The sequence below is a fragment of the Diabrotica undecimpunctata genome, chromosome 2 (assembly GCF_040954645.1).
Source record: "Diabrotica undecimpunctata isolate CICGRU chromosome 2, icDiaUnde3, whole genome shotgun sequence".
NCBI classification, from domain to species: Eukaryota; Metazoa; Arthropoda; class Insecta; order Coleoptera; family Chrysomelidae; genus Diabrotica; species Diabrotica undecimpunctata.
The window spans coordinates 67,117,952-67,190,040 of record NC_092804.1 but is presented as its reverse complement, the minus strand read 5'-3'; positions in this window follow the sequence as shown (position 1 = coordinate 67,190,040).

Here is a 72,089-nt window from a genome sequence, read left to right as displayed (position 1 = left end):
TTTTAGCTCTAATAAATTCTTTTTAAAAAAGGACTTTTGGCATTCCCAAATTTGAGTGGCGCAGTCAGTAGCTAGGTCAAACGGGTTTAACGAATATAAATTCGGTTCGTTTCAACGATTTATTGACCTTAATTCGGAAGTGTTATATTCCTGTGGGTGGATTGAGTAGCCCTTTATAACAGGAATCGTGTTAAGTGGACTTTTCGAGTGAATATCGAAGATACCTGCCTAGTCAAACCTTCTGAGTGAACCAGCTTACATGGAGTGGACAATTCTTCTCTGGTAAGTGCTTATGTCGTATAGAGAGCCTAAAATTCTAATAAATTCTGATTCATCAGACTCAGATTCTGACTCAAAACTCCCCATTAAAGATAACTTTTGTTCTTATTCCTCCTTAATAAATAATCGTACTTTTAATTTAAATTTTTACTCAAAAAATAAAAGAAAAATGGCAATCCCACAATTAAAAAAGGAATATCTTGACATGATTCCAGATTTCCACGGAGAAAATACATTACTTCCTAGATTCGTGGAAATCTGTGAAAAATTGATTAATAAATTTTATAATACAGTTGATTCAGATGATTTTCAGAATGAATACCTAATGTCTAGCATATTAGCAAAAGTAAAAGGTGAAGCTGCTATTAACATTTCAGCATGTGTAGTTAGGACCTGGCAAGATCTTAAATATGCCTTGCTAAATACATACGCTGATAAAAGAGATATTTATACTCTTAGTATAGAGATGTCAGAATTAAAGCAAAATAATGAAATTCCCTTTGAATTCTTCAATAAAGTCCAACATCTTTTGAATTTACAAATATCTTTAATTACTACACGTTCTAATGACCAAGAATTATTAATTTTATCAAACTATTTTAGGAATTTAGCCCTACGAGTATTATTACGTGGTCTAAAAGAACCACTTGGCACCTTCATGCGAACTAAAAACCCTAAAGATTTAAATTCTGCACTAAGTATTTTAACTAACGATTTTCAATTTAAATGAAAATAATTCTTCACAATCTAGGCAAACAAAGCCAAATTTTCAAAATAATCGTAATCCAAGACCAAATCTTAACTTTCAACAAAAATTTCCTCAAACGAACAGATCCTTTACATTCAATGAACCTCGACAAAGAATTCAAGCCCCACCTATAACAAACTTTACACAATTTTAACAAACAAGACAACCATTAGCATCAACCTCTTTTTCAAATAATAACAGAGGAACTAATATTTTTACAAATAACAGAAGTAGTAATGTCTTTAAATCAAATCCAAATGAAAGATTTCAAGCCCCAACTCCAATGAGTACCACTAGTCAAAATACTTTTAGACCAGCAAATTTTGGAAATCAAAGACGCTTCAATAATACATTTTCAAGTCAACCACAAAATATCATAGCTGAGGAGCTGCATAATATTGGCGATACCGAAGAAGGTAAATTGATTTGGCCAATAACGTTTTAATTACCTCGCACAGTAAGATAAAATTAAATTATTATAAAGCCGGGAATAGTGGCAACACGAATTGTATAGTAGTGCCGCCACGAACCGAGCAAGTTATCAGTTTAAATGTTGAAAATATAAAAATGGCGATGTAATTATACCATATACACAAATCGGTAAATTAGAAATTCCGGAATGCCTTACAATGGTAGAAAACAATAAACTTTAAATATCACAATAATATATATATATATATATATATATATATATATATATATATATATATATATATATTCGTAATATTGTGAATTGTATAATTGCAAATGTATATGTTTTATTTTAACTAATATTTTATTCAGTTTAGAATCTAATTTTATTGTAATTAGTCGTTTTAGCTCTAATAAATTCTTTTTAAAAAAGGACTTTTGGCATTCCCAAATTTGAGTGGCGCAGTCAGTAGCTAGGTCAAACGGGTTTAACGAATATAAATTCGGTTCGTTTCAACGATTTATTGACCTTAATTCGGAAGTGTTATATTCCTGTGGGTGAATTGAGTAGCCCTTTATAACAGGAATCGTGTTAAGTGGACTTTTCGAGTGAATATCGAAGATACCTGCCTAGTCAAACCTTCTGAGTGAACCAGCTTACATGGAGTGGACAATTCTTCTCTGGTAAGTGCTTATGTCGTATAGAGAGCCTAAAATTCTAATAAATTCTGATTCATCAGACTCAGATTCTGACTCAAAACTCCCCATTAAAGATAACTTTTGTTCTTATTCCTCCTTAATAAATAATCGTACTTTTAATTTAAATTTTTACTCAAAAAATAAAAGAAAAATGGCAATCCCACAATTAAAAAAGGAATATCTTGACATGATTCCAGATTTCCACGGAGAAAATACATTACTTCCTAGATTCGTGGAAATCTGTGAAAAATTGATTAATAAATTTTATAATACAGTTGATTCAGATGATTTTCAGAATGAATACCTAATGTCTAGCATATTAGCAAAAGTAAAAGGTGAAGCTGCTATTAACATTTCAGCATGTGTAGTTAGGACCTGGCAAGATCTTAAATATGCCTTGCTAAATACATACGCTGATAAAAGAGATATTTATACTCTTAGTATAGAGATGTCAGAATTAAAGCAAAATAATGAAATTCCCTTTGAATTCTTCAATAAAGTCCAACATCTTTTGAATTTACAAATATCTTTAATTACTACACGTTCTAATGACCAAGAATTATTAATTTTATCAAACTATTTTAGGAATTTAGCCCTACGAGTATTATTACGTGGTCTAAAAGAACCACTTGGCACCTTCATGCGAACTAAAAACCCTAAAGATTTAAATTCTGCACTAAGTATTTTAACTAACGATTTTCAATTTAAATGAAAATAATTCTTCACAATCTAGGCAAACAAAGCCAAATTTTCAAAATAATCGTAATCCAAGACCAAATCTTAACTTTCAACAAAAATTTCCTCAAACGAACAGATCCTTTACATTCAATGAACCTCGACAAAGAATTCAAGCCCCACCTATAACAAACTTTACACAATTTTAACAAACAAGACAACCATTAGCATCAACCTCTTTTTCAAATAATAACAGAGGAACTAATATTTTTACAAATAACAGAAGTAGTAATGTCTTTAAATCAAATCCAAATGAAAGATTTCAAGCCCCAACTCCAATGAGTACCACTAGTCAAAATACTTTTAGACCAGCAAATTTTGGAAATCAAAGACGCTTCAATAATACATTTTCAAGTCAACCACAAAATATCATAGCTGAGGAGCTGCATAATATTGGCGATACCGAAGAAGGTAAATTGATTTGGCCAATAACGTTTTAATTACCTCGCACAGTAAGATAAAATTAAATTATTATAAAGCCGGGAATAGTGGCAACACGAATTGTATAGTAGTGCCGCCACGAACCGAGCAAGTTATTAGTTTAAATGTTGAAAATATAAAAAATGGCGATGTAATTATACCATATACACAAATCGGTAAATTAGAAATTCCGGAATGCCTTACAATGGTAGAAAACAATACGATTTTGAATTCTTCTGAATCTTATTTTAAATTGGATGTAACTTCCCCAATCATGGTGGAAAAGTTCGCTGAATACGAACAAATTTTAAATCCAAATTTTAATTCAATAAATGCTGAAGAATGAGAATCATTTTTTAGAGAACAAAGCCTCGGAAAATCCTTAATTACTCAAGTTGAACTTTTAAATCTGATAAATAACGAAAGTGAATTGCCGTACATTTATTTCCTGAGCATAATCTTAAAGTACTGATAGACACTGAGAGCACAAAATCGTTTGTAACTCCAGAAGTCGCTGAAAAATATTTTAAAAATTCAATTTTTCGTAAACCCTTTCAAATTTCAACAGTACTTGGAGCAAAACAGGAAAATTACTGTACTGAAATTCCCTTATCGAAAATTTTTAATACTAAAAATAAATTAAATTTAAGTTATTGCGTTTTTAAATTCCATGACTATTTTCACTGCTTATTAGGCCTCGATAATTTAAAAAAATTAAATGCAAAAATTGATTTGGCCAATAACGTTTTAATTACCTCGCACAGTAAGATAAAATTAAATTATTATAAAGCCGGGAATAGTGGCAACACGAATTGTATAGTAGTGCCGCCACGAACCGAGCAAGTTATCAGTTTAAATGTTGAAAATATAAAAAATGGCGATGTAATTATACCATATACACAAATCGGTAAATTAGAAATTCCGGAATGCCTTACGATGGTAGAAAACAATAAGGCTATTTGTACGATTTTGAATTCTTCTGAATCTTATTTTAAATTGGATGTAACTTCCCCAATCATGGTGGAAAAGTTCGCTGAATACGAACAAATTTTAAATCCAAATTTTAATTCCATAAATGCTGAAGAATTCAAATTCGATATTTCTAAAGTTCGAACAGATCATATGAATTTTGAGGAAAGAAATTCAATATTAAAGTTAATAAAAGAATATTCCGATATCTTTCATGTCGAAGGTAATCAATTAACTTTTACTAATAAAATTAAACATACAATAAAAACAACAAACGATATACCAGTATATTCAAAATCCTATAGATATCCAGAAATTTATAGGAAGGAAGTGCAAAATTAAATCCAGAACCTGCTGGATCAAGATATTATTAGACCTTCGGATTCCTATTGGTCCTCTCCTATATGGGTGGTCCCAAAAAAAAATGGACGCCTCCAAGAAACCTAAGTTTAGAGTCGTAATAGATTATCGACGTCTTAATGCTATCACACTTGGTGATAGATACCCTTTACCTAACATTAGTGACCTATTGGATAAACTTGGACGGTGTCAATACTTTACGACACTCGACCTCGCTTCAGGGTTTCATCAAATCGAGATGGATGAACGCGACATTCAAAAAACTGCATTCAATACAGAAAATGGTCACTACGAATTTTTGCGAATGCCTTTCGGACTCCGTAACGCCCCAGCGACATTCCAACGGGTTATGGATAATATCCTAAGAGGTATACAAAATGAAAAATGTTTGGTTTATCTTGACGATATAATTATATTTAGTACAAGTCTACAGGAGCATCTAGTTAATTTAAAAGAAGTGTTTCAAAGATTAAGAGAATCAAATTTCAAAATTCAAATAGATAAATCTGAGTTTAAAAAAAAAAGAAGTAGCATATTTAGGTCACATTGTAACGCCAGAAGGTGTTAAGCCGAACCCAGACAAAATAAAAGCGATAAAAAATTTTCCAATACCCAAAAATACTAAACAATTAAAAGGATTTTTAGGACTTTTAGGATATTATAGAAAATTTATCAAAGATTTTTCTAAACTTACTAAACCACTAACTACTCGCCTAAAGAAAAATGCTGAAATCAATGTAAGCGATTCAGATTACATCCAATGTTTTGAAACTTGTAAACAATTTCTCATAAACGAACCCATATTACAGTATCCTGACTTCTCCCGTCCTTTCAATCTCACTACAGATGCTAGTAATTTTGCGCTAGGAGCCGTACTTAGTCAAGGAAAGATTGGATCCGACTTGCCAATTGCTTATGCAAGCAGAACTTTAAACAACTCAGAAATCAATTACTCAACAATTGAGAAAGAGTTACTGGCAATAGTATGGGCTGTCAAATATTTTCGCCCGTATTTATTTGGACGACGCTTTACTATTATTACTGATCATAAACCACTACAGTGGTTATTTTCATTCAATGAAACAAAAAATTTGGAAAACACAAAAAATATTTTCGAATACATGGAAACACTTAATGAACAAGCTCAACAAGATCTTAATAATGAACCAGATACAGAATCTCTGATTGTTGAAATAGATGAAGATAAAAGACAAGAAGAAAACCCGGATGACGGTGAGACGATACACACCAATGTAGAAAATCCTACCCTCGGAATTCCTATTTCCGAAAACCCTGTAAACACAGGAATTAATCAAATTTTTATCTCTGAAGTTAATTTTAATCCTGCTAGTCCCACTATAATCAAATTATTTGATAAAAGACAAAGAATTCTTGTCCAGTTCTCAAAAAATAATTTTGAGCGTGATGTTATTGATTTTATTAAAGAATATACCATACCCAAAGTAAAATATCACCTTTATTTTGAAGACCCAGTATATGAGAAATTTAGCGTTAACCAAAAATATTTTAAAAATTCTCAAATATCATTTATTAATTGCACTAAGAAACTTATCGATGTTCCTATAAACGAAATTAAAGAAATAATTCAAAACTATCATGAAAGCAAGCAAAATCATAGAGGTTTAGATGAAACGGATAACCGAATTAAATCATTATATTATTGGCCCAATCAACGAGCTTCTATACAAACTTATATTAATGAATGCGAAATATGCCAAATAACAAAATATGATAGGAATCCCATAAAGCCAATATTTAGCATTACTCCTACAGCAATTAAGCCATTTCAGATTTTACATTTAGATTCCATAACTCTTGAAAATACCAAATTTCTAACGATAGTCGATTCTTTCTCTAAATATGCCCAACTTTATAAACTTAATTCTGCTCAAGGTATCGAAGTAGCAAACGCTTTGATTAGATTCTTTACACATCATAGTATTCCAGAACAAATCATTTCAGACAATGGTACAGAACTAAAAAATTCAGTCATTAAAGACTTATTAGCATTACACAAGGTAAAAATCCACTTTATCTCCTCCCAGCATCCAGAATCAAATGGTATAGCTGAAAGATTTCATTCAACTATTATAGAACATATCAGGTTTCTAAACAATCAAAATGAGTATAAATCCGACCCAATAGAACAAAAAGTAAACTATGCATTATTAGCTTACAACAGTACTATCCACGCCGTAACAAAAATGAAACCTCATGAACTAGTCACGGGACATTTAGACATCAACTCCCCATTTAACATTGACCTAGAGCAACAATTAATTAATAATTATATTTCTAATCATAAGGATAAAATGAAATTACTATATTCTAATATTAACAAAAAACTTCAAGAGAATAAAGCAAAAGTTATAAATAAAGCAAATGAAACACGCGAGGAATTACCAAAAGAAATTCCTACCGAAGTATTTGTGCGAAACAGACAAATAAAAGGAAAAACTTAAAATAAATATCAAAAAGAAAATATTAAATCCATTAATAAATTTAAGAAAACAGCGAAACTCATTAAGCGGCATAAAAATACTACCGAAAACATTCACCTTTCAAATGTTAAACGACCTAAACGGAAAACTTATATTTTTCCAGGTTCGTCACAATCGGACATACAACAGCCGAAATAAAAGATATCACCCACAACCTAGGCATTCTACCTATAAAATTAGGAACCGCAAAACTCCAAAAATCTAGTCATACATTTGTACATTTTTATAATTTAAAACCACTTGTAACTGAATATGACAACCTGAACAAGCAATTTGAGTATCTTAAAAATAATATTTCTAACAGCGAATTCTTTAGATCAGAGACGTACAACTACGTTAATATTATTCAATATATCAAAAATAGCATACAAAGAATCTCTTTATTTTACAAAACACAATTACCATTTGAATTAAAACACGAAAATATTTTAGATTTTGAATCAATTCTGGAAATCACCTGTAAAATAGATGAAAACCAAATTCAATATTTTCTTACAATTCCTATCGATTTTGAGAACATCTTTGATCTCTACTATTTATTACCTATACCCACACAAATTGAGTCAAAATTTGCAATAATAATACCTAATACAAGATATTTGCTAAAAAATAAAAATACAATAATACCTCTCAACGACATCTGCACCCACGGTAAAATTTTCCAATGTCCCAAGCCGTCTACAAAATAACCAAGAACACATATGCGAAAAGGAAATAATCTTACAAGAAAACTCCAGTAATTGTCAATATATTAAGGCAGACATCCAAGGAAATCACATCGAAATCATACCAGAGATGAACCAGTTTTTGGCAATATTTCCTATGGAGGAAAAATTAACTTTCAAATGCTCTGAAGGAATTCAAATTAAAACACTGACAGGCATCTTTCTGATCGAAAATACACAGTGTACAATCCTTTTCAGAAACCAAGAATTGTTGTTCCAAGATCGAACCTTTGGACAACCAATATTAATCACCGAATCGAAATTAAAGTTTAAAGAGTTAAGCGTTTCACCTATGAAAATAACTTTGAAGAATTTAAAATTTGAAAAAAATCCCACAAACAGAATCACACCCATCATGGAACAAAGAGAAAATTACCACATTTCCAGCATTTGGACGATCATATTATATCTTGCCATCGTTGTAATAATCATCTACATTATCTATAAGAAAATAACGATAAGAACAAGAAAAGAAACCAAAAGAAAGGAAGACATACGAATGTCAAACATACAGGACCCAGACGATTCCAGTTCGAAAATTCACCTCCCACAAGGAGCTTCAATCTAGAGGAAGAGGAGTTATAGAGCGACGCCTATGGGTTTATTCAGGCCATGGACTCAAGAGTGCTGACATTGTCAAAGACATTGAACTTAGGAGTGCTGACGCTATGTTTCGTAATATTGTGAATTGTATAATTGCAAATGTATATGTTTTATTTTAACTAATATTTTATTCAGTTTAGAATCTGATTTTATTGTAATTAGTCGTTTTAGCTCTAATAAATTCTTTTTAAAAAAGGACTTTTGGCATTCCCAAATTTGAGTTATATATACTGTACTATAACTGACTGTAATAACTACCGCACTATAGCCCTGATCTCCCACGCAAGTAAAGTTCTGCTTACTGTAATTAACGAGAGATTAAAATCAATTCTTCTACCACAGATCGCACAAGAACAATGCGAATTTGTCCTTGGAAGAGGTATACGAGAATAAATTGTCAATCTCAAATAAATTATAGAAAAATCTAGAGAATTTAATCTAGAAACATATTTGTGTTCGTCAAGGATGTATTATCTCTCCCACGTTATTTAATATATAAATATATATATATATATATATATATATATATATATATATATATATATATATATATGTATATATATATATATATATATATATATATATATATATATATATATATATATATATATATATATATATAAGATACGGACATAACCAGAAACACGAAATTGCGCCTAGTACCGACGCTTATCTTTCCTATCGCTACCTATACGTCAGAAACTTGGACCATTAAAAAGTGCGACTCACGACATATAATGGCCTTTGAAATGTGGGTATATCGTAGAATGACGCGCATACCCTGGACAGCACATCACACAAATATCTCAATATTGACAGAACTCGACATCAATACTAGGCTTACCACAATCATCAACCAAAATATATTGAGGTACTTTGGACACATTACCAGACGAATCGAAGGCATGGACAGGTTGGTGGTTGAAGGCAAGGTAAAAAGAACCGCTCGGGTAGAAGAATCCGAGGAAGATCGCCACTCCGATGGTCAGACCAAATAAAGTGCGCTACCAGTTATTCTCTGTCTGAGGCAGCACACCGCGCCCAGGAGAGAGAAGAATGGATAGAAACCATTCGTCAAATACCATAACGTCACCACATCCTTAAGAAGGATAATGGATAGAGAAGAAGGAAACGGAAATAGTTACGTGTGTACCTTCCCAGTAGTTTAAAAGTAGTTAAAAAGTAGTTGTAAGTCCAAAGATCTGACAATAATTTTGAAATATTAGTCGAATTAGCAACAATCCTTGCTAGAGATTTAGATATTGATCCTGAATTTTCTATGTTAAAGACTGCTTTCTATTTTGCAATTCTTAAATACGCCATTTCCTTAATAATTGAAAGATATACCTTATTATTTGAGCGAAACCTGTACAAAAAGTTAGATGTTGCTATTAAATATTTTGGTTTCTGCATGAGCTTCATACAATTTCTAATGTCATCATTATGAAAGCCTGTATGGCCTTGATATTAAGTCAAAGGTACAGGATAAAGAAAGTATCATAAAAGATACAAACGGTAAACAACTTTTTAGTAAAAAAACTTTATGTAAACATATTTTTTTCCAGGTAAAAAACAGCCAAGTGAAAAATTATAGTCAAAAATTATCTCCTTCCTAAATTTAGCTCTCACATTAATACTTTTTTAACCTTACCTGTTTCTGTGAGTTGCAAAGAAGTGTCAGTTAAAAAATTAAAGTACAAGAAAGGCTTACAGATTTGACCATCATCTGTATCGAATCGAATGCTCTGAAAAATTGATACCACCGAAATTATTGACAAATTTGCTTCTTAGAAAGGGAGAAAAGTTAGTTTATAAATAATTATTAGGACTACTAAGTAGTCTTTATAGAAGGAATGATTTATGTAGTTTTTATTACACAAGATTTATGCTTTAAGTTTATTAAGTTAAGTTATTTAAGTACTTTTTGTGATTAGCTTGTATTTTTTGAGTAAATACTGGTGTTTTCTACGTTTAATTATAAAATATCTATTTCAAATGTTTTATTTTTGTTTTCTTTTAGTATCTTGGTAAAGTATTTTTTCTTACTTTGCAAGTTTGTTTTTATTTTTAGACGGGTAGATGAATTTATGTCATCGTTAAGTATTAATAAACATATAAAACATTCTCTTAGAGTCATAGTATGTCTTTGCACGCTGGCAGTCGACTCTCTAGAATCGGTCCTGCGCGAAATTATAAAGTAAGGAGTTTAATTTATAATTGAACAATGAAGCATTGCACCTTAAAAACTACAAGTTTAATATTCACATTCTATTCACAGTAACCTACGATATACTTAATTTACTAGACAGTTGAGATTGAGTTCAGTGAACAAAGTCTATTAGTATATATTAATACATAATTTTTGCTTGATAAAATGAAAAATAACAGATACGAATATGTGGATAAAGTTAATCTTAGTATGAGATTCATAAATTTTATCCAGATACTTGGTAGTAATACTGTTTTGTGTATACCTATAATACTTACTTGATAAGGGCATAGTGTTCTTTAATTATTACATTTACGGCGTACTTCTGTGATTTCTGGGAGTTCTTGCAAACATTTTTTAAACTACTTAAACGATGCATTAAAACCTCAACTCGTGATGTTGTGAATATAAATAAACATCCAAAAATCAAGTCACCCGCCACGTATATTGTTACTTCATAGAGAGCATTGATAATCTGATATATAGCCCAAAAAGTAAAGTAGTTGCTAAAAGGACACCAAGCTGCAGGAGAGAGGGTGCTTCCAAACCGAAAACGGTAAATACCCAATAAAATGCATTGAGGATACACGAACAAACATTGTGACATCAAAAAAATAAACAGATTATTGTGATACTTGAGTGCGTTGTGAATAATGTTTCTAATTTCTGGATCTGCGTCATATAATAATTTTTTCTCTACATCCATCGATGCACGAATAAGTTCTGTAAACTGTTTCTTCTGGCAGTATATCATCTTTAGAATAACGGATATTACTGCAGTAATGTATTGTGTAGTTTCAGCTATTTTCTGCTCATCATCTTCAAGTACAAGACCGATCAAAATTCCACTCACCAAAAAACTAAATTCAACGTTAAAGAAAGTGTTGTACATTTTAAACCATCGTAGTACCTTTAAATTCTTTGTATTGGGTAACCAAATACCTGCTGCGATTAGGACAGATATTGGATTCTTAAACAAAGACATTTTGTTGGAGGCTCTTTCTTTTGGCTTCATTGGAATGCTTATACTCTATATATACAGAAAACTTCGTAGTTGCAATTGCTTTAATTATTCTTTGCAATTTTTAGTATGCACCTTGAGAAGTTTTCAAGTTGTTTTAAGTTAGATTTTATTGATAAGCTGTTCAAAACTTTTAACAAGAATATTATTGAAAAATTAGTTTATAGGCTAGGCAATAAAGCGGTAAAAAGTCCAAAATCAACCAATTTTTTTCAGTTCGATGGAATTCAATGGAATTCAACGTACCTACTGCATTCGATTCGTAAAAGAGCCAGGAAATTTTGTCAATAAAATTAATGATGTGACATAGATTAGATATAGAAAATGAGACGGTGTATCAAGAAAAGAGATATTGTATTCTAAAACATTTGAAAAATAAAAATTAAATTTTTATTTACTGTCCAACCTAACTGCACGATCTTTGTATTCAGCCACCCCAAAAACCCATCGAGAAACGATTTTGTACTGAATTTATATCAAATTTTTTCAAATTTCCAGGAGACGAGGTCCGTTCTAGGCCAAATATAACGCAAAGACCATCGCCAGCATAATACTATTGTTCAGCGAGCTCAAAAACTCCTGGGTAATGAATTTGAACTGATTTTGTCTCGAATTTCTACAAAACTCCTTGAAGCAGGTCCTGTTCTGGGCACCAAAGGCATCGGAACATTTGTATTCAGTGACCTTAAAAAGCCCTGACTAATAATATTAAACTTATTTTCGTTAATTATTTCCGAATTACAAATTTATTATTTTCGATCACTTCGAAAAGCACTTGGGAAAATTCATTTACCTTGTTCAATAATGCAATTTTCATTTCCACATCATCATTTTTCTTCAAAAAATTTCCTGACACTCTTACGAATCGAATGCAACAAGTTTCATTGTGATGATACACATGTGTATGTTTCAATTCAACTGCAAAAATTTGATAGGTATATTGTTTCATTGCCTCGCCTATTATTATGAAATACAGTGTAATTGATAAAATTTAATACATTGGAGTGTTTTTTTTTGTTTTTGATAAAAAGTTATTTATTATTTTTGAATTTTATTGTACGCCTTATTAGCGATAATGTTTTTGCTTCTCGTTTTAACATTTTTAGATTATTGTTGCGAATAATAATTGTTCTAGACAAACTTTTTGTTATTAATGTGAAATAGTGTCTTAAATTAAACAATATTATTTTAAGTTTATTTGGTATTTTAAGTGTTTACAAGTTTTGCTTTAGTTTTTTTTTTTTGTTATCTTTTCGAAAATTGCAATAAAAAATGATAACACAAGAAGAACTAGCCCAATATAACACAGAATGACACAAAATGACGAAATAACACAGAATGACGAGCGGAGCATTCGTTACAAGTACAGTGTTTGATGTAATACATATATTTCAGGAAACAGGACAATACATCAGGAGAGCAAGTCCAGGTAAACGAAGAACGACAAGTCAAGTTGAAGATTGCTTTATTAGATTTCAGGCGTTAAGCGATCGCAGATTATCAGCACTAGTATTTGTTTATCGATTAAATGATGTTCATAGAAACACAGTTTACATTTATACCGTTTAAAGACGTTTTAATGAATATGGATTAAGGTCCAGAATACCTGTCATGAGACCTCTTTTAACAGCAGATAATTGGAGACAACGTTTACACTTCACCCACGAACATAATCAGGGCTTTGAAACATGGAGTGCAGTAGTTGTCTTCACGGATGAACCAAGATTCAACAGATATTCATCAGAGGAACGGCCTAGGAATTGGAGAAGAGCTGGCGAACATTATCGTTAATGTTGTTTAATTCCCAGAGTTCAATTTGGTGGAGGTGGAATAATGGTGTAGGCAGGCATTGTTCTAGAGGCTCATAAAGAACTTGTTACACTTCTAGGCGACAATTTAAACGCTGAAAGGTATATTGATCAATGTTTGGAAGATCATGTTGTGTCACTTGCCCCATTTCTTAAAGAAAACTTTCGTCTGATGCAAGACAATGCTCGTCCGTACATGGCAAGAATAACACGGGAATACTTGCATGAAATTGGGATTCCTTTATTAACATGGCCCCCAAGGAGTCCAGACTTAAATACAATAGAGCATGTATGGGATATTCTGTGACGGTGTTTTCAACGTAACCATTTTGAGTTTTAAATCATTGATGACTTGGAGCAAGCAGTTCGTGACGAATGAGAGCAAACCCATTAGAAAGAATTTACTGCCTTAATCCGAAGTAGGCTGATCGAATGATCGCCGTAATTAGGGCTCGTGTAGGTAATACACCATACTAAGTATCGTTTTTCATTAAAAGATGTTAAAAATTTTAAAAATAAATTTTTGTTTGTTTTTTAATTCTTTGTTAAATTCTTGATTTGTAATAAATTTCACTTTGAAATTTTGCTTAGTATTAAATACTCAATTGTAAATACCTTCAAAATTTGTAAACGCCAGTTTAACACATTGCGAAGACTAAAATGTTAGACCGTTCACTGTAAGAAAATTCCACAACTCCAGTGGTGTCGTTATGCTATAATTTTTTTAGGATTGATAATTTTTTTTTAGAAATTAATTTCATCGTGATTTTCTGTAGGTACCTTTGTCGTTCTCTGAATGTCTTACATGAATAAGTCTTGCCTATTATAGAAAAACAGGTACGTGACACTATAATGCTTTTTCTTGAATTAATTTCATAATCCACACATATAAAAACTATATCACTTTACGACTTTACCATTTCATAGATACAAAACGATTTGCAATATATATTCCATCTGTTTTTGGTAGAATATAAATGGATATAACAAATGGTACAAACACACTATATCTCACGTTATAGACCAGTCTTACAAAAGAAAAAAACAAATTACTTATAAGGTGTATGATAGACTAAACAAACAATATCTTTAACGGAAGCTGTTAGTTGCTATTCTTTTTAAAAGCAATACCAATAACTATTGTTGAACGTATTGCGTGCAAAAAAACTGGCAAATGTTTTAAAAACTCCAAATCCAAATGAGCGCAGACGAAAACCTATTAATAAGAAGGACACCAAAAAATATCCTTCGCAGAACTGTACATTCGTTTTATTTTGAAAATTTCTTTGAATTTTTAATATATAAAATTAGGCCATTAAATTCCATTTTAAAAGATAAGAAGAAAATCATATTAGGGCACGTAATTATCTACGCTCAATGCGAAAATTTAAGGATTTTTTGATATAATATTAAAGAAAAAAAAAAGAATTAAAACAATTCAATGCAGTTTAAATTCCCCTTAATTAAAAAGTACATTAGAAAGTATACTATCACAAGAGGTAAGTTGATACTTACATCATCCACATTAGGAATTACTGTGTAAGTTTATAGACTTGTACAAAATATCCATTTTTTTTTTCATGTAACATAATCGCTATTTGAGACATGTCTAGATCATAATTAAATAATGTAATGATGCATTGGATAAAGTTTTATTACATAACATGGGATTTTAAAATAAAGAAACTTTTCTAACTTTCCACACTTTCTTCAGATATCAGTTTATTATTTGCTGGCTTCTCACCGATTTTCGCTAACTCACATAAGTATTTGCCCCTTTCAGACATAGGCACATAATAATGTATTTTAGAATACCTTCTTAGTGTCTAATATTTTTCGTCATAACAATTAAACACTAATGTGTAAGCTGAAATGGACATGTAACATATATAAATAGTTATTTAGTACTTTTCAGAAATAAAGATATCTTAGTTTAAATATTTATTTACTTAACGATAAACAACAATTTTTTCAGCTTTCATTGACTTTATTCAAAGTTTCTCTAGTGGTAGTTTTATTATAGTAAACATTAATATTCAAAATGTTGCAATTACTGAAATTAAAGGAAGATATTGATAAATGATTATCTGCTGTATAACATTTTGACAAATTTATTTTTAAGTCTTCTTGGACCTCTGTAAATTCTGTGATAGAAGAAGTTAAATTCTGGTGGAGTTAAATTAAACTCTTCGTCAATATCCATCCTTTGATTTTTCAAATACACAGAATTTTAAACAATAAAGTAAAGAATGACAATAGTACTAACAGCGGTGTACTTACCCTTATATGATTCCGGTGGTTCAATGCTATCATTGTTTTCGTTTTGGTCATACAAAGAATCAATGTAAAGGGGATGAAAAATGTAAAAATTGTGCTGATAAAGCACATAAAGGGGAATGTATGATAAAATATCTCTTTTGTAATGATAATTTTCATTTAAGTACTTTGAAAGGGTGTCCGAAATATGTTAGACAACAGAACATTAAAGCCGTTATGTCTTTGGATAATTTCTCTTATTCTGAGGCAAGTGAAAGTCTCCAATAAAAAGTTATCAAAAGAAAATACATTTAATGTAAGCCAGGACGAATTTTCACCTCTATCAAATCAGGTTATAATAACAGATAGAATTTTATTTAATGAGCGTTGGATAGAAAATATTCGAAGTAACCCAGAACAGTGGTTTAGCAAAAAAAAACAGAAAATAGCGGGAACAAAAGTAAAAGAAAAATGAGTGAGACCAATAAAACTTACGACAAAGAGCTTCATTATCAAAATTTAATATCTCCAAATGGGAGTTTTGAAGAGGGACTCTCCTTAGCAAGTTCTAAAATTCCTATAATTGGAGACATAAGGAAGACCTAATCACCTACTTTAACAAGGTTAATTACACATGAAACATCAACAAACAGAAAATTACTAGATCTAGATGGATCCCAAAAATCCATACATCCTACAATGGAACACAAAAAGTTTAACCAGTAATTAAGTAATAGTTTAAAGATTTTTATACAAGATTATAACCCTAAAAACAAGTAACATGGTTAAGAATAAATCATCATATTTATTTAAGAGCGTATGAAATACATCGATTGGATACATTAGATGATTATGGTGGTATTGCTAGTGCTGTTGATAATAGTTTGGATCATAAAATAGTATTTACTTATAACAACAATATTAGTAAAATCCAAATTTTAACAGTAAAAGTAATGTATTGGGATATTACAATCATTAATATTTATATTTATCCTGGGGCAAAAATAGATTTAAATAGATGGGTTGGGCGAATAGATAAAATCGGAGGCAATTAAATTATAATGGGTGATCTGAATGCATATAATGCATTTTGGGTAAATCAGGTAACTACTAATGCCAATGGAAAAATAATTGCTCACTCTCTAGAGGATTTAGATCTAGTGTGTTGTAATGATGGAAGATCCACGCGGATTTCACTCCCAGGTCAGAATACTTCAGCGGTAGATCTAACACAAATCTCCTCGGAAATAGCGAACAGATGTCAATGGGACATGTTAAAGAACTCGGGTGGTAGTGATCAGTTCCCAACGATGTGTAAAATTCGGATACAAATTCCACATACACCTATCCAAAAAAGTTACAAAAGAAACATTAAAAATGTCAATTTTAAAAAATAACGTTCAAAAATAGAAGAACTAACGAAAAGTTGATGTAAAGAATATAGCCTCTTTACAAAAATTATGGAGAGGGTGAGAGATGGAGAAATATCATTTTTGGAAACAAAAAAGCTTACAGGAAACAAGAAAAGTCCTCCGTGGTGGGACAAGGAATGCTCAAATCTAATTAAAACGAGGAAAGAGAAAATCAAGAAATACAAAGAAGAAACAAGAACAGATAATTATATCAAAACCAAAAAAGAAAAAATATTTAAAAATAACAAAAGAAATAGTTTTAGATGTTTTTACACTGTACAGGGACACTCCTCTAGCAGAAATATGGCGAACTGTTAAACAGTTCTCCACATCCCAAAACGCAATAATTCCTGTCAAACTTTCCAGCAAACACATAGGTTTCTATATATTACACAAATTGGGAATTTATATAACAGATCCAGAATTTACTGTTATTGAATCCAATGAAGATGTAGAGGACATTTCTAAACAGGAAATAATAAGTGTCATAAAAAAAGATAAGGCTACTGGTTTAGATCTAATAACATATATGTAGTATGATTGGCAGACTTCCTCAGTCATTATTATTATTATTATTTTCACTGTCAAAAATATTTAATCACATAATTAAAAGAAAAGCTGGCTTTCGACAAGAATGGAAAAATACTCTTGTTATTCATTTCTTAAAACCATATAGAAATCTATTATGTGCGGATAACTATAGAAATATAGTAATAGAGTCATGTGTCGGTAAAACACTCAAAAATATAATTAAATTAAAAATTGAAGAAATAACTGAAAAAATTGTATATTGAACCCTCAGCAGTTAGGATTTAGAACAAATAAAGGATTTACTAAAAATTTAAATACAATCGCAAATTTTGTTGGATATTAGTAGGGCATATGATATTGTCAATACGTTTTTGCTATATAAATATCTATACCCGGTTCACAATTTGTTGATAGCTCACTACAAGTTTAACCCTAATTAGAAAACTGAAATACAGAGAGGATAAGTAATACGATATAATAGTAAAAACCAACCTAAAACTGACAGTTTAAGACGTTTTCGACTAACCCACCTTATATCTGAAGGAATACAATACCTTATAATCCTATTACGGGGGTATTTTGAATGGTTAGATATGAACGACCAGTGTCGTAGAGTATATAATTGAAACATTTATTTGAACTAAATAAATATATTTTTTAAATTGTACTTATGTAAATTGTATTTTTTAATAAAACTTATTTATTTTATTCAAAAATAAAAAGTTTCTTGCCATTTGTAAAAGATACATTTATTTAATTAAGGAAAAAGGCGCCAAATGTCGCCTGGCAAAATTTCCAATGTGTTTTAAATGTATCCATTATTTTCGAATCAGGAGAAAACTAATAAATATTTTTGAAAAATTTAAACGCAGAATGAAAGATTACATTATTACTCAGGGCAGAAAGTCTCTGAAAACTTCTACAGTGTTTATTTTAATATGTTATGTAACAGGGGTGAAAATAAAAGAGAAAATATAGTATAATTTTTAATTGAAAATATTGCATGCAAAAGAAACTTTTTATTTATTCTAAAAAATATTTCGTTCTGCTTTTAAATTTTTCAAAAATGCCTTTTAGTTTTCTCAGGATTTGAAAAAAAATTGGATACATTTAAAATACATTGAACATTTTGACAGGCGACATTTTGCGCCTTTCCCCTTTAATACCTTACGATTACAACTACTATTACTTACCTTATATAATTACGATTAGAAAACTATTCAAATTCAAAATAAATAGGATCAACTTCGGAATCCGTGTTGTCTTGAGGGTTAGTAATTAGGTTAATAATCTCTACGGTCGCATCAATTATGTTATCAAGATCCCACATTTTTTGTTCTTCTTCTATTACATGTCTTACTGCATCTTTCCAGTTTTGTTTTGTAATATGTTATAAAGACTCGTATAACAATTCACGTACAACTTGTATTTTATATGACGTATTTTTTCTAGCCACATAACTTTTCATTTGTGCTCAAATGAGTTCAATTGGATTTATTTCGCAGTGGTAGAGTGGAAGTCTAAAGACTGTGATGTTTCGCCTTTCCGCCATTTTGTCAACTACGTATTTCTTGAACTTAGATTTGTGTTGCCGGGCGATTTTTAAAAGTTCTGCTTTTACCATTCCATCTTCGTAAGGCAGATATTTATTCCGCAGCCAGTCAAGAATATCCTGTTTCTTCCACGCATTCGTTAGAAGTCTTTCTACTAGTCGTGAATGATAAGGTGCATTATCTAATACTATAATTGAATTTGGTGGTATGTGTTCAATCATTTGCTCAAAATACTCTTCGAAAACATCAGCTGTCATCTCCTCGTGATAGTCTTTTGTGCTTTTGGAATGAAATTCCAACAAACCATCCTTAACAAATCCTTTTTCACTGCCAATGTGAGAAATTATTAATCTACTGCCTTTACCAGAAGATGGGGAGATACCAGTAGACAAACCTTCCATAAAGGCTTGCCTGGAGCTTAATATATTTTTATCTGACCAAATTTTTTTTAGAGTATGACCTGAGTTTACCCACGTTTTATTCTGGTAGAAGATGGGCCTTTCTTCAGCCCGGAATTTTCGTATGAATCTTAGATAATTTCTTCTCCAACATCATCTTCTCCTCCCGGTCAATCAAAAGTGATTTTCGGTCTGATTTCTCCCACCGGAAATTTAATTCTTTTAAAACTTGCCACAATTTAGTTCGTCCGATATGAGGCAAATCCGGGTCGTCTCTAACTTCTTGTAAAATTTTGTTTAGGTTTGGTATTTCTTTTATGAAAAAAAATCCATTAATTTTCCTTCGAATACCATTTTTGGCAAATTCATCAATTTCAATAGGCTTTTTCCCTCTCTTTAAGTATTCGTTTGTGTTTGGGTTAGCTATACCGTGTTTTTTTCTTTCTGATAGGAACCTATATAAAGTTGACTCTCCTACGCCAGTCATGTTGGCACAACTTTCGACTATGTTGCGAACATTGTTTGTGGGATTCTGAGAAACCAGAGCATCGTGAACATTCAGGACAATAGTCTTCTCTCTTGGTGAATAGACAGACTTACTGACTGTACGCAACAGTGTAAAACTTGATGATGTTGATGATGAAGCCATCACAAACAATCCAACAAAACGAGCACGAGCGAAAGGTACGTATATGTTCGTAGGTATATCGAATAAAAAATCACTCACGCACTGCATATAATTCGCAAAAGAAATATTCGAGACGCTAATTACTGCCGTAGACGCGGAAACACCGACGAGCCGTAAATTTCATGCGATCAAAAACGTACTAAACAAAAAAATTGTTTTCGTTCGTAATAACTACACCCTTTCAAGTTAAGTTTCGAATATAATTATATTATTAAAAATCTGGGGAATTCCATCTTAATTATCTTGCAACGAATAGTACCTTCGGATATGAATTCCAGGCTTTCTAGTAAAGTGATTAAACGCGAAGATTAGTATTGAAATATTCAAAGAAATAAGGTATTCTTATTTACAAAATTGTTAATGGTTAAATTCTTATTTTTATTAATATAATATAATAACCAACATTAGTCGTGAAAGTTTTAATTGTTTTTTTGCTAAATATATTAGTATTAAAATATTATCAATATTATATATAACAGTATTAAAACATTATATTATTATTTAATGAATAAACACCTTAGGAACGCCTATGATTTACGACCGTTTTATGAGTTTGATGCATATTTCGTGCTCTCAACAATTTGTGAACGAAGAATAATAAAGGCATTCCAACAACCTATGCAAACTTGCAAATCATGCAATTCTTGCTCAATGGAAATATTTATATCAAAGATAAATCAAACAATATATTCGGCTCAATTCAAGCATCAAATGGATTGCCACAAGGGGCACCTCTCAGTTCTATATTGTTTAATTTATACACAAGGTTCTTACATGATTTAATCAAACCTGAAATGGAGTGCTTCCAATATGCAGATGATTTTGTAATTCTGGTACAAAAGTCAGATATATATATATATATATATATATATATATATATATATATATATATATATATACATATATAGAAATATATATAAGACATATATATATATATATATATATATATATATATATACACGCACAAAACAATCACTTTATTAGGGCTGTAGTCAGAAGGTTGGCCGAGATGTTAGAGAAACACTCCTTTGACTTTTTGTCTAGCTTTTGGCATTGTTTTATTCCTTTTTCAAGACACTGTAATATAGATAAAAAGACATTATAGTTGAAGACTCTTTCTTTAAAGTCGACTTAATGCGACTTCTTTTGCCATATAAATACAAAAAAATATGATTAAAGTTTTAATCATTCTTTGCAAATTTATTATGTAATTTCAGAAGTTTTCAAATTGTTTTAGTAGAAATTTAGTTCTTAGTGATAACGTGTTCAAAACTTTCAAGTAGGATAATATCGAGAAAATTAATTGGTAATAAAATACAGTTTGACTGCAAAAAATTCATATTTAATAAAAGAATTAAAAACTATACATCGATACTGACTATCAATAAATTAGAAACGTATCGATTTTAGTTATGCATTCTTTCCTTTTATCTTAACTTTTTTAAATTTGAAGTGAGTGAATTGTGACATTTTACCATTTTATCACTTTTGGGAACATCGAATCAATACAGCTAAAGCCTTCTGGCGGAAGTGGAGGAGAAAATTTTATTAACATCTATTTCAGCAAAAAATTATTTCTCCCCATTCTCCAATATATTTATATAATAAAAAAAAATGGGTCTATAATAATAATGTAAAGGCAAGATGTTTTTATTGACAAAAATTGAATTGTGACCATAATTATTAACTTGTTTGGAACTTAGACTTTAGGACTTAGACTTAGACTAGATAATAACAGGATTCTGAAACTATTTCCTCGTAGCATGTTTTAACTATAGTGTCTATTTTATATTTTTCGTTTTTATCGTTTCAAACGTTACTGCAGAAAGTCTTTAAAAAACTCGTGAAATAAAAGTAGAACAGTTATCCAAAATATTAAAAGGGCGATAACTCACCTATTTTATGACAGATCCAAAGTATCTATTATAGTAAAATACTCTCACAATTAGAAAAACACTCACTCTCTACGATTTAATGCAGATTTAAAAAATATAAATATAATTTAGAACCATGTCCCAATAAGTTTCCTATGGAAATCAAAAAGTTTTATATACTTCAAGATTTTTTTTTGATCCACCTATTATCTTTCACTTTACCGATATGCCCTGCCTACTTCCATTTAATTTCGGTTATGTGTTTTATAATGTCCTCTACACCAATTGTACGAATTTTTTCGTTTCTACGCTATCTGTCAACATGACGATAACAATGGTTTTCTCTTTTCTAAGCTGCGTCACTTTTAATTTACGTGCATATGCCCTTGTACGAGTGTCACTACGTCACATACAAGAACAGTTAGGACAAATTAAAAATGTTCTTATTTTTAAGCTGTTTTTCGATATTTCCAATAGTGGAATCAGATTTGCCATTTTCGGACCAGAACATGGTCAAAATACGACAAACCCACTTTTTTGATATTTTTCCCATGTTTTTAGCACATAACGTCAACTGCATATGAATGAAGAACGACTTTTCTTCTATTTTTCCGTTTTTTTTTCTAATATCAAGGTTGGCTATATTAAGACTGAAACATACTCTAAATTCGTAAAAACTGCATTTTTTGGTAATTTTTTTATATATTACGCACATTAGGGGTGAATATCATTTAAATATTGTCATTTATAGATTAAATTAATAAAAACCAGCATGTTCTCTTAGACAATACAGTTCAAATTTTGTTTCCAATCGATTGGTGATTATTTTGGTATACAGTTTGTATAGATAATTGAGAAGACAGATTGGTGTGTAATTCGTAACGTTCATATTGTCACCCTTGTCATACAGAAAAATTGTAACAAAGTTATTTCAATTTATACTGATTTTTGACTATATAAGCAGATATTGAAGAGGTCTTGTATTTTCTTCAAAAGAGAAGTTTCTTCAAGTTTTAAGTTTCCTATAAATATTCTGAGATCCACCAGAGCCTACCTTTTATTTTTTTATTGTGTATTATGTCTCATTTTGAATAATTTCTGGAATATCCTCTCAGATTCCTAGTTTTGCACCTTTTATCTATTACGCCAGTAAATGACCGTTTTGAAGTGTAATTTTCGTCGTCACGACTGATTCGTCTCAAAATTTTAATTTAGGTACCGCTTATCCTCTATATATAAAGGATAAATTGACTAATTCTAGGAAAAAGTCAGTACTCAAAACTCAAAAATAAGTAGTTCTAAAAAAATATTCATACATGGAACAAAATGGGTGTTTTTGCCCCTCAGCATATACATTTTACTGGAATTGTCGATACAGTTCACGAGACCCAAAATTGGAAAGTTGAAAACTACGTCGATGTGTATTTTGATAATTAAGATTTTGAGAATATTTTGAAATTGTACAAATATTAAATTTTTGCAAAAAAAAGGGAAAACCTGTTCTGTCTAAAGTATCCACAAATTAGAATGTTTTGGGCTAAGACAACAAAAGTCAACAGTACTCCACATTTCATGACACGTGATATATATTTTCAAATCAGAAGCAATTTACAAGTAGTTATTGACGATTGACGCTGATGGGCCTCAAGATCAAAGAACTTACTTACTTACTTAATCAGTAGACCCATTTGTACCTTTCAGTGTTGGGCCATTTAAAATACAATTCATTAAATTACAATATTTGACAGTCTTCTGAGTTGTCCTAGCTCTTAACGAACTTTCTCCATTTCTTCCTATTGGATGTCCATCCGGGTTAGATGTCCGAACCATGCAAATTTTTTCTCCTTGATTAACTCGAGTATCGGTTTGATTTTGAGTATTTCTCTTATTTCTTCATTTCTGATTCTATCAGTTCTTTTTACTTCTATCGTTCTTCTGAGGTATTTCATCTCTGCTGCCTGAATTCTGCTCTGATGTCTTTTGTTTAATATCCAATTTTCTGCTCCATATGTCACTGTAGGTCTATATATTGTTTTGTATATTGTCATCTTGGTCTTTGTTGATATTTCTTTGTTATTAAGGAATCCTCTATTTAGTGCTTGAAATAGTTTTCCTGTGTTTTCCATTCTGTTGTTAAGATCGTCCCCGATGTCTCCTTTTTTGTGGATTACTGTTCCTAAGTATTTGTATGAATTTGTCTGTATTATTTTTTGTTGGTCTATCATTACTTCTATTTGATCTTCCGTCCCTTGTTTACTTGATATTTTCATTATCTGAGTCTTCTCTTTGTTTACGTTTAAGCAGTATTTGCTTGCTTCTAGGTTCCATTTCTCTAAGTTGTATTTCAGTTTTTCTGCAGTTTCCGCAATTAATACTATGTCGTCTGCAAATATACACATCTCAGCATTTATCATTTGCATTCTGTTCCAACCGATGCAGTATTTCTTGAATGTTTTCTTACATTCTTTCACTATCTCATCTATTATATTTATGAATAGCACTGGGCTGAGACTTCCCCCTTATCTAACTCCTCTTTATCTTATCTTTTCTTTTGACTTCTGAGTCAAATGCTTTTTCCATGTCTATAAAGCTCAGATATATTTCTTTATTTTTCTTTAAGACTTTTTCTATTACTTGTTGCATGGTAAATATATGGTCTTGTATGTTGTGTCCTTTCCTGAATCCACTTTGTACGTCCTCTAATTTATGTTCTATTTATTTTCTAATTTTCCTTTTTATTATGGTTTCGAATACTTTTGCTGCTACACATAGTAGTGATATACCTCTATAGTTCCTACAGTCTTTTGTGTTTCCTTTCTTGTATATAGGTATAATTACTGCATTTGTCCATTCTCTGGGTATTACTTTTCTCTTCCATATTAGGTTATATATGTATAACAATTTTTCTTTTGCTTTTACTCCTATATATTTCATCATTTCTGGTGCTTCTTCATCGCTTCCTGGTGCTTTTCCAATCTTTATCTTTCTTATTGCTTCTTCCAGTTCTTCTTTTTCTATAGTTTCTAAAATTTCCGTGCTTATCATGGATACTCTTTTGTTGTGGCTTTCCTTCTCTATTGTATTCGCTTGATTTCCATTCAGTATCAGCTGAAAATGTTCCCTCCATCTTTCCATTATTGTCTTATCGTCGTTTATTATTGTTCCTTCCTTGTTCATTATTTGTTTCAGTTTCGTTTCTTTGTTGCTTCTTAGGTTTTTCAGTATTCTGTAAAATAATTTTACGTTTTCTGTGCTGTTTTCTTCCATTTTTTCCACGAATTTTTCCCAACTCTTCTTTTTTTCTTTCTTTACTATCTCTTTAACGTTTGTTCTTTTTTTTTGTGGCTTTAGCACTTAGCTATTTAGCCAATTACATATTGAGATATAATAAAAGAAAAATTACTAATATCAATATTCTGATATAATTAATACTAAAGAAAAAAAAAAGTGTATGCATATACACATAAGTACATACATAAGTGTACATTATACAGTGTATACATACATAAGTGTATAATCTATACTGTTAATTGCTAGTGCAAAAAGTGTATCTATTCAAATCAAAAAACCTCATAAAATCCCTATAACTGAATCAAACAAAAAGAGAAAATTATATCAAGAAAAAACAAATATAAGGAACAACAGGGATACTCACTTCTCGTCCAGTGACCCATCAGGACATTTGTTTAAGACATTACTAGCAATAGGTCACGGAAAGAAAGGTAAATAAACAATTGGGTTAGAACAAAGGTTAACGAGCTTAGCTGAGATTGACTACAGACACACATTTGCACTATGTATAAATTTAATCAAACAATCATAAACTTTTTGACGTGACAACGTCTTAAATTAGGTTGTGGCTGGGAGTCACTCATGAAAAAGTGTAACGCCCGCTCACGTCTGTTACGATGAGTCACCGAACGAGAGAGAGGCCCGCCGGACCGGCGAATGCCCTGCGTCTCTCTCCCACTCAAACATGATCGGTCCGCTGCGCGCGCAGCACTAGAGAATTAGGCGCGTTGAATCGGTGCGTGCTTGTGTCTCTGTCTTTCTCGAGCGTTCTTGGCGTTGGAAAACCGAGAAAGCGTCATAATACAAGTTCACACGTGTGGTTAAAGTATCGTCAGCTGTGTCTGTAGTGAAAATGTGGAGTGCTTAGATTCGTCATTTACAACAACTACAACAATAAAGGTAAATAATTGTACACTAATATTTCATTATCGTAAACTATGATTGATTGATTAATTGTTAGATTGACACAAAATAGTTAATAGTTATATAGCTATAGTTAAAATTTGTGCAATTCTTATTTTCATTCAATTCCTTGTTCCTATTGTGCAATTTAATAATATTCATATCAATAAATATTCTACCGAGAAAAAGACGTTGTCAGGTAAAATCTTCGCCCGTAAAACCGACTTTACAGGCAACCGATTTTTTTTATTATTAGTAGCCAACAGGTTATTTATTTGATATGGAGGAAATATTTTCAGAGTTTGCAAGTTGTTTAAAAGAGTTCCTGAATGCTGAAGATATTTGGAACCCTTAAAAAATATGTGGTTAAGATCTCCTTGTTCTTGACAAGTTTCGCATAAGTCTGAATTATATATTTTGATTTGAGCAAGATGAACAGGATAACAAGCGTGGCCAAATCTCAATCTTAATAAAGTTGTTGTATATTTACGAGCGGTATTGAAATTCTTAAACCATCTGGAATTAGGGATGTGTGGTTGTATATGCACGTATTGTGTTGTTGAGTGGTCGCAAAAAGTTTGCCAGGCGGTATTCCAACGATCTGTTTGATTTCTTTTAGAGATGAGAAAAGCATCAGGAACACAAAGAACACAAACGTTTGTTCTTTGTCTCTTATAATTTTCATATTTTTGTTGTATTTTGTCTTGTATGTATTCTTTCCATAATTTCTTCGTTTCTTTTATTTCTCTTTTCACTTCATCGTTCCACCAAGATGTTCGTTTTCCTCTGTTGTTATTTCTTGTAGTTCTACATATTGATTTAGCTGTTTTTATCATCGCATTTTTATATTTTCCCCATTCTTCTTCTATTGTTTCTGTTATTTTATGTTCATTGTCCATCTCTTTCTCTAGTCCTTTTGAGTATCTTATGTTCGTTGTTTCTTCCCTTAGTTTATAAATTTTTATTATTTCTTTGTGTTTTCTGTTTATGTTCTCATTTCTTTTTATTTCTTTTCTTCTGCTTTTGAATGTGATTTCTAGTAGATAGTGGTCACTACCAATTTCATAACTCCTTTTTACCCTTACGTCTCTTATCTAGTTCTTCTCTGTTTTTTGCACTATATTATAGTCTATAATTGATTGTTCGTCTCTTGATTTGACTTCTCTTGTGATCACGATCAAAGAAACGCTGACAAATTATTTAAGATCCGGATTTTAGTTGAAATAATACGTAGATGTTGTTTGACACTTCCAATATACAGTGAGGTTGCTGTGGACGAACAAATCATACCTTTTACGGGCGTGTGTAATATGAAACAATTTGTCCGAAGTAAACCTAATGCAGAAGTATTAAAAACTTTTGTCTGCGCCACTCACAAAGGACTAATATTAAACTTTGATATTTAGTAAGGGAAAAATACATATCTGCAGAATAATGATGGTGTTAAATAGTTAGACGTTGGTCCATCCGCAGTTATTAAGTTATCTACAACCTTATTAAAAGGAACACATGTATTCATTGATAGATATTTCACCACCTTACCTTTACTTGATCACATGTTGAATAAAAATATTTTTTTAACTAGTACAATAATGAGATCCAGAATATCCAAAGCAGTTTATATAACATCGGATAAGGTGATGAGCCGATTAGCTCGTGGTTCTTCTGAGCAAAATGAAGGATCTGATGAAACAATTAACATAGTCCAATGGTATGATATAAAATCAGACTTAAAATCGTCGAAAAATAGGCGAAACGTCTTCTATATATATATACATATGTATATATATATATATATATATATATATATATATATATATATAAGCAGTATATATATATATATATATATATATATATATATATATACTGTACTATAACTGACTGTAATAACTACCGCACTATAGCCCTGATCTCCCACGCAAGTAAAGTTCTGCTTACTGTAATTAACAAGATATTAAAATCAATTCTTCTACCACAGATCGCACAAGAACAATGCGAATTTGTCCTTGGAAGAGGAATACGAGAACAAATTGTCAATCTCAAATATATATAGTGAACACATCATGCGCATTGTATTAGACGGATGGCAAAGAGAAATATCAGTCATAGGCTGAAAAATCAGCAATCTCCGCTATGCTGATGACATTTTAGTACTAGCATCATCAACAAATGTCCTTAAATACATCATGAAAAGACTAGATACTATTAGTCGTGAATATTGACTTAAAATTAAAGTACAGAAGACCAAGGTAATGATAATCGATTGAATTAGAAATAACTAGCCAGAAATACGAAACGTAGCGGGGTTTGAAATGGTAAAGAAATTGAAACGTAGCCGTTTCAATACCTCAGCTTCTGTTATCACAAACAATGGTGGATGCGAAGAAGAGATACGTCGACGCCTTACAATGGCCAGATCAGCAACGGTCAAACTTACTTAAATCTGGAAAGATACGGACATAACCAGAAACACGAAATTGCGCCTAGTACCGACGCTTATCTTTCCTATCGCTACCTATACGTCAGAAACTTGGACCATTAAAAAGTCCGACTCACGACATATAATGGCCTTTGAAATGTGGGTATATCGTAGAATGACGCGCATACCCTGGACAGCACATCACACAAATATCTCAATATTGACAGAACTCGACATCAATACTAGGCTTACCACAATCATCAACCAAAATATATTGAGGTACTTTGGACACATTACCAGACGAATGGAAGGCATGGACAGGTTGGTGGTTGAAGGCAAGGTAAAAAGAACCGCTCGGGTAGAAGAATCCGAGGAAGATCACCACTCCGATGGTCAGACCAAATAAAGTGCGCTACCAGTTATTCTCTGTCTGAGGCAGCACACCGCTCCCAGGAGAGAGAAGAATGGATAGCAACCATTCGTCAAATACCAAAACGTCACCACATCCTTAAGAAGGATAAAGGATAGAAGAGAAGGAAACGGAAATAGTTACGTGTGTACCTTCCCAGTAGTTTAAAAGTAGTTAAAAAGTAGTTGTAAGTCCAAAGATCTGACAATAATTTTAAAATATTAGTCGAATTAGCAACAATCCTTGCTAGAGATTTAGATATTGATCCTGAATTTTCTATGTTAAAGACTGCTTTCTATTTTGCAATTCTTAAATACGCCATTTCCTTAATAATTGAAAGATATACCTTATTATTTGAGCGAAACCTGTACAAAAAGTTAGATGTTGCTATTAAATATTTTGGTTTCTGCATGAGCTTCATAAAATTTCTAATGGCATCCTTATGAAAGCCTGTATGGCCTTGATATTAAGTCAAAGGTACAGGATAAAGAAAGTATCATAAAAGATACAAACGGTAAACAACTTTTTAGTAAAAAAACTTTATTTAAACATATTTTTTCCAGGTAAAAAACAGCCAAGTGAAAAATTATAGTCAAAAATTATCTCCTTTCTAAATTTAGCTCTCACATTAATACTTTTTTAACCTTACCTCTTTCTGTGAGTTGCAAAGAAGTTGATATCACCGAAATTATTGACAAATTTGCTTCTTAGAAAGGGAGAACAGTTAGTTTATAAATAATTATTAGGACTACTAAGTAGTCTTTATATAAGGAATGATTTATGTAGTTTTTATTACACAAGATTTATGCTTTAAGTTTATTAAGTTAAGTTATTTAAGTACTTTTTGTGATTAGCTTGTATTTTTTGAGTAAATACTGGTGTTTTCTACGTTTAATTATAAAATATCTATTTCAAATGTTTTATTTTTGTTTTCTTTTAGTATCTTGGTAAAGTATTTTTTCTTACTTTGCAAGTTTATTTTTATTTTTAGACGGGTAGATGAATTTATGTCATCGTTAAGTATTAATAAACATATAAAACATTCTCTTAGAGTCATAGTATGTCTTTGCACGCTGACAGTCGACTCTCTAGAATCGGTCCTGCGCGAAATTATAAAGTAAGGAGTTTAATTTATAATTGAACAATGAAGCAGTGCACCTTAAAAACTACAAGTTTAATATTCACAATCTATTCACAGTAACCTACGATATACTTAATTTACTAAACAGTTGAGATTGAGTTCAGTGAACAAAGTCTATTAGTATATATTAATAAATAATTTTTGCTTGAGAAAATGAAAAATAACAGATACGAATATGTGGATAAAGTTAATCTTAGTATGAGATTCATAACTTTTATCCAGATACTTGGTAGTAATACTGTTTTGTGTATACCTATAATACTTACTTGATAAGGGCATAGTGTTCTTTAATTATTACATTTACGGCGTACTTCTGTGATTTCTGGGAGTTCTTGCAAACATTTTTTAAACGACTTAAACGATGCATTAAAACCTCAACTCGTGATGTTGTGAATATAAATAAACATCCAAAAATCAAGTCACCCGCCACGTATATTGTTACTACATAGAGAGCATTGAAAATCTGATATATAGCCCAAAAAGTAAAGTAGTTGCTAAAAGGACACCAAGCTGCAGGAGAGAGGGTGCTTCCAAACCGAAAACGGTAAATACCCAATAAAATGCATTGAGGATACACGAACAAAAATTGTGACATCAAAAAAATAAACAGATTATTGTGATACTTGAATGCGTTGTGAATAATGTTTCTAATTTCTGGATCTGCGTCATATAATAATTCTTTCTCTACATCCATCGATGCACGAATAAGTTCTGTAAACTGTTTCTTCTGGCAGTATATCATCTTTAGAATAACGGATATTACTGAAGTAATGTATTGTGTAGTTTCAGCTATTTTCTGCTCATCATCTTCAAGTACAAGACCGATCAAAATTCCACTCACCAAAAAACTAAATTCAACGTTAAAGAAAGTGTTGTACATTTTAAACCATCGTAGTACCTTTAAATTCTTTGTATTGGGTAACCAAATACCTGCTGCGATTAGGACAGATATTGGATACTTAAACAAAGACATTTTGTTGGAGGCTCTTTCTTTTGGCTTCATTGGAATGCTTATACTCTATATATACAGAAAACTTCGTAGTTGCAATTGCTTTAATTATTCTTTGCAATTTTTAGTATGCACCTGGAGAAGTTTTCAAGTTGTTTTAGCGGTAACTTAGATTTTATTGATAAGCTGTTCAAAACTTTCAACAAGAATATTATTGAAAAATTAGTTTATAGGCGAGGCAATGAAGCGGTAAAAATTCCAAAATCAACCAACTTTTTTCAGTTCGATGGAATTCAATTTAACGTACCTACTGCATTCGATTCGTAAAAGTGCCAGGAAATTTTGTCAATAAAATTAATGATGTGACATAGATTAGATATAGAAAATGAGACGGTGTATTAAGAAAAGAGATATTGTATTCTAAAACATTTGAAAAATAAAAATTAAATATTTATTTACTGTCCAACCTAACTGCACGATCTTTGTATTCAGCCACCCCAAAAACCCATCCAGAAACGATTTTGTACTGAATTTATACCAAATTTTTTTATTTATAACCCAATATAACACAGAATGACACAAAATGACGAAATAACACAGAATGACGAGCGGAGCATTCGTTACAAGTACAGTGTTTGATGCAATACATATATTTCAGGAAACAGGACAATACATCAGGAGAGCAAGTCCAGGTAAACGAAAAACGACAAGTCAAGTTGAAGATTGCTTTATTAGATTTCAGGCGTTAAGCGATCGCAGATTATCAGCACTAGTATTTGTTTATCGATTAAATGATGTTCATAGAAACACAGTTTACATTTATACCGTTTAAAGACGCTTTAATGAATATGGATTAAGGTCCAGAATACCTGTCATCAGACCTCTTTTAACAGCAGATAATTGGAGACAACGTTTACACTTCGCCCACGAACATAATCAACGCTTTGAAACATGGGGTGCAGTAGTTGTCTTCACGGATGAACCAAGATTTAACAGATATTCATCAGAGGAACGGCCTAGGAATTGGAGAAGAGCTGGCGAACATTATCGTTAATGTTGTTTAATTCCCAGAATTCAATTTGGTGGAGGTGGAATAATGGTGTAGGCAGGCATTGTTCTAGAGGCTCATAAAGAACTTGTTACACTTCTAGGCGACAATTTAAACGCTGAAAGGTATATTGATCAATGTTTGGAAGATCATGTTGTGTCACTTGCCCCATTTCTTAAAGAAAACTTTCGTCTGATGCAAGACAATGCTCGTCCGTACATGGCAAGAATAACACGGGAATACTTGCATGAAATTGTGATTCCTTTATTAACATGGCCCCCAAGGAGTCCAGACTTAAATACAATAGAGCATGTATGGGATATTCTGGGACGGTGTTTTCAACGTAACCATTTTGAGTTTTAAATCATTGATGACTTGGAGCAAGCAGTTCGTGACGAATGAGAGCAAACCCATTAGAAAGAATTTACTGCCTTAATCCGAAGTAGGCTGATCGAATGATCGCCGTAATTAGAGCTCGTGTAGGTAATACACCCTACTAAGTATCGTTTTTCATTAAAAGATGTTAAAAATTTTAAAAATAAATTTTTGTTTGTTTTTTAATTCTTTGTTAAATTCTTGATTTGTAATAAATTTCACTTTGAAATTTTGCTTAGTATTAAATACTCAATTGTAAATACCTTCAAAATTTGTAAACGCCAGTTTAACACATTGCGAAGACTAAAATGTTAGACCGTTCACTGTAAGAAAATTACACAACTCCAGTGGTGTCGTTATGCTATAATTTTTTTACGATTGAATATTTTTTTTTAGAAATTAATTTCATCGTGATTTTCTGTAGGTACCTTTGTCGTTCTCTGAATGTCTTACTTGAATAAGTCTTGCCTATTATAGAAAAACAGCTACGTGACACTATAATGCTTTTTCTTGAAATAATTTCATAATCCACACATATAAAAACTATATCACTTTACGTCTTTACTATTTCATAGATACAAAACGATTTGCAATATATATTCCATCTGTTTTTGGTAGAATATAAATGGATATAACAAATGGTACAAACACACTATATCTCACGTTATAGACCAGTCTTACATCCTTTGATTTTTCAAATACACAGAATTTTAAACAATAAAGTAAAGAATGACATACAATAGTACTAACAGCGGCTACTTCATTTTAAATTAATTTTTTAGTGGTAATATAAATAGGTATATGTTTGGTTGCCTACACCACAGGTCACTGCCAATCACAGAGCGTTTAATTAATTTATGCAAGCAATGTATGTTGTGTTGCCTATAATAAAATCGTTCATTAATAAAAAATCATTCATTAATAGGAGTCATTAATCAATGATTTTGAGGGTGTTAAAATTTATCATAAATGGACGGTCGACGGAAAAGATATTTTATCAATCTAATTCGAAGTATCACATAAATATCTACTAAAAATTGTTTTAACATATTAGCTACATACAAACTGTAAAATGATACCAAGTGGTTTGGACAAGTTCTGATTAAATTAGTATTTCTAATTCATATTTAGAATAAAATTTAAAGGTAGAAAGCGTCCACTTCTTCTTCTTCATGTACTATGTCCTTTCATAATGTTGGTAACCATCATATCTATCTTAATTTTAATCACTTTCACCCTTAATAGCATGCTTGTATCAATACAAGTTAGCCGTTTGAACCTAACCCATTTGAACATGAACTTGAACATGAACATGTTAATCTATAATGAAGTGTTGAAATGAGCTACAAACGTGCTAATTAGCACGTTTCAAAGGATATTGAAATCAATCAATTTATATACTTTTTAGAAAACGCTTACACCACTTGAACTTATTATACATATTAGAAATCTCAGTTATGCATGGTTGTGGGTTAGATCTTTGATGATTTTATTATAAAGAGGTAGTATTTTCGCTTGGTAGGTTCCTGCACATTACAGAAACAGAAATTTTAGTTATCATCAGGTCCGAAAACACCAGCGGACAAAGAACAGAGATTCATTTTAACAGATATAATCAGTGATTCGTGTTTTTTGGATATCATCATGTTACTCTTCGAATTCAAGAAAATCAATGACCATCATGAAGAAATTGGCGCCCAAAAATTTGAAGGTTGATTTTCAAAGATCCTATTTAACCTTGAAAAAAAATTCTTTAGGCGTTATGTGCAATGCATGACAATACAGCTTACCATAGTCGACAGTTAAAGCCTTCACCAATAAGACCTGGCGGAAAGCTGACATCACGAACTAGCTTTCTTAAAGAAACCTATCATTTGATGGCCATATGTTCACAGTAGAATTATTAAATCTTGCAAGGAGACATATATCCGAATACAAGAAATATGTTGTCGACAAAATGGCTCGTAAAAAGAAAATAATTGTTGTGGGTCTCCCTCCTTATCTTCATAGTGCTAAACCCTGTGGAACTTATATGGGCTTAAATAAAAAATCAAGTAGCAAGGGATAACTTTTAAAATGAATAATATTTTATGTCTGCTAGCAACGGCTATAGAAAACATCACGCCAGACATAAAAAATTGCATTTTTTTTGTGGCTTTAGCACTTAGCTATTTAGCCAATTACATATTGAGATATAAGAAAAGAAAAATTACTAATATCAATATTCTGATATAATTAATACTAAAGAAAAAAAAGTGTATGCATATACACATAAGTACATACATAAGTGTAAATTATACAGTGTATACATACATAAGTGTATAATCTATACTATTAATTGTTAGTGCAAAAAGTGTATCTATTCGAGTCAAAAAACCTCATAAAATCCCTATAACTGAATCAAACAAAAAGAGAAAATTATATCAAGAAAAAACAAATATAAGGAACAACAGGGATACTCACTTCTCGTCCAGTGACCCATCAGGACATTTGTTTAAGACATTACTAGCAATAGGTCACGGAAAGAAAGGTAAATAAACAATTGGGTTAGAACAAAGGTTAACGAGCTTAGCTGAGATTGACTACAGACACACATTTGCACTATGTATAAATTTAATCAAACAATCATAAACTTTTTTATTATTAGTAGCCAACAGGTTATTTATTTGATATGGAGGAAATATTTTCAGAGTTTGCAAGTTGTTTAAAAGAGTTCCTGAATGCTGAGGATATTGGGAACACTTAAAAAAGATGTGGTTAAGATCTCCTTGTTCTTGACAAGTTTCGCATAAGTCTGAATTATATATTTTGATTTGAGCAAGATGAACAGGATAACAAGCGTGGCCAAATCTCAATCTTATTAAAGTTGTTGTATATTTACGAGTGGTATTGAAATTCTTAAACCATCTGGAATTAGGGATGTGTGGTTGTATATGCACGTATTGTGTTGTTGAGTGGTCGCAAAAAGTTTGCCAGGCGGTATTCCAACGATCTGTTTGATTTCTTTTAGAGATAAGAAAAGCATCAGGAACACAAATTCTCTCATCTGGTAAAATTTCAGCTGTCGAGGTTATTGCAGCTTTTGCAATGTAATCAACATGCTCATTATGTTTTATACCAACATGAGCCTTTACCCAAATAAAATTCGTAGTTTTATTTTTATTTTTAAGGTTAACAAGTATGTTCTTAATTTGGTAAATAAAAGGATTAGAATTATAATTGGGCAACTTTGTATTTTTGAGAGATAATAAGACTGATAATGAATCGGATATTATTAAAACTGCATTATTGTTTAAACTGTCGAAATATTTCAAGGCTTCAAGAATTGCAAGAGCTTCAGCACTAAAAATTGAGCAATTGAGAGGTAGTTTGAACATTTTTTCTATTGACTTGGATGGAATGTAGAAAGCACATCTGGTCCCTTTCGATGTTTTGGATGCATCTGTATAGATTACAGTTGCCATGGGCCATTTTTTTATGTAAGAATTTAAGATGCATGAATCTAATGATGGAATACTATAATATGTTGGTATGTGTATATCAGCTTCATTAAAAAATGCGAAATAGTCGTTAATCTCAAGGTTGCTAATACTGTTGGTATACTTATTGTTACACATGGCTCTAAAGGCCGTGCAAAGGGTTGGTGAATTTTTATGAATCCAGTAACTGTTTGTTAGATCCTCGGTATTTAGCGAGCTTATGCCAGAATATAAAGAATTGTTGATATATGAAATTTTCACTACAAATTTTTCACTTAGATAATCCCGTCTAAAATTTAAAGGAGGTTCTAAAGCTTCAACATGCAATGAAGCTATTGGAGTAGACTTTATTGCTCCCATACAAGTACGTAGAACAGTCCGTTGAAATACATCAATTTTATTTAAAATTTGTTTACTTGCTGATCCATAAAGTATACATCCATAGTCCAGAATGGATCTGATATAAGATTTGTAAAAAAGCAAAGCTGTTTTTACGTCAGCACCCCACCAAGTTTTAGAAATTGATTTTAAAAAATTGAGACCTTTAATGCTTTTGTCAAGCATATACTCGATGTGTACTTTCCATGTTAACTTTTGATCTAGAAACATACCTAGATATTTTATTGACTTACAGAAATTTAAACTTTGGCCATTTAATAAAATAGTATTTATGTTTGGAATATTATGTCGTGAAAAATGCACACGTTTGATTTATTGGTGGATAAATTAAAACCATTGTTACAAAACCAGTTTGAGAAATGTTCATGTAATTTTCTTAAAATTGTAAGGGAAGGTTCATATTTACTCCTTTCTGTATAGACTAGGAAGTCATCAGCATATTGGATTGTTTTGTAAGTGATACTTGGTATATTAAGACTATGAAAATCGGCAGTATACAGATTAAAAAGAAAAGGGCTTAAGACTGATCCCTGAGGTAATCCCCAACTATTATAACGTGGTCCAAGAAATTCATTTTTATAGTTTCTAACGTATAAGCGTCTATTAGTGTAGAAATTAATTATGGTTTGTGCCAGATTTGTGGGTATTTGAAATTGATTGATCATTTTGTCTTTTAATCGAGGTAAACACACACTGTCATAAGCACCTTCTATATCTAGAGATAAAGTAGGCAAATAGTTATTTCTAGAAAAGTTACTCTGTATGTCCGTTACAAGTGTAGCTAGTGCATCTAAAGTTCCACATCCTCGTTTGTATCCAAACTGATTATTTGGTAGTAATTTTTTGGTATGGACCCACCATTCTAGTCTATGTTTTAACATTCGTTCCAAAGTTTTAAATACACAAGAAAAGAGAGAAATGGGTCGATAAGATTCTGCTGAATTTGGATCTTTTGCAGGCTTTAGAATCGGAATAACAATGATGTCTTTAAAAATATTTACCTCAGAATTGTCTCATGCTTATGAACCTGGGAGGTTAATAAGCATGGAGTATTTGATATGATCGTATCCTGGACAATTATCTTTACAATCATTTATAGCGAAAATTAGTTCATTGTAAGTGAAAGGTTTTAGTAGAAAATGATTTTTTTCAGATGGGGTTGAATCTATGTAGCTGGATTTTTGAGGGTTCGCAGTTGGTGGTGCAACTTTAATAAGAAAGTCATCCATCCATTTTTGATCGAAAGATTTTATTTTTGATATTGGTTTTCTGTAAATTTTTCTAGCTTGATTCCAAAGAGTTGTAGCTGGTGTATTTTTATTCAGGGAAGAGACCCATTCAATCCAATGTTTCTTTGCTATATTTTTTAATGTTTTTTTGGTTCTAGCCGAGATCTCCTGGTATTGAACGTAATTTTCAAAATTAGTGTTTTTTTTGTAATTTATTAAAGCCAATTTTCGTTGTTTGATAATATTGTTACAATCAATATTCCACCAAGGGGGTGGGTGCCGTTTACATTTATAAGGTTTATATTGGGGTATAGCTGCTTCTGCGACCGTATTTATATTATTAATGAAGGAGGAGTACTGTGCAGTTTGATTATCCGAGTGACTGTTGTTCGTATCGTGCAAAATCTGAATCGTCGAGGTATATAACGCCCAATTGGCTTTTTTAATATTCCATTTATTTTTAGGAGATATTTCATTTTCATTAATTGCAAAACTTAATTCTATAGAAATGACAAATTGATTTGATCCTAGGGTATTAGAGATGACATTCCAAGATGTTTTGTTAACTAGTTCAGGTGAACAAAAGGTTACATCAATAGCTGAATCCCGTTGATCAGGACGTCTTAAAATCGTAGGTTCCCCATTGTTTAAAACAGTTAAATTTAAATCATCTGCGACATTTATTAGTTGTGATCCTGTGGTATCATTATTATGACAGCCCCATATAGAGTGATGTGCATTAAAATCACCACCTATAATTAAAGGCCCATCAAACTGTTCAAAAATTTTTACCCAATCTTCATATATTGTTTGTATTTTTGAAGGTTTATAAATAGATACAAAATTTAAAGATAAAGTTCCATGTTTAACTTGTGTATCTTATGTTCCACAAATTGAAGAGATTTGTGTACTAAAATTGCCACACCAGCATAGCCATCGTTTCTATCATTGCTTATTATATTGTAACCACTCAAACTATATTGTTGATTTTTTAAACCAAGTTTCGCTTATAAGCGTAATGTCGATATTTTTATCAAAAAGAAATTGTACCAGACTATTTTTGTTAGCTATAGCAGAACGTGCATTCCATTGCATTATATTTAAATTGCGTGTTTTAGGATTAAATTTTATTGGTTTTTCAAAGTATCCTCCAATATTTGTTCTATACTACTTGTAATTATGTTAATATTAACAGGTTGTCAGTTGTTACTTGAAATGATTTTATTAATAAAGTCCATGATAAAAATTGATAAAGTGCTAGCTATACTGCTTTTTTTGATTTCCAAACTAGAGTAGTTTGGTTTATTTGAATTTATTGTCAAAGGCTGTGAAGGTCTAAAGGTGAATGGAAATAATGGTTTTTGAACAGATGATTGGATAGTGGGAGAGTTTGATTTTTTTTTTTTTTTTTGGTTGGAGGTCTATCCCTCGCATGAGTTTATTGGGAAAAGGAATTATTTTGATTGCCATTGAAATTTGTAAAGATTTGATTACGATTTGGATGAGATAACGATATACGATCGTTGTTAGGAAGTTCTGGAAAATGTTTGTCATAATTTGTTAGCGGTGAAAAGGAATTGTGACTTACTAAACTGGATAAGGAATTCTCAGATATTTCTTTGGCTTCCTTAAATGAGGTTTTTTGCGCTATCATTATATTTTTAATTTTTTTTTTGATTGTCATAAGAAAGACATTTTTTTGAGATAGATACGTGATCTCTGCTTTTACAGTGTATACAAAAAATCAAATTTTTATCACAATTGTGTTTATCATCTTTAATCTCACCGCAATTTATACACCTTTCCTGAGTACTGTTACATTGTTTAGATACATGTCCATATCTCAAACATTTGTAACACTGGGTTATTCTACCTACAAATTGTTCAACCGAAATAAAAACTCGATTAAAAGTTACGCGATTTGGTAAAATATTCCCCTCAAAAGTAACGACAATAGATTTTTTAGGTACAAATTCGACTGTTTTGTCTTCTTTTTGGACTTTTCTATTTAACCTATATATGTTAGTAACGCGTGAGTCTGATTCGATATTTTCCATGAGATAGTTGATATCATAACGAGTATCCACGTCTCTTATTAACCCTTTAATTTCTAGTAAATGGTTCGGTATAAATGCTCTTAAGTTTTCTGATTTCAGTAGTGGATGTTTTACTAATGTATTTGCCTCTAGAAGTGATTTTAATAACACTTTAATCCGGTTTCGGTCTATACTTTTAATTTCAAGAATGCTTTTAAGATTAAATTTTTTAAAAAGAATATGACCAACAGTCATTGGATGCAATCTACCTAAATTGTTATTGTCGGTACTTTCTATATATACCCAAATATTTTGCACGTTGTACTTATCTGAGAGGAGATTGAATGTTTTCGGTTCCAACTGCTTCGCTGTTTTCTGGACATCACTATCCTCACTAGATTTATTATTAACACTTAAATCACTGTTATTCATATCAGTATCTGTCGTCATAAAAGACATCCCTTGTTTATTTTTGTCCCCCATCGGGGACCGATATTATTTCGTATTAATTATCAGTTTACACTTTTTAATTATTGTCTTATATGTAAAAACTTAAATCCAAACACCAAGTAATTAGGAACCGGCTCAAAAAACGTCAAAAACTGTCAAAGTTGAAACACGCTTTTTGAAGTTCCTTACAAATTTTTAGAGATTTAAACAGTATTAAATACAATTCCGTAGTAGTATTAATAGAAATTAGACGTGCCTTCGGTACAGCAATAATCAAGAATCCAGTAAACCGCCCATTGTTTGAATTTAATACAATTAATATTGTGTTTTAAATTGTAAAATTTGTGGCCGTCTAACAGCAATATTGTTTATTGAACCACCTACCATATGAGTGTTAATATAATAGCGGGGGGGACCCCCTGACCCCAAAAAAACCCACAAAACCAGCTATATCTGGAAATATATTCGATAATCAAAGTGATGCCGAAATGATCTTTATGTAAGTACTCCAATTCCAATCAATTTGATAAATAATCCAAATACAAACAATCTGAATGAGACACAACAAAAAGTAACAAAACAGGAAAGGCAAGCATTTTTATTTAATAGTAATGATCTAGGCCCATATCATGTATATATCGAGAATAGCTCTACTGAGTTTAAAGGTAAACTAAATCCTATAAAGATTGGTGAAATTATTTTGTCTAACTTTCCTGAAGCAGACAATATGATTTCAAGTATAGACGCCATTGGCCGAAATAGAATCAGAGTCAAATGCAAAGTAAATAAGTTAGATCTGTATATTCCAAAATTTATTTTACACAGACAAGGAGTTATTAGGGATATAGACACAGATTTATCGGAAGAGTATATTAAAAATAGAATTAAACAGTATGATAGTCATTGCATATTTGAAATTGCAAACGTTAAAAGAATTACGCGTAAAGTAGAAAAAATTGTCAATGAGGAAAAAATTGTCGAATATGTCCCTACTAAGTCTTGTATTGTGACCTTTAAATCGCAAACTTTACCTAAATATATAGTCATTAATAAGGTTATTAAAGAAGTTGAAATATATAAATAGAAAGTTTTGTTATGTTTTAACTGTCTTAGATACGGCCACTTAGGAAATCAATATAGGAGTCAGCCAAGATGTAACAGATGACAAGAAACTCATAATTCAAAGAATTGTACAAAATTTGAGTTCACACAAGTATGTTTCAGTTATAAGGGGAATCATTTGACCACAAATTTAAGCGCATGCCCAGAATTTACACGACAAAAGTTAATAAAAGAGACGATGGGTTTAACAAACATTAATTTTTACGATGCAAATAAACAAGTGCCTAAGAATTCATATGCTAGTATTCTTAGGACCAATACAGCCAACAATGATACAAATTTTCCACAAAATTCACAACCTTCTACTTCCTCCCAAGGAAATAATTTTGCTAAATTTATATTTAATCCTCATACAAACATCAGCAGACCGAATAAAAGGCAGAAACCAAATAATTCAGATCCAACTGATACAGCTAGAAAGGAAATAGTATCTACAGTTTCCATTCCAAAACATCCTGAGGGAATAGTTAAAAGTCAATTTTACCAAAAAAACTTAAACATTGCAGATTCAAGGTCAGAAGAGGCAAATTCTTCTGTAATAAATGTCATTTTAGATTCGGTTCTTACAATTGTTAGTTCAATTAAACAAAATAATAATTTTAATATTTCAAAAGCTGATGTAATTCAGATAATTAGTAACCATTTTAACCAAAATCTAGCATCAAATTCGCAGACTTAAATAAAATAAACATATTACAGTGGAACTGTCGTTCAGCAGTTGCTAATAAAGAGAATTTAGAATATTTACTTCATCAGAACGACATCACTATAGCTCTATTATCTGAAACCTGGTTCAAACCGGGAAAATATTATAATTTTAAAGAATTTAATTGTGTTCAAGCTGATCGCCCTGATGGATATGGCGGTTGTGCAATCCTTTTAAAATCCAACATAATATATGAAGAAATAAATTTTCAAAATACGTATTCGTTTACATACAATTGTATTTCAATAAAAATTTCACATTTCAAGAAACCTTTACATATAATTTCTCTATATAATGAACCCAGGAATAAAGTTTTAATTCAACAATGGATCAATTTTTTAGAAAATATACCAAAACCATTTATAATTGGAGGCGATTTTAACGCACACAATTTGGCATGGGGCTGCGAATTTGATGACAGATTAGGTAAACATCTTCTAGATGCTATAGAATACTGTAATTTAGAATATTTAAACGACGGGTCCGCCACTCTTGCTATTTCCAATAAACCTTCTGCTGTAGACTTAACCATTTGTTCCCGAGATATTGCCTCTCATTTTCGTTGGAATATTCTACAAGAACCTTATGGATCTAATCATGTGCCAATTATTTTTTCATCACTAAGTTTCTCCGCAGCAGAAGCCACATCCAGTAGAAAACATAGAATATGGAACCTTAGCAGAGCCAATTGGATGATGTATACCAGTACTTTGGAAACAGTGAAAATACCATTAATCTACGAAGAATTGTTGACAAATATAAATCAGGCAGCCAACGTCGCTATCTCAAAACATTCTTCCATTAAAGAAAAAAACAAAGGTCATATTCTGAAACCATGGTGGAACAATCATTGTCAGTTAGTAGCTGAAAATAGAAAACATGGGTTTATAAATTATAAACAGAATCCAACCTCCAGAACCTAATGGAGTATAAACGACTAGATGCTATTGCAAAGAAAATCTTCAAACAGAAGAAAAAGAAGAATTGGATTGATTTTTGCGAAAGCCTTAACTCAAGAACACCAATAAAAGATGTCTGGCGAAAAGTTAATTGTTTTAAAAACCGCAAACAAACCAACAAAGTACCTATTGATCCAGAAGATACATGGTCGCAGGAATTCCATAGAAAAATTGCCCCGGCATGGGTTCCAAATGACGACACTGTATAAGAACATATTCAAACAGTACCCCGACAAAACCACAATTTTGACGAAAATTTTCATTTATGGGAATTGCATCGAGCCCTTGAACAAAGAAATAATACTTCTCCAGGTATTGACAATGTGTCATATTCGCTGTTATACAACTTACCTATAGAATATAAAATTTCACTAGTAAACATTTTCAACAATATTTGGAAAAATAAGACACCAGTACCAAATAGTTGGAAAGAGTACCTGGTAATTCCGATTAAAAAACCTGGCAGACCAGAACGTGATCCAAGTTCTTACCGACCTATCTCCTTATCTTCATGTCTTTTAAAAACATTTGAAAGAATAATTAAAAATAGATTTGAACATTGGCTAGAACACGATGGTATACTTCCAAGTTCCCAATATGGTTTTCGCAAGTCTAGGTCCACTCAAGACGCAACTACAGCTCTAGTTACTTCAATTCAGCTTAATTTTACATCAAATAAGTCTACAGCAGCTGCGTTTCTTGACATTTCTGCTGCTTTTGATAATGTCAATTTAGACATTCTTTACCAAAAAATGTTGTATATTGGAATCCCTAGATCATTTGCTCTCTTTTTAAAATCTTTATATTCTAACAGACTAACTTTTTTAAAAATTAATAATGAGGAATTTTCATACCCCCGACTAACTAATATTGGATTGCCACAGGGGAGTATTTTAAGCCCGATTTTATACATCCTGTACAACATCTTGAAGTTAGTATCCCGAGCCATACAAAAATTCTTCAATATGCTGATGATGTTGTTTTATATACAGCAGGAAAATGGTTAAGTACCTGTGAGGATAATTTAAAAATCACATTAGAAATCGTAAATCAGTACTATGAAGAAATAGGATTATCAATTTCTGACACAAAAACTGAGGTGTATTACTTTTCACAAAAACATAGAGTTCCACAAGGCAATCTTAATGTGGGAAAGTTTAGTTTCCCTATAAAAAACTGTATTAGGTATCTTGGTACCTATCTAGACAGGAAATTGTTATGGAAAGATCACATTCATCAAATTGTTAAAAAATCAGAAAACTCAATAAACATTTTAAGAGCTTTCTGTAAAACAAATTGGGGAGCAGACCCAAATATTGCTTTGATGTTTTACCGTAACATGATCAGGCCGATTTTGGATTATAACTGTCATTTATTTGGATCAGCGTCCAATACACATCTAAACAAACTTGAAATTCAAAAAAATAAATGCCTGAGATTATGTCTAGGTTATTTAAAATCCACTCCAGTCCAAATAATGGAAAATGAAGCGGTGGAACCTCCATTGCATTTACGCCGCCAATTCCTTAGCGAGAAATTCACAGTCCGAATTATGTCCAAAAATTATAAATACCTTCAAGATCTTAATGAGCTATCAGTTTTAGACCTCACCCATAGGTACTGGAGAACTAAAAAATCTATACCTTTGGTAGAAAGCTATCTAAGTACGGTAAAATATAACGATATTCTCTATAAAAGCCAAATTCCGCCCTACTACGGTGAAATGGCAAAAACACTATTTTCTAGAAAGGTCAGGATATGTTACTTAAACTCACATTTACTCCCAAATATGTTTGATATAATTATTAAAGAAAAATGGACAAATTATCAGTACATTTTTACTGATGGGTCAAAAGATGCAAATGGAACGGGCTGTGCTATGTTCCACGAAAATAAAAATTACCATCACCAGTATAGCTTACCCAGTGAATGCTCAATATACACAGCAGAAATGATGGCAATATTGTTTGCTCTTCAGTATGTAGTACTGAATCCGACTAGCAACTATGTTATATTTACTGACAGTAAAAGCGTGGTCGATAGATTTAACAACATTCAAACAGTCAAACACATAAACCATATTGAACTGAAAAGTCTTCAAATTATTTATGAAACTATACAATTAGGATTAAATGTAATAATTACATGGATCAAGGGCCATTCGGGAATAAAAGGCAATGAGGTCGTTGACAATTTGGCTAAATCAGCATATATGCTTGGAGAAAAAGTAAACAGAAATTTAATTCCAGCGACAGATATTGACACCGTTAGTAGACAAAAACTTAAAAATAATTGGCGTTTACATTACAGAGAATGTAAGACTGGCTTAAACTTTTATCATTGTAACACTAGGATACCCTCAATAAGATGGTTCTACACAGAATCTAATCGACATTTTATAAAGACCATTAATCGGCTGAGAGCAAATCATGCTCTTACGCCATCCTATATGCATGGAATCGGCTTATCAAATACTCCCAATTGTACTTGTGGCAAAATAGGCGATATAACACATATTATATTAGAATGTGATTTACAAATTATTAATATAAACGAATTTTATAAGGAATTAATAAATTCTAAGTGTTGTTTTCCAACAAACCTTAATCTTTTAATATTTTCAAATAATATGGAAATTCTTCATTGCATTTACAAACATGTTAAAATATGTAAATATAAGTTATAAATAGTATATAGGCATAATCTGTTAATATGGTTTGAAAAAAAAACAAAAAAAATAAATCCAAAAAAAGAACAAAAAAAAGCAAAAAACCAAAAAAAAATTAAAAAGCACCAAAACAAAGAAGAAAAAAAAAACAAAAAAAAGAAAACAAAAAAAAAAGAAAATAAAAGAATAAAAAAACAAAATAAAACTATATCCATAAAAATATTAGGAATATAACTAGTAGTAGTAGTAGTACTAACATTGATAACTGATAACAAGAAAATTTGGACTATGAATCTGCAATCAATAATAATTAAAATTCAGTCGATTTTAACAATAAACACAAAAAACAAGTCTGGCTAATTGGCTCTGCCAAAGCCATTTTTCAGAAAAAAAAAAGGAACCGGCTCGGCCTTTAACGAAATTAACGACTGACTCGGTCAAAGGAACGATCGATACTGGAAATTGCATTAGACATACCAAAAAAGAAGAAAGCAGAATGACTTTTAGTGGATTTTTTTTGTGGACTTTTTAGTGGACTTTTGACATTTAGTGGATGTCGAACTACTTTGTCAATATTGCCCTATATAATAGCACAGATGTGGTAGTGTGCTATGTATAATAGTTAACATACATGTCAAATTTAAATACTTTCGTCTTCTATACCTCCTACAGACATTACTAATTATTAAACGCTAAAGAAGCTTCACGTAATTATCTTTCAAATAGTTACAAAATCATAAATTTGGTAAAAATACTTTTTTAATTAACTGTAAATTTTTAAAATTCTTTTAATTGACGATACGCCACTGTGTGTTCAGTGAACGTCCAAACTGAGCGATATATCTCTTTCTAGCTTGCAGCTTCGATTATCTACTGTTCTTTTCTACTGCTAAGCGTTGTCATGTTTTATGAGATACTTGTTAAAGTCCGTTATTCCATGTCAGGGGTGGCCAACCTTTTTAAGTCGAGTGCCAATATGAGAACAAAAAAAATTTGGCGTGCCACTAAAATTTTTCGACATACTAACATTAGTAATATACGGTACAATATGTATTTCTTATGTAAATTCCACATTTTTCCGTTTAGTCAAGATAGTGGAGGTTTAAAAAATAACGTAATAAGTAAAACATAACAACAAACTTACTTTATTGTTAATAAAAATAAAATAAAAACGTTAAACAAAAAAACTTAAATATTTTCTTATTATCTAAAATTCACATTATTAAACAGTTACTTATTTAATGTGGTATTTGAACTTGTATTTTTTTAATTAATTCATCTATATTGGGATTAATTTCGGAACTAGCCAACAGAATTAGATTTTTTAAATGTATGTCAGTTAATCGTGACCGATATTTTGATTTTATTATGTTCATAATAGAGAACATTTGCTCACAAACGTACGTTGAACCAAATCTACAACAATATCTTAGAGCTAACTCGTGTAAATTAGGAAAATTGTTTGCTGGTACAAATTTCCAAAATTCAATATAATTGGAATCAGTAACAGTTGAAATAATTTCCCTATATTTGGTTTTTAGTATAGTGTGGTTCTGTAAATCAATAATTTCGATCTGTATTTCAGCTGAGTAACAATTGATATCTTGCGGAGAAATAGAAAAATGATTTATGAAAAGGTCAACATTCATTTTGTCTTTTTGAAAATCTTCAAACCGGGTATTGAATGAACCTAGCAAAATAGATATAAGGTTTTTAAATTTGTCATAATTTGGAGTTCTATAGACCTTGTTGGCTAATTCCTGCATTAATGTGAAATGTGTCAATCTCTGTTCTCCAAAATCGTTACAAAAAAGCATAAGTTTATTCACAAAAGAAGATATATGACCAACTAGAGTAGGAAAAATACAATTTTTTCCCTGTAATCTTAAATTTAATAAATTTAAATGTCTCATAATATCAGTGAGAAAAGCTAAATCCCAAAGCCAATCTTTATCATTAAGTAACGAGCACTCACTGGGTAGTTCATTGTTTTCTTGCAAATATTTTAAGACGCACTCCTTCAAGTTCCAAAACCTTTCGAGTGCATTTCCTTTGGAGAGCCAGCGCACACTGCAATGGAGAAGTAACTCTCCATCTTGCTCCGTTTCTTCCGCGAACAGTTCTCGAAATTGTCGTCGATTCAATGCCCGAGCTCGTATTTTGTTAATGCAGCGTGTTACAGGGTCAACAACAGATGACATGTTTAGGTCCTTGGCACAAAGAGCTTCCTGGTGAATAATACAATGGTACTTAAAAACTTTTCTTCCCAAATAGTTTTCCAGTAATGTAACAAACCCCTTTAGTCTACCAACCATGCAAGGAGCTCCATCTGTACAAACACTATCTAATTTTGACCATTCAACTTTGTTGACTTCGATTACGTTTTTAAGCTGTTGAAAAATGTCCTCTCCTGTTGTTGTGACTAGTTGGCGCAAATCCAGAAGCTCTTCGGCATTTTCAAAATTATCATTGGTATAACGGACAAAAATGCTTAACTGCGCATTTTCTGTGTTGTCACAACTTTCATCCAACGCTAAAGAAAAGAATTTGCAGGATTTTAATCCACTTATAATTTGGGAAACAACATCCTGGCCCATATCATCTATACGGCGCATGACTGTATTTCGGGATAATGCAATATTTTTGCCATATTTTTGATCTTTACGTCTCCCACATTTTTAGCAAATATTGCCAGACTATTTTTAATTATCTCCTCTCCATCAGAGTAGGCTTTTTTCTTCCGGGCTAACAGCAGAGAAAGTTCATATGATGTTTTAACCATAGTTTCCATTTCATCACTTCTCTTCTGAAACAGTGACTGTTGGCTGGCTAGGGTTTTCTTTTTTTTTTTCAATAAAGTCGGCTCGCAAATGTGAACCAATAGGATATTTGTTGCCGAAGTCCTTATGCAGTTGTGTATAATGTCGTTCCAGGTTAAATTTTTTCGGAACTGCTACAGACAATCCACATATCAAATAAACAGGCTTTGAAGTATTACGATTAGTAAATAAAAATTGTTCTTCCCAAGCAGGTTGAAAATCGCGAATTGCAATATCATCTTCGTATTTTCGTTTTGAAGTCGAAGGCTTACTCGTGGACATATCGAACAAATACTTTTAAAATTTTAAAGAAACAATGCGCGATGACAAAATGTGCACATACAACGGGGCAGTTTAAAATAAACTAAGCAAGGGTAACGCAGTCCTATTGCACATTACGACAGCTAGGATCACGTGCACCAATCGCAGCAATATCGCTCGCCAGAGGATGCAATGATGCCGCATCTATCGTAACTTCCGTAAACCTACCAAGTTTCTTCTTATTATTTTTTGTTTTTCAAGTTTTAATTTTTTTGAAAGTGTTTTAATCCAAAACGCTACGCGTGCCACTGATAGGACTCAATCGTGCCACAGAGTGGCACGCGTGCCGCGGGTTGGCCATCCCTGTTCTATGTGTATTTGGCTGTATGTAAATTATTATTGAAAAAGTGTTCTTCATATTAATCCATGGGTTGGAGGCTTAGACATTAAATAAAGACGTTACAGAAGTTAAAGTCAAGGTGTTAAAAAATGGGAAAAAAGAAAGAAGTTTTAAATACTATTAAAACTAGAAAATTTCAGTTTCTGGGACATTTTATAAGGAACTTGCAATAATACAAGGGAGAACACAGAGGAGTAGAAAAAGTTGTGAAAGAGCATGCATCACCTGGTTAAATGGTTTGAGAGCTTGGTCTAACTGCACTTCCGCTCTTTACAGTAGCGGTATCGAAAATGCGAATTGCCGTGTTGATCGCCAACATTCTTATAGGAGATGGCACATGAAAGAAGAAGATTATTAACTGATTCTTTTGTATATACGCGTCACTCTTCTTAATTTCTGATTGTAGTATAATTTTATCCTGTTTGTGTTTATCATCTTTAAATATAAGACCCATAAGAAAAAACTTAAAGAGAAAACAAACTGTATATGAAAAAGCTCTGTATATTTATTAAAAATTCAGTTATTTTTCTTTAAAGTTCTTCTTATCTGGTAACTAAACACGTGCTGCAATTAGTATTAATATTAGATATTTAAAGAAATAAATGTTGCTGGGAAACTTTCTGAAAAACTTTGACTAAATGGGACTTGCTATTATATAAACACCAAAAAAATACGTAGCTGAAATTACTTATATTATCCTTTGCAATTTTTAATATGCAACTTCAGAAGTTTGCAACTTCCTTTAGCGGTAATTTATTCTTTAACTATGACGTGTTTAAAAGTTAAAAAAAATAAGTACAAGAAAACTACTTTAGTCATTACAGTTTGAATTCAAAAATATTCTATGCAATTAAATTATTTAAACCTGTACGCCGATAATATGGAACATTAATTTTAAATTAGTAACTTTTGTCATAATACTCCACGTATTATGTGAAAACGTCATGTGTTATATAAAATTGTCACTAATATGCAAAAACGAAATTTCTTAATTCACTTATATTATGAATGAAAAAAAAATATTACGAAAACTCTCTCTAATATGGTGCGGACTATAACTGCTTAATCCATGTTTACAAAACTCTAATTATTATATTTAAAATATATTATGATTTCATAGTATATGCATCTGTTAAAGAATCCTTGTTATATCACGCTGAGTTTAGTTAAACTACAGCATTAAGAATAGACTCAAGGGCATTTAGGCCAGCTCAATACACAGTTTTCGAGCTGAAACTGGAGAGCCACCACTTAAATATAGAAGGATGCACTTAAATCTCACATATTTCTTTGTCGGTAATTCTAATCCGTACAACTAGAAATAATATATTCACCTGGTTGATGGTTTTCTATCACTTATGATCTTCAACTGGAAGGTGTGGACACCTTCGTCTACCTGGGCTCGCTGCCGACCAAAGACAACAATGTCAGCGAAGAAATTAAAAGAAGAATAGTGCTTGCCAATAAGTGCTATTAGGGCTTGAGGAAACAGATGGCCCCAAAACTACCCAGAAAAATTAAAGTTACCATATATAAAACACTAATAAGGCCAGTGTTAACATACGGGCCAAAAACGTGGTCACTTACACAGAACGATCAAGAATTGCTTAAACGTTTCGAGAGAAAAATTCTAAGGAAAATATATGGGGGAGTCCAAGAACAGGGTTTGTGGCATAGGCGCTACAACTTTGAGTTATACAGAAGTTTATGGGATCCTGACGTTGTAAAATGTATTAAATAACACGCCTTCGATGGATAGGACATGTAATTAGGCGAGATGAAGATGCAACGGTCAGAAAAATTTTCGACCGAAGAGGACCAGTGGGAATACGAGCCAGAGGAAGACCAAAACTTAGGTATCAAGATAACATAGACAAACATAGACAAACTCTGATGGTTTTGCAAATTCCGACACCAAATACCTATTCCAACCTCATAAGAATACCTTTTCCTTGAACAATAAGCATTTCTCAATTCGACACATCCTTAAATATCTAAAGAAGGAACGATACTACCTACTCCTTAATAAAAAATACCTTTATCAACAAACTTACGTATACACGCCTCCAAAACATCTACTGAAGTTTGGGCAGCTGTCGTAATTCCAAATATTTCATTTGAGTATAAACTACCATCCTTAAGCTGTGTACAATGTGTACATACTGGCAAAAGCCCTATCAGGCTGTTACTCATATTAACTTCAGTAATCTATCTAACGCTCTTATAATTACCGACTCCCTTAGCTGCATCAATACCATTTACCAACCAACCAACCAACTTTACACAACACATCCAATTGCTTCCCTAATTAAAAAACTAGCTACTATACAAAACAGCAACCATACTCTACAATTTCTATGCATCCCTTTACACATTTGCCTTAACGGAAATGAAGAAGCGGATCGCATAGCCCAACAAGCAGAAAACAGTAAAATCGTAAGTGAATTAAGAACTATAGTACTGAATGATTTAAAATCATTTGTTAAAGTAAAGGTCGAAAATATGTGGTAAAGCCAGTGGAACAGTTCAGCTTTAAAACTTCGCGAGTGAAAACATCTGTAAAGCCGTGCAAATATTAAATTCCCAACAGAGCTCATCTAGTGGCTGTTACTCGAATTCGTCTAGGACATACCCGACTTACATACGTGCATATAATTGGTTACATTAACCCCATTTTATTTGACACAAGTAATTTTCCAGTCAGTGTTGAGCATGTCCTCTTAGAATGTCCAAGATACCAGTTGCAGAGACAGACCAACTACATCCTTGTATCAAGAAGTTAAATTTTAGGAGGAAATTGTAAAATTGAACATTTGGTATAATTCACTAAAGACATTATTATACTAAACAATATTTAATATTTGAAAGTAAATTTTCAGATGTACATGTATATAATGTAGCTAATAACCTCAGAGGTTGATACGATTATGTTTGTAAAAAACATTGTTTTTCTCCATTGTTTTAAGTTGAATTAAAAAACTTTAGATATTCCAACTTTTTAGTTTTGACGGTCATAAGAATTTCACATTCTTTCCCCATTCTATGCAGGGAGGTCCTGCATAGAATGGGGAAAGAATGTGAATACATTAGTAACTCTGTCAACCCAGGATATACGTAAGATGCACCTATAACACCACATTTCGAAAGCTTCGAGCCGATTCATAGATGCAACAGTCAGTGTCCATGCTTCCATTCCGTAGAGCAGAACTGTGAATATGTAGCAGTTCAATAGACGGAATTTTATTTTTAATGATATGTCTCGACTGTTGAAAATGGTTCTCATTCTAACGAATGCTGCTTTTGCTTTTATTATTCGCTGTTTAATTTCTGTTGAGTGGTCCCATTGGCTATTTAAATTGGTGCCTAGATATGTATATTGCTCGACTCTTTCGATATTCTGTTGGTTGATTGTAAGTTGAGCGTTTAGTATTGGTTTTTTACTAATTGTCATAAATTTGGTTTTCTTTATGTTAAGAGCTAGTCCGTATCTGTTGCTGACTTCTGTTATGCGATTTGTTAATATCTGTAAGTCATTCAGATTATCGGAAAAAACTATAGTGTCATCTGTATTGACACTTGACACTATTGGATATAGTATTCCTTTCGCACAACCGTCTAAAGCTTCCTTAAATACCCATTCAGAATAAATGTTGAACAACAATGGAGACAAAATACAGCCCTGTCGTACTCCACGTTCTATTGCAATTTTATTGTAGTAAATGTTTCTGATAATTCTAAGATCTTTGTTGTCAATTCCAATTTCTTGCATTAGAGTCATTAATTTGTCATGTTTTACTCTGTCAAATGCCTTCTGGTAATCTATAAAGCATACGTATATGTCACAATTCACATCCCTGCATCTCTGAAATAGCACCTGTACAGCAAAAAGGGCCTCTCGTGTTCCCAGAGCATCACGAAATCCGAATTGTGTTCTTGTTAGTTGTTCCTCACATTTTGTATATATTCTTTTGTGAATAACCTTTAGAAATGTCTTAAGTAAATGGCTCATAAGGCTTATAATTCTATAATCTTCGCACTTTCTCGCATTGGGTTTTTTTGGAACATTTTTAAAAGTTGACACTAACCACTCTTGGGGAACCACGCCCGTATCACGCCCGTATCTACACTTATATTGGATACTTACATGTCAAAAAAGAAAAAATATATTTTATTGACATTCGACTTTTTGTCTGTACCACGACGATATGCAACACATAATACACACATAAATAAATATTTGTTTAATTTACGTTACACAACCGCAACTATGATAATTTTTACACAAAAATATAACATGTAACACACCAAAGTAGTCAGAATTTGATATTTCTAGGGTAATAATACCACCCTTAAAATGTGTTTTATCCACTAGGCGGTATCGGCCTACAAGATCTAGGTCAGACACGTCAACTTTGACATTTAATTTAATTTAATATCTCGTCTGAATACGACAGGTCTGTCAGAAGAAAGCGTTAGGAGCAAACATAATAAATTATTAAATTATTTTAATATAATGTAATTTGTTTAAAACATAAATAATAAATAAATAATATAGCTTCATCTTTTCCGTTCTTTAATTTTTCAAGTGTTTTTTTGTACAAACTAGTTCTTATGGGAACTTCTTGGTTTATGGTAATTTTTTGTGGTTCCAACGTCATTTGTTATTCCTCTGTATATAAATTTTTCAGATAGTCAATCCATGCATACTTTCTAATATTTTTTGGCTCTATTAGTTCCTTCGCCTTCACTCTTTGGCCTCCTATTAAGCGCCATATTTCTTTTTGTAAACCAAAAAAATCATGCTTCAGGTCTTTTAACATGTGTTCCCAGTGCTCAATTTTAATGTTTCTTACAAATGTATGTATTTTATTTAATATTCTCTTGTAATCGTCGTACCTTTGTTTTGTCTTGTTTAATATGTACTTCAGGTAAGCTTTTTCTTTTCCTTGCATTTTTGTTTCACCTTTGTACAGAACCACGGAGTTTTTCACTTTGGAGAAGATTTTTATTTATTTTTCTTTCGTCCAGAACTTATCTAGCTAAGTCTTATGTTTACTTTAATTTTTGCCCAGCTGACCTCCACTTCATTGTTTTGAATAATATATGTATTTCTGTACTTTTCTTCTATTATTTTTTGGTATACATACCTTGTTGAGTCGTGATGCAGATGTTCAATATTTATCTTTGTACTGTATTCTGCAATTTTATTTTTTGTTACATACTTATGTGTTTTCATTTGGATTTTGTATAATACTAGCTTATGATCGCTTCCTATGGCTGCCGATTTTAGTGCCCTTAGCCAAAATTTGGGAGAAGAGATAATAATCCAAATTGCTTATAGAGAGTAGGAGAAAAAGTCAAGTTTAATATCCAAAATAGACCAGCTGTTCTTAGCAGACTTAACAGAAAAATATTGGATAAAAAAACTATAAATATAGTAGATTTCTATTCAAAAATGACAATATATGATAAACAACTATATAAATATGACATAAACCCAAATTACAATATTGACTTTAATACTCTGGAACAAGTTCAGGTATAAGGGATTACAGCAATTTGCAATTTATCTTAAGAAAATTAATGTTTACATCTGACAGTTCACAATTGTCCAAAGATTATTATATGCTATATATAGATGCATCCAAAAGTATCGAAGGTGTGGGATGTGCATACTGGGATAACAATAATAAAAACAGTAAAATGTTTAAACTCAACTCCATCGTGAGTATATACACAGCTGAATTAATAGCGATAGTGGAAGCACTAAAATATTTATCTAATATAAAATATTCAAAGTTTATAATTTATAGTGACAGCAAAAGTTCTTTAAGTAAAATTAGTGCCATAATTATAAATCTAAAGTAAATTACATTGAAATACAACAACAAGGCAAAACTGTTAAGTTGGCATGGATTAAAAGCCATATAAAATAACTGGAAATGAAATAGTAGATGAATTGGCAAAAAACGCGGTGACACAATTGTACAAAAAGAAACCATTACAGAGCAATCAGAAACCATATTACGGATAAATCTTGGTTTTCTAAAATGGATTCGACAAAGGATATGACAAGAACTATATGCAGAATGAGATTTAACGACTGTCTTACACCATCATATATGTTTAAAATGAATCTAGCTGATAGTCCACAATGTACTTGTGGTCAGATGGGTAAGCTACAACATAAAATTTTGGACTGTTCTCTTATATCTAATAAGGTCAATATTTTTTTTAATTTGCTGTATTCTTTGACAGATGTCCACCATCCCATTAATTTAAATTATTTATTAACGTTAGAGTTATTATATAGATCATTATATAAACATGTTTTAGGTATTAAACTCAAATTATAATTGTAAATATAGATAAAATAGTAAATATAGATAGTAAATATTTCTTTGTAATTTGTTAAAAAAGAAATAAAGGAAAAAAATTAAAAAAAAAATAAAATAAAATAAAATAATATAAGAAATGAATAATAAATAAAAAAATATATAAAAATAAAAAAAAGAAAAAATTAGTAGCTATTGAATTAAGTAAATAGCTGCAGATGAGTTTGATGTGAAACTCTGAGGACCTCATCACTTAAATTAAATATAATAAATAACTAAAAAAGCACATAATAAAAAAAAAATTGGAAACAAATTACCAAAAAAAAAATATATATTAGAGATCAATACTAGTAATAGATTTAGGATAAGATTGTATACGAAACAATGGCTAATGAAAAAATAAGTAAAAATTGTAAGATTGGCGAATGGATTCAGTGTCCGCAGTCATATAAACCCAAGCAAACACCAACAAAGAAGCCGAAAATGTATATAATAATCCATCATATGCGAAAGTGGCTACGAATAACCGATTCTCTATTTTAAATAATGATAAAAATTTTCCAACTTTACCGAATACTTCTGGCGACAGTCCATCGTCTAATATTACTTTTAAAAAATCAAAGCCAGCTTCTAAAGCCAATATTACTAAAACAATTAAACGAATACACCCAACCTCTCCCCACACCTGATATGATGCCTGTAAAAAATCATATAAACCTAGTCAAAAACCTAATTATACCTAATCCCTACAGAGAAGAATTTATGGACTATAAAGAGAAAACTATAATGTTAATTACCTCCTTCATAAATAAATTTCAAAAACATTTTCAATTAGCACCAAATACTCTCATGGAATGTAGTATCAGGGACTTAGTAGAAAGCACCTTTCTTCCAAGTGATCCAAATGATACTTTGGAAACATATAGTGAATCAGATTCAAGTGAAAAACTATTTTACTAATTAAGTTTTAAAAATGGCTAATAAACAAACAATCAAAAACCAATGAATAATTTTGCAGAGGAATAGCAGATCAATAACATCTAATAAAAATAATTTGTTAAATTACCTTAATAAAAACCATGTTGATATTATCATACTTTCCGAAACTTCGTTTAAGTCAAATATAATTATAGTAATTTTAATATAAAGGGATATAATTTCATTCAAAGATGCCATGAGGACGGGTATGGTGGAGTTGGTATATTTATCTTACAAATAATCATTACAAGAAAGTGTAATAATCCAAACTTTTTCAAAGGGCATTGAAGTATGTGCAGTATTTATTCCAGATATAAAAAATATTTCTTTCGTTTCAGTATACAAACCTTTAGTCACAAAAAAAGGTTGGTTAAATTTATTGGAACAGTTTGATATCTCTCGTACAATTTTTTGCGGCGATTTTAATGTACACTATTACAGGTACATTTTTAAGTTAAAACAAAAAAATAGTTGGATAACCTTTCTTAATCAACTCAATAGATCTACACCCCTTTCAAACATTTGGAATTGTGTAAAAGCTATAAGAAACAAATATCATTAACCAAAGAAACCTACATTGCACAAAGATTTAATTGAGGATGTTCTGAATGAGCTGGCCCTGCCTTCGGTCTCTAATGTCGATGTAGACAATCTAAAAAATTTTCATTTTTGTTCTACTTCAGATACTATGTCTAAAGCTTTTACCTATTCAGAGTTAATTTTAGAATTAAAGCAAAACAGAAGCACGGCTTGGATGGTTTCACATATAAAAATTTACAAAATCTTCCAGTTTCAGCTAAACAAATAATTTTAAAAGTTTTTAACAACTGGTGGGTAAAACAAGATTATGCCGAGAGTTTAAAAAATATTGTTATATGTTTAATAAAAAAACCATATAAAGATCCAAAATTACCATCATGTTAATGTCTTGTCTGACCAAGACTTTGAACGCATGATTAAGTTTCGCCTATAAATTTATTGAAAGCAATTCTCTCCTACCCACTACACAGTATGATGTTACAGATGCACAAATATGCCTATCGGATAAAAAATACATGTTATGTCTATTTGTTGATCTAAAAGGTGCATATTATAATGTGGTTGATTTGAGTATCTTAAAAACAAAATTTTGTAAAATGGGTATCAGCAAATGGGTATCAAATAAATTTGTTTCTAAACAGAAAAATTTATATTCGTGATCAGAAAAATGTTCTCCACGGACCAAGAACAGTATACAACGGTTTGCCGCAGGGATCAATATTGAGTCCACTTTTATTTAATGTATACACAGCATAGCTGCATAGTTTGATGGATGACACTATAAACGTTATTCAGTAAGCGGATGATATTTGTTTCTATAATATCCATAGTTCATATGAACGATGTATTACAGATTTAGAGTATATTTGTTGCTGCATGCGTGATTGGTTACATACTAGGGGTTTTAGTTTTTCACAGCAAAAGACAGCGGTTATGTGTCTTACTAGGCACATACTTAAATCCACTGATTTGTATACCATAGGTAATTTTAGTATACCCATAGTAAAAGAATATAAATATCTTGGCATCTATATTGATAATAAACTCCTTTGGACCAGCCACATAAAACACGTAAAGCAAAAATGTGAGAAAGTTCTCAACATTCTGCGTGTAGTTTCCAATAATATAAATGGGGTGCAGATGTTAAAATATTTCTTATTTTATAAGTCATACATCCGCTCAATAATGGATTATGGATGTACTATTTATGCCTCAACTAGCAAATCAAACTTATTAAACTTAGACAGAATTCAATATAAGGCAATTAAAATAATATTGTTCTGAAGCTATTTTCTTGTGGCATTTTAAATTAATTTATATTTAAATGGGAATAAGCCACAATTAAAGGTTAAAATACGTTTATTGACGTTTCAATTTCCACTTCGGAAATCGTTCTCAAAATACAAACATTAGTAAATTAAACAAATTTTGTTTTTTGTTACTTAGTGAAAAATTCTTCTTAATTTTTATTTATTTAATATATATAAGGATTTAATAATTAGGAATTATTAAATCCTTATACGATAGAGCCAAAATTACTTGCTCTAACGAAAATTCGTTCTTGGAGGAAAAACATTTGTTAACATCTGTTTTTTTAAAAAATGATTATCCTTTATCGTTTATAAATAAGGAATTTTCAACAATCGATCGAATAGAACAAAACAACTTAGAACGAGATCCTACAGCATATGCAAGGAATAATACGAGGAAAATAACAATACCATACATAAAAGGATTATCGGAAAAGCTTAAAAGGATAGGAAATAAATTCAACATTTTAACAACATTCAAAACAACAAACACGTTGAGATCTATCTTGTCCAAAACCAAACCTAACAATGAACAAGAAAGGACAAAGAATTGCATTTATAAAATACCTTGTGAATGCGATCAGTTTTATTTAGGTGAAACATCAAGACCATTAAATGTTAGAATAAGTGAACATCAATCCTATGTTAAAAATAGAGAATTTGATAGATCTCAAATCTGTAAACACGCATGGGATAATGAACATAGGGTTCAATGGAATGATTCAAATATAGTCCTAAAAGAAACGGATGGTAAAAAGAGAAAAATCAAAGAAGCGGCTCTAATTATGCTAAATGAGACCAATTGTGTTCCGAATTCCTCTGCAGAACGTAGTAGAATCTGGTTACCCATATTGAAAGAGGAAGTTATTAATAGGAAAATACCAGTATTGGTAAGTCAGTAACATATAGAGAATACATCATTTATGTTTTTTAAATAACAAACATATAAGATCGGAATTTTGTGTTTATTGAAGGTAAACTAAATGCACGATCAAATACTTACCATGTCGGGATAGTATTATGAGGTTTTTTTTTCCTGGTTTTTCCCTCATAATTTACTATGGAATCACAAACAGGAGAATTTTACTGTCATCATGGCATATATTTGTCTTTTTAAAGACGAATTACATGTTATGATCTTTTCTGACGGATATTCTCAAGTTAAAGTTGATTTCATGTAATCGAATGAACTATCTTATAAGTAAAGACGTCCCAGGAACGCAACTCAACAATATTGGCAATATCATTTTAAAGTCGTCTACTTTAAAATGTATAAGGTATGTCTGAATTGTCAATATAGATGAGTCAGATAAAATTAAATTATTAGAAGAATTTTTCATTAAGTAACAAAAAACAAAATTTGTTTAATTTACTAATGTTTGTATTTTGAGAACGATTTCCGAAGTGGAAATTGAAACGTCAATAAACGTATTTTAACCTTTAATTGTGGCTTATTCCCATTTAAATATAAATTAATTAAAATAAGTCTAGGAACTATGATGTCGTCACCTAATTATGCAGTTCTCGCTAAAGCAGAAGAACCGCCTAGGTGCCTTCGAAGAGAGTATTTAGCTAATAAACAGCTAATAAACTGCAGGACGTTAAGGCTGTTTTATCGGTGCATCAAAACCTAGGGACAGTGTTTTCTCTGTTATTTACTGACAAAATGTCTTGAAATTTGGACACGTTATTCTAAATTATGTTGCCTTTAAACTGATGGTTTTACTTTTTTTATTTTTTTGAAACTTCTGTTGAAAAATTGGAATATACTGTTTAACGTTCTATTATAACCAAACTTTTTACGCCCATCACTCGAAAGAGTTTTTTTTTCTGTAATCGTTGATTTTTGTTTCACCTTTCTGTGTCCAGTAATAATCGAGAAAAGCGTGTTCCAACTTTAAAGAAAATTGCTAAAAAATACTGAAATCTAATAGTGAAACGTGTTACTCATCATTGGGCTTAGTTTCATCGTTATCGCCTTCGTGACGTCAAAACTCATGAACGTACGGTCAGTTAGTTCGAGTTAAAACTAATTTGAATGGAGAATAATGTATTTGTTGTTATTAAACTACCCGTCGGCCGGCGGCACTGAGTAAAGATGGTCTCGCGTAAGCAGTGTAGAAAAGTAAGTGATACGCCCATTTCAAATCGCAGTTGGCTTGAACTGCTAAAACAGCCTTAAGTACATTTATTGTCAAAAAATATCAAATATAGCGGTCTAGAATCTTAGAAACAAATATTGGAGAATTAAAACATCTTCCCGCTTGCTGATGCTTTTATTGACACTTGAGACACATAAATAACTAATACGTAGTCAAAAAAATATCCTGTTTACAAAAGTATTTTTAAAGCAAAAGAGGTTAGTCTTTGTATGTGGGTATATTTTATTTTATAAAAACCCTTAAAAGGGCAACATTTATGTTGCCCTTTTAAGGGTTTTTATAAAATAAAATATACCCACATACAAAGACTAACCTCTTTTGTTATACGTGGTATACAGCCAGCTACAGGAATTATTTTCCTTGTGGATTTTATTTTTAAAGCCTTAATATTTAAACCAACCATTATAATTCCAAAATTATCCAGATAATATATTTCTATCAAAATTAATTTTCAAATCTATACTCTGTAATTTAGGAGAGAATACAATCATCATCTATACGGATGGACAAAAAAAAAGATTTAAAACAGGCTGTGCATTTTTAGTTTCTAATATTAACTATGTTGAACAATATCAAGTCGCACATTGTTTATCGATTTTTAGTGCAGAAGCTATAGCTATTATTAAAGCTTTAGATTGGTGCTGGAAGAATTTACCTTTATCTGTGGTAATTGTAATAGACTCTCTCTCAGTTTTGCACGCCATTAAAAGCCCTCCTTTTAATCAATATAACAACAATATTCTACTATCTATAAAAAAATAGCATATATAAACTGCAGGAGTATGGTGTACGAGTTACAATAGTCTGAGTTAGAGGTCATTCTGGGATAAGTGGGAATGAAGCAGTTGATCTTGCAGCTAAAAAAGCACTTGACTCAGAATTGAGAGTAAAAATGTGCAACTCATCATATTTTATAAATTTATATAAGGCCGATTTTAGGATTAAATGGGAAGTTAAGTACAGAAAACTTTCAACTACATCAGAGAGTCTCTATTTTAAAATTCATCCGGTTTTACCGACGAACATTTCTCACATCAAATAGTGGGGTTATAATAGATATAAGTCATCAGTTATATCAAGTTAAAACTTAATCATGGTCGCTTTATAGCACATTTGTTTCGGATTGGTATCTTAGGTTTTCCGTGTTGTCCTCACTGTCCAGAAAAACCTTTAGCCGATATAAATCATATTTTCTTGGAGTGTCAAAAATATACTGTACATACATCCTGTACCACGAACTGAAAATTTTTGTTAGTCTACCAACTAACATCCCTACTTTATTAGCACAACAAGAGAAAGAAATATACAACATTTTAATCAAGTTTGTTTTAGAAGCAAAAATAGATATTTAGCTCATATATGGTTAAATATATGTGTATTTCAAACACAATGTACTTAGAATCCAAACCTATGTTTTAGCCCATTTGTTTGTACCTCCTGCCCGTGACCTAATCTAGTTGGTCTTAATAAAAATGTTTTGATGGATCCCTAAACAAGAAACGTGTGTCCATGTTTTTATCCTTATCTTATCTTATAATAAAAAAAAAATATTTTGTGGCAAATAGACTCCATAGTAGGAAATCCACTATCTAAACACACACACACACACACACACACACACACACACACACACACACACACACACACATACACACACACACACACACACACACACACACACACACACACACACACACACACACACACACAAATTAATTTCTGCATGCGTTTATATTAACGGCATATTTTTAAATACTTACGTAATAAGGTCCTGGTGTTCTCTAATTATTTCTTTCAAAACTTCTTTCTGTGATAAATGATATTTCTTGCAAATATTTTTAAAATTGAATAAACGATACATTAAGACTTCAATTCTTAACGTTGTGAACATGAATAAGCATGCAAACAGCATGTCACTTGCAACATATATTGTAACGATATAGATACCATTGATAATCTGGTATAAAGCTGAAAAATTTATGCTAAAAGGGAACAAGGCTGAGGGATAAATTGTAGTGCCAATTGGGAGAAGATAGAAGATACTTATTAAAATGGTTTGGAGATTCATAAGAACGCATTGTGCTGTGAAAAAAACAAACAGCTTATGGTGATATTTGGCTGCCTTGCGAATAATATTTCTAAGTTCTGGATCTTCTTGATGTAAAAATTTATTTTCTATATCCATAGATGTTCTAAACAGCTTTGTAACGTGTTGAGTCTGTATATAGATCATCTTTACAATTACACATATAAATGGTAACAAATATTGTCTAGTGTCATCCCGCCTCTGCTCATCCTCGTCAAGTATGAGGCCGATACAGTACCCACATAAAAAGAAAACAAACTGTACGTGAAAGACAGCTCTGTATATTTTGTACCAACGTAGTAATTTTAAATTCTTCGTGTTTGGTAGCCAAATACCTGCACCTATTAATATAGATATCGGCTTTTTAAAGAAGTGCATCTTACTAAAGGAAGTTATTTATGCGACTGACTAGATGAGAATTCAATATCAATATAATACTATAAAACAGGTGCCGAAGTTGTTACATTATTCTTTACAATTATTAATATAATAGTTTCGAAGTTTTTCTAGTGCTTTAATAGAAATTTAGTTTTATTAATTATGTAAGTGGTTAAAAGTTTCAAAAACAATAAAAATAAAAAAGACTTGTGGATAAATTGATGGTTAATTTCTCTTGATTATTTAAATCTCTTCTCTTTGTCAACCATTTTCCATCCACTCCTAAATGTAGGTCTCTCCCAATTGCTTCCATCTTTCTCTATCTTGCGCCAATCTAATCCACTGTTTGCCTGCCACTGTTCTTATGTCATCTACCCATCTTTTTTGAGGTCTTCCCGTACTTCTTGTTGTCGTCCTTGGTCTCCATTCTAGAATTCTCCGTGTCCACCTGTTGTCATTATATCGGGCTACGTGACCTGCCCAGCGCCATTTCATTTTTGCAATTTCTTCCACAATATCTCTAATCTTCGTTCTACGTCTTATCTCGGTGTTTCTAATCTTGTCTCTTAGTGATATTCCAAGCATGATTCGTTCCATTGCTCCTTGCGTTGTTTCTAATTTTTTGGTAAGGGCTACTGTCTCCAAGCCGTAAGTACAAACTGGTAGTATGCATGTGTTATACACCTTTTTCTTTAAGTTTACAGGAATGGAGGTGTTTTTCAAGATATATGCTAATTTGCCGAAAGCACCCCATGCCAGTTGTGTTCTTCTTTTAATTTCAGCATGTTGATTTGGTTTTCCTAGTTTGATAACATGACCTAGATATACATAATGTTCAACATTTTCTATGGTATGATTTTGTATTGTTATATTTGTCTGGTCTCGGCTCAGTATTTTTGTTTTGCTGTAGTTCATTTTTAAGCCTACCGCTCCTGAAACTGCATTTCCCAAATCATGCATCCCAAATTTCACTATAACCGTGTATTTTATTATAGAAAACCAGTTAACACACAATCACGCTAAGCGATCAACCCTACCCCTAGGAACATGTGTATACCAAACTAAGTATGGGATCCACATGTCCGAAGATCAAACCGGTCACACCTCACTAGTTGAAGTGGTACCTATCTGACCCCCAGGCTTTTCCACCACCCCTCCTCATCGTGTGACTTACGTGAGGAGGCTTATGATCTTGAAAGTTACTTGAGGTGCCCTGGGTAATGAGACACCTCCTGTTTTTAATTACTGTGGTTATGCCATCTGACTGTAGGGGTAGCCACATCTAGGCTTTTCTCCCTATTTACTTTACTGACTCTATAGATTTTACTCTAACTTCACTTCGGGACTTGAGTCCCTAAAAAAAAAAGAAAAATAGCGTGTGTTCCGTCCATGAAGTCGACAGCCTGGGCTGTCGACTTCATGTCCGGAAAAGAGTGTGTGCTCGGTCACTCAGCCGCCGATTTGGCAAAAGTAAATTTTGTTCTCCTCGCCGCGCCGGCTGGGCGCCCGAAGTGTGTCCGGCCACCGAGCCCATGCTTGCCGCACATGACCTCAGTGCTCGGGTGTCGCGAAAAGGATCAGTATTCACTCGATCCGCCTTAAGAGCCTAATCCGCATCAGCGGTATATAGAAGGCCTGACGGGCCTTCTATATGGATAAGTTAAGGTGAATTTACGTTAGAACGTTTAGTGATATAAAATTGATTTTAATAATACTGTATTTAAAAGAAAAACAACCGATTTTTTTTTTGGTTTGGGGGTTCCTTGGCTTTGGGACTATAAATTGCCGGCACAATTCTTACCCTTTTATTCTTACATGATAATTTGTGTGGGTGTGTTGGGGTGTGCATTGCAGGTGTATATGGCCTCCACACACCCCGGTGTATATTGTCCTTATCTAAGTGCCTTGGCACCTGTATCCTCTCGCCAGAGTCCTAAAAATAGATATTTTTTGTTGGTTGTTTTTCTGATGACTGCATTCTTTTATTTGACGTCTTTGCGACCATCTCATTCTTCATTTATTCGTTGGGGACCCTATATCCGGCTATTTGCTGTTTAGGTCTTCTGTGTATAGTCCTGGTATTTGCGTTGTAGTTAGTCAGCTCTCTTAACATGCTACTTGGGTGGTTGTTTAGTCCATTGAATAGTTCGTATGCCTTTTTGTCCATTGTGTGAAGGATCCTTGTTTGTCCTGAGTCTCTGTATAAATTTCTCAGAGGTACATATCTCGGTAAGTTCAGGGCATCTCTTATTAGTTGATTTTGCGCTGTTTGTATTTTTTTCCTGTTTGTTTTACAGGTGTGTCCCCACGCAGCAGAGGCATACGAAAGGACTGGCAGGATAATACTATTCGCAATCCTGATTTTGGTTTTAAACCTTAGCTTACTTCTTCTACCAATAAGCGTTGAGAGCTGATTTTTCAGCTCTTTGGCTCTATACGTTTGCTGATTTATGTGCTGCGTAATTGTGAGTTTTTGTCTAATAACACTCCTAGGTATTTGGCCTCGTTTGTCCATTCTACTGGGGTGTTCCCAATCGTTAGTTCTCGGTTCGGTACTCTTCTTCTGTGACTAAACATTACAGCCTGTGTTTTATCTGGGTTTCTGCATGATCTGGATTTCTCCAGCTAACAGCTATTGCTGTGTTGTCGGCGTAAAGACTCAACAGGGATCCTGGTTCTTTTGGCGTGTCGGCCGTATAGATGGTATACAGGTAAGGCGACAGAACAGCTCCCTGAGGCACACCTGCCTCCAGGGTCCCGACTTCGGGCAGGGTTGCCCCCGTTCGAACCCTGAACCTTCTGTTGGCTAGGTATGATCCAAGGAGGCATGTCATCGCCTCGCTGTATCCCATAGAGTTCATTTTGTAAATGAGTCCTTCATGTCAGACCCTGTCAAATGCTTTACTGACGTCCAGAAATGCTGTTGCCGTGTACATTTTTTCATTATAGCCTTTTGTCGTAAATTCAGTGAAACGTAGAACTTGTAGTTCGCATGAATGTTCGCTTCTGAATCCAAATTGAGCTTCTGGTATGATGCCTAGTGCTTCCGATTCGTCGTTAAGTCTTTTTAATATAACTCTTTCCGCTATCTTGCTTATTGATGATAATAGGCTGATAGGTCTGTAATTTTGCGGAAAAGTGCCATCCTTCCCTGGTTTTTTAATCATGATAATTTGTGCCTCCTTCCATCTATCTGGAAAATATCTTAGTTTGAGCATGTTGTTTACAATCTTCGTTATGTAGACAATAGCTTTGTTGGGTAGATTTTTTAGTGCTCTGTTTGTGATGTTGTCAGGTCCTGGGGCTTTTTTGGCGTTTGTTAGCTTTATTAGCTCTTTTATTTCTTCGGGAGATGTATGTGTTATTCCTACCCTGCCCTTTCTTCTCTTTAGTCTTCTGGCTGTTCTTTCTACCTGTTCTTCGAAGTCTATGTCTTCATTGGGATTTTCGTTATTTCTACATGCTCTTTCTAGTTCGTCCTTTAGGACTTAAGCTTTGTCTATTTCCGTGTGGACAATCCCGTTTTCTCCATTTAAGGGAGGTATGGGTTTCTTGTCCTGTCGGAGGATTTTCGATAATTTCCAGAAGGCGGATTTGTTAGGGTCTAATTCTTGGATATAGTTGTCCCAGCTTTCATTTCTATGATTTCGTAGTTGTCTTTTAACTTCCCTGTCTAGCTCATTTGCAATCCTTTTATCTTCTAATGTTCTAGTACGATAGGCTCTTCTTCTTTTTCTGTTTTTTTCTTTAATTAAGTCTTGTAGCTCGTGACTTATATCTCCCAATCTTCCTTTTTGTCTTGTGATTGTTTCGGTTTTGGAGCTGGCATCGATAGCATTAATTATAGTTTCTTCTAGTTTGGTTACGCTGTCTTCTAGTTCTGTGATGTTGTTTATTTTTGGAATGTTACCGATGTTTTCGCTCAAAAATCTTCTGAAGTTTGGCCAACTTTTTATCTTTCTTTTGTGGGACTGCAAATAGTTTAGTTCTATTGCACCCAGGGTCAGGACGATTAGATTGTGCGTCGAATCGCCTTCGTTTAGAGAGTGTATCTCGTATTGTTGACCCACGTTGTGTAGGATTGTAATGTCTAGATGTGTAGGGAGTTGTCCGTGAAAACATGTCGGTTCTGTTGGTCCGATCACGTAGGTGTTTGGTCTATTTTCGAGATGGCCGCAAAGTCGTCTCCCGTTATTGTTGGTCGCTCTATCGAACCAGTTGGGAGATCTCGCATTAAGGTCTCCTATGATTAATGTGGGCTCTTCTGTGTCGAGGATTAGGCTCAAATCTTCATCGAATATCAGTTCGTTAGGTCTGACATAAGCTGACACTATTTTTAGTGTTTCGTTGTTGGCCTTTAGTCTTACTAGCGTGGCTTCCATTGTGACCAGTCCACCTGATGTTGGGATGTGTTCATGTTCTATGCCTTTTTTAACTAGTATGGCTGTTCCTCCTGATCTTGCTCTATGGTCAGTTCTATAGATATCGTAGCCTGGAAATTTGGTTTTCTTCCTTTCCACTAGTTTGGTTTCTTGAAGAGCTACGATATCGAGCTCTAATCTATTTATCATTTCGTCCAAAAGGTTGAGTGTTTGGAAAATTCCACCGGAATTCCAGGACCCTATGCGTAGATCTTCCGTATGGTTCGCTAACATTGTCGATTTATTTCACCGAATGCAGTCATCATTTTTGTGGCCCTATCCATCACGGACATCATCTCCATCATTTTCTTATTATATTTCGTATGGAATGTGGCAATGAGTGCGGCTGCGTCTTGCATCGTTGGGACCGCTTGTTCTGGGGTTTTCTTAGCTGCTTGTGCGTAGCTGAAACCCGTGGATGTTGTTGTTGGGTTGAGTGGTCTGCCCGCCGGTTTTACGGGGGCAGGGGTCTTCTTTTTTGGAGCTTTTGAGCATCCTCTGTAATTTGCACTCTGTAATTTTCACACTCATTGCTAAGATGGTTTTCACCACACTTTACACATCTGGAGTCGCAGTGGCAAGCCTTTGAACTGTGGTAATAACCCTGGCAGTTGAAACACTGTAGGGTGTCTTTTGTGATCTTGATTTCGTCTTCGATACGAATCCTCATATAGCACAAGTTTGTTATTTTGCGTATTTTTTGTATGTCATCCTCTTTGAGGGTGATCATAAAGAAAGGCAGTATTTGTTTTCCGTTTTTTTTTAGAGTACATGTTACTGACTCTAGTTACGTCGACGTCTTTATTTCTCAATTCATTGAGAATTAATTCGGTGCTTGTGCTCGCCGCTAGCCCTTTTAGGATTACCCTCTTTAATTTGTCGCTATCTATCGGGTAGGCAATGTACTCTACCTTTGGGGTATATTCTTCAAGTATTTTGACAACTCCTAGGTAATCTTCCCTAGTTTTGGTGTTAATGACAATAGATCTGCCAGATCTGGCAAACTTATTGTCAGAAAAGATACCTTTCTTTGCTGCTTTTTGCAGGATCGCTTGATGTTCTGCGACCGTCTTTAAGATGATCGCAGGAGGTTTAGCTCTCTTAACGTTAACCTCTGCAGGTATCTGAGGGTCAACGACGTTTTATTTATCAACTTGAGGTTCTTTCGTTACCTCCAAGTTTTTCTGGGCTTTTTTTTCTGGTCACTTCTTTTTTGTGTTTCTTTGGCAGCTTTTGTGAGCGCTTCATCATTTCTTTCGTGGATTTTCTGAGTTTGTTTCTCGACAATACTCAGTGCTTTTTTCGGTTTCTCTCTACTGTTGACTGATTTCTCAGTAGCGGTGCCTTTTGTTTTTTCCTTTTTTGGACTTTTGTCCATCCTGATTCGCTTTTTTCTTTTTCTTGTATTACCTTCAGTTCTTTTGGCTTTCCTCCGCAACCAGACGTAGAAGGAGTGGCGATTTTCATCCGGGGTGGACTTCCTGGCCTGGTTATTTCCCACATGGCTTCGTCTCTTTTTTTTTCTTCTAGCTCTTTTCTTTCATTTCTTTCGGTCAGAGCCATTATATGGCCGACCAGCTTCTTGATTTCCTCGTCCTTTGCCTTGTTTTCTTTCCTTAACTCAGTCATCTGAGTTAGGAGGTCTTGTATTTGGACATTTGGCGAAGGATTACGCACAACGTCACTGAGAAAGAGTATTTTCAGTGGCGTAACGCTATAGTTCAAATATTTATTACACAATTAAAAAAGTAGTAATATTTTTTCACAAGCTTTAATATATAATTAGAAAGATGAAATTGGGATTATTTTTTTAGTCAATTTAAATAGAAAGCCACTGATTTATAATATCTCTTTAATTTAACATACAAACACAATAATAATTATGACTGAAATTAATTAACAAATAAAACTACGTTGATATTGTCTTTCATATTAAATGAAGGGTATTCTATAAATAACTGTAAAACAGTAATTATTTAATTTTGATATTTTGGTTTTATTATTAACACTAAAACGAGTATCAAGTGTAGAAAAATAGTAACTGAAAATAATTTTCTAATGGTTAATTTTCTTCATCATCAGAAGAAAACTCTGTATTGGAAGATTCTCTGTTAATAATTATAATAATATAAGCTATTTCCATGGCGTTATCAACCACTATCTCGCTGTCCATGTATTCATCTTCCTTCTTAATGACATGGTCACATCGTTTTCTCCACTCATTTGCATCAATTTTATTGAACTCTTCCTCGGCCAGTTTTTGTGCGTCAGCTAATTTAAATGTAACGTTTTTCTGGCTTACATTATTTTTGACTGTAGCCCATATAAGTTCAATCGGTTTTAGGTCAGAATGGTACGGAAGTAAACGCAAAGGAATATGGCCATGCTCGCGTAAAATTATGTCGAACTTGTATTTTACATGACGGGGTTTATGATATTTAATGGTTTTATATACCCGACATTTAGACAGCCGACATGCAGCCAGGATATTCTTCTTCGAAGACGAGGAAGAATATCCTGGCTGCATAACCTGCGAAAATGGTTTAACTTAACCACTACCGGACTTTTCAGGGCAGCAGTCAATAAAATCAGAATAACCATGTTAGTGTCCAACATCCGTAACGGATAGGCACCATAAGAAGAACCCGACATTTGTCTGTTTTATAAAAATCGTAGATTAATCTTGTTTGGTATTCCGGCAAATCTATTATTCATCTCCTTACTCGTTTTTTGCCTGGACTGGCAAACTGGACTCGGTATTTTTCAAAGAACATTTTGCCTCTCTTGTTATCCTTTCGATTGTTCTGATGGAAATTCCTGTAAAAGTAACTATAGTGATTCATTTTATCTATTATGTTAATCTGTTAATCTGTAATTATGTTATATCTGATTTATGTTAAAAAATGTCTTTTAATTATCAAGAGTAAGATCGATGTACATACAATAATTATAATTTCTCAAATTTTTGCAAATATGTTTATTTAAAAAGCTATGCCGTTGCAAACTTGAATATTTTGGCCATGTTATGCGACACCCAGAGAGATATAATATACTCCACTTAATAATACAAGGCAAGGTAGACGGAAGAAGAGTGGACAGGTCGAAGAAGAACGTGATGGCTTAGAAACCTGAGAGAATGATTTAACATATTCTCTGCATCCCTTTTTCGAGCTGCCGTCGATAGCCAACGCTCGATAATCGAGCACGGCACATGAAAAAAAAAAAGAATGCCATATGATACAACCACGAAAGTACGTTATACAACTAAAAGAGAATGAATTGAGCAGATATGACTAATAAAATATAATGATAAAGTTAAACACTCTCGATTATTTTCAGTTACTTACCTGTTGCTTTAGCTGTTGTTTCTTTCACAGTTTTCAAGGTATCTGCTTCGAGCTTAAAATTTTTGAAATAATTAAACACGTTATATATGATCTCACGAAATTGTCCATTAATAACAGAATTAGTCTTTATATTACTTTCTAACGCCATTGTTTGAAGAAACTGCCTCAAACACACATAACTATCCAAAATAATAAGAAGTCTGAAAAATAACAGCCGCACTTCACTTTTGTGTTAGACACCTGACTACTGGGAGGAGACTGATGACAACCACCTAATCCACCCTAAGCGGACTTCAATTTTGGGTTTGTACGCCTCGCCAACTTAAGTGGCGTTGACAGTACATGATTGTGACTGCTCGTCCAAGCTGTCATATGTCACATGTCACCTTAACATTTCCGTTAATACCGGGAGCCATTCTCCCTCCTGTTGCCGACCAGAATGTAGCTTCGACTTTTTAAATAATTTTAAACTGTTTGTCCTTGTTTAGTGTAGTGTTATGTTCAACTTTATGTTTATGACATTCTGGGAGTGTTGGATAGCCCAAAATTGATAAAGTAAGTCTAAAAAGTTAATCACAAAAAAACTTCTATCATCCAGTAACTTCGAGTTTTTATCGAGGTTAATAAATTTTTTCATTTAAAAAAACGTTTTTGGTTTATTTTACAAGCCTCTGACGATGTTCTAGTGAGCGAAAGTACTTGGGCAAGATTTAATTAATAAAACTGTGCTCGATATCTGCCTTTATTTTATCAAAGTTTATTGGTTTATATCGAGAGCGGGAAGTTTTATGAAATCCAGTGCATAAAACTTATATGTGAATAAATAGTAACTAAATATTGTAGGGTTAACATAAACCTTGATAAATTGGCTTGGGTTGGTAAAATCTGGATAGAAGATGTAGAGGAATATCTTAAAACTATGAACATCAACATCAACAAGGCCCACAAAGGGTTGTAGCGCCATTAGAAGAAGAAGACGTAATTAAAAAAAATGTATTTGTAAAAGGTGTTAAAAAACGAGCGAAAGAAAATGAGGTTAAGGATGCAATATAAGGAACCTTAATGTGTCAAATGTTCTGGAAAGTTTGATACTAAAGCTTAAAACAAAAAAAAAAGAGGTAAGTTCACTATGGTGAAAATTATCTAGCTAGCTCTTTCGCGCTGAGAAAACTTGTCCCATTAATACTAGAGCCGTCAATAAAGATGAGTCTTAATTGAACAAGGGATTGTTAAAACTAAAGTCTAGTG